The following is a 61,390-nucleotide window of genomic DNA, read 5'->3' as shown; positions in this document are numbered from 1 at the left end:
AGAAAATGACAACAATTTTTAAAGAGTTTTGTAATAGTAGTTATTTATCTTTTTATTTATAAAATATTTACAAAAGATAATATAATTTTAAATTTAATTAATATATAATAAAATTTTGCTCAATCTCATAAATATTTATATTTTTTTTCAATAATTTACTTAATTAGTTATTTGTTTATTTATTGTAAACTAATAATAATAATAATAATAATGAGAGTGGCATAATTTAGGGGAAAATCCAAAGGCGGTGAAGACAAAGCTAAGGCAGTGGGCTCAAGTGGTTGCTTGTTCGGTGAAGAACTCATCAACTTAAATATCTCTTAAATTATTGACCACTATGGTTAATTTTAACTTAACCATAGTTAACAAATTTGCATATGCCAAGAAGAAAAAGAAAAAAAAAAAAAAAAAGGAGTCATAATCAAACCACCACCTATTATCATTACTCTTTTGTATCCACCTTCCTTTAAATTCTTAGTATGATTTTGGGTTATATATATATATATATATATAGTAAAGAAAAAAAAAAAGTCAATTGTTTTGTTTGAAATAATTAGCGATTTTGAGTGTATATTTATTAATTTTGAAGTTGTGAAGTTTGGATTTGTGAGGTGTATGTATGTTTGGAATTTTGGAAATATTATGTATGAAATAGGGTTTTCTTTTAACTTTGTTATAATTATTTGATTTATAGTTTTTCTAGAGTTGGGTTTATTTGTTTTTTTTTTCTATGGTTAGTGTTTTTTTAAGTAGATATTAAAAAAAAAAAAGGAAGATTTTTTGGAAATTTGATTGACAAGTACTTTATTTTTTTCTTTTATCATCTATTTTCTATCGATTTATTAAAAATGGCTTTTGTTTATAGAATTTGATTAATAATTCAACTCATATCCTCTAGAAAAAGACACAAGGTACCGTACGAAAATGAAAGGAAATAGATAATTACAGTGTAGTTTCATTTGCAAGTTTATATTTTAGGATAATTTTTGACTACCTTAAGAAGAAACAAGTCATTTGGAAGGGATAATGAAGTATCATAATGGTAAGTTTAAAAATTCTTGATTTTTTCTCTATTATTTATAGAGGTATTTTCAAATATAATCTAATGAGCTAAAATATACATTCATATATGTAATTGGGAATATGATTAATTCCAAAATGTTGTTATCAAATCTTTTATGGGTACAGTGTTATTATAATTCTTGAATTCATCTAATGACAATACATAACCGTTGGATCACGAGAAGATATTAATGTTAGAGTATATGTAGACGTAAGATTGATGAATTGATTATTTATGCGTCATATATTATTGATCTTGTAGAGGAATATAATATAGTCGTATATTATTTATGTGCATAGAAGTAAAATACATTTCTTTCGATTTACGAGCTATATATGTACGTATATCGAAGTTGAGGGCGGATAATATATATAAAATTTCCATTCATTTTTAAAGGAGCATTGTATTATCTTCTCTCAAATGTCCAGAAAAGGCTGTAGGAAGAAATTTCTTTTCCAATCCATGTGGGTGACAAAAACATAGGTTGAGCTTGCAATCACAATCCCATGGATCAGAACAATCAATACGGCTTTTGCATGGAATGTTTACAACATTTCTAGCATCTGACACGAACAATGTTTCTGAAGCAATTAATGTAATTGTTAAATTGTCATACAATAAGATAACTGATGCAAAAAGAAAAAAACTGGCCCTATATAAGCAATTAAAATTAATTGATATACCTGAGATAACGAAGAACATTAGGAAGATGAGAACGAACTTTGTCGAGGGCTTCACCATATTCATTCTCTAGTTGGGTAAGTATTATATGATTAGGAAGATTTGTATTTGTTGTGTGTGTTTTTTGAATGAATAATATAACATAATTTATAATAAAATGTTGTAGCTTAAAATGGTAGAAATTGTATGGGAAATAGTTGCAACAATAACAAAACAAAAACTTACTAAAATTTAGTATAATTTTCTACCATTTTTAAGTTCTTGCAAACTTGGCAAAAACCAAAAGGAGTTGGCCCAAACCCAAAATTAAGAAAGTCATAACCTAATTGCAACAAAAGTTAATTATGAGCAAGTAGAATTTCCCTTTCAATACACTTTTAATTGCTATACTTTTGAAATATTAAAAAAGAACTAAAATAATCAAAGGTTCCAAACTTCTCTTATGGTTAAAATGTACGATTGTTGATTAAGCGTTGATTGGTATTAGATATGTTGTTGATACACCTAAAATGTTAGTGATATTTACTCATTGATGTTTGATACACCCATGTTTTATATCTTATATATGATTGATACACTTGAAATATTATGTTTATTAAAGGAAACATGTGTTATGCTTTATTTCAAAAGTAAGTTATTTCTGATTAAATGTTGATTGTCGTTAGATATAATGATGATACATTTGAAATGTTGAATGGTGGTAAACGTACAAAATAAATTTATAATTTACAATTTGGATAAGAGAGGACCTACAAAACAAAGGAAGATAGGTTCTGATGCTAATGTGAACTACAAAATAGAGAAGAAGTTAGAAGTTCTAAGATATATCAAATGGAGTCATAATGATGTATCTGTAGGGACTTGATATGGGGTATATCTTAGTCCTACTAGGATTAGGATATGAGTTTCACAATCCTAAATAAGCTAGGTTATCTCTAATTAAGCTAAATGGGACATGACACACATTTGGCATGCCTTGTTCATCAAATTTCGAGGCTTGACCGAGATTGAGTGTAACGACCCAACTCTTTATACTAAGCTAAGACCATTACTAAAAAGAAACAATAATAAGAGACACTTTTTTAAATTAAGATTCCAACCCAACCCATAAAATATGAGTTGTTGGGTTGTATTATTATTATTATTATTATTATTATTTTTCGTTTCTAAATTTTAATGTTTGTAAATGGAAATCATCAAGCATAAATTAAATACGTTTCACATCAAGTTAAGCCAAAAAAAAAAAAAACTCTCTCTCTCTATATATTAATTCGGGTTGGGTTGGGTTAACCCAAATTTTCAACCCTCCAACCCAAGACTCAACCCAACTCAACAAAAATCAAAATTTTCAACCCAATCCAACCCACATTTTAAACTAGCCCAACCTAACTCATACAATGTGAGTTGGTTAGTCGTCCAGGTTGTTCGGTTACTCAAACTATTCTTACATCCTTAATTAAAAGTGTATTGAAAGAGAAATTCTACTTTTATGTTTGCCCACAGGGAATTTTGTTGCATTTAGTTTTATGACTTTCTTAATTTTGGGTTTTGGGCCAACTCCCTTTAGTTTTGCTAAGTTTGCAAAACCTAAAATCTAAAAATGGTAAAACATATACTAAATTTTAATCAATTTTAGTTTGTTATTAATTGTTTGCAACTATCCCATATAATTTCTTCCACTTTAAGCTACAACATTTTACTATAAATTATGATACATTATTCATTCAAAAGCACACAAACAAATACAAATCTTCCAAATCATAATTATACTAACCCACTAGACATTTGAACATGGTGAAGTCCTCGACAAAGTTCGCTATGTTGTTCTTAATGTTCTTCATTATCTCAGGTATATATATAAATCAATTTCAATCGTTTATGAATAATATTTTTTCCTTTTCGTAATTATTGTTATCTTATCGTATGACGATTAACAATTAAAATATTTCAGAAACGTTCGTGATAGATGCCAGAAATGTCGTAAACATTCCATGCAATAGTCGTATTGATTGTTCTGATCCATGGGATTGTGACTGCAAGCTCAACCTATGTTTTTGCCACCCACATGGATTGGAAAAGAAATTTTTTCATAAAGCCTCTCCTGAATATTTGGGAGAAGAAAAGACAACACCGCTCCTTAAAAACTGAATGGAAAATATTAACATATATTCTCTACTCCCAAATTAGATCTACTTACACAACTCATAAATCGAAAGAAATGTATTTTTACTACAATACATATCAATAATATATGAGTATATTTCTCTACAAGAACAATAATAAATGACGCATAAATAATCAATTCATCAATCTTATATCTATATACTCTAACGTTAATATCTTTCTATTGATCCTAAGGTTGTGTATTGTTGTTAGATGAATTCAAGAAATATATAAAGATTGATAACAACATTTTGGAATTAATCAAAGTTTGGATCTCATATATGAATGTATATTATGGCTGATCATTATGCTATATTTGAAAATATCATATAAAAAATAGAAAAAATCAAAATTTTTTGGAACTTTCCATCATGATCCTTCGTTATCCCTCCCAAATGATTTGTTTTTAAAAAATATTCAAAATTATTCTACAATATAAACTAGCAAATGAACCGACACTGTAACTATCTATTTCCTTTCATTTTCCTACGATGACTTTTGTTTTTCCTCGAGTACAAGAATTGAATTTAAGTATGTTAAATCAATAAGAAAAAAGAAACCATATATAACCCAACACCTCAACTTAAAGCATTGTATTGGAAAAAAAATTAAAAAGGAAAGATAATGTTAGAAAAACTTCTCATTATTTATGGAGGAATATTGAGAAATTAGAAAACACAAAAATGTATGAACAATATAAATAATTTGTAAACGAAACTACACCGTAATAATCTATTTTCTTTGAGTTTTCCTACGATGACTTGTGTCTTCTTTTAAGTACAAGAGTTTGAATTTAATGTAATTTAATTAATTTCAATTCCCACGTAATCTCAAATAATTTTCATTAAATGAATTCAAAATAACGTCCAATAAATTAAGTCTAATTAAACAAAATTAAGATAATTAATTTCAAAATTATCTTAATTTTAGGAGATTGTCATTGTTTGACTTCCAATGACCATTGTCGCCAACCTCTAATTATCATTTTACAGTGACGGTCCCCGACCACCTCAAACCATCATCCTCAATGATCGTTATCGAACTTCTATCAAAATCTATACGAACAAATTATATTTACATATACACACACAATCTTTTACTCTATTACACATCAAACTAGGTGGAAAAAAATTGCTAAACACACGTGTTTTTCTTTCGAGGAGTTTTTAGAAAATGTGTTTAAATGAAAATGCATTTTTTAGAAAAAAATATGAAACTTATAAAATAAAAATCTTTATTTTATTTTATTTTAAATAATCCATTACAATGATTTTAGTTTAAAATTCAGTTTAAGTATAAAAAATAGTATAAGAAGGTGTAGTGAAGTTATTATTCAAAGTTTTCAAGAAAGAAAAAGACTTCTTCTGTACTTCCATTGTTCTTCTTTCTTCTTCTTCTTCTTCTTCTTTCTTTTCCATAGTTTTCACAGTCACATCACCATGTTGATCTTTGATATTGATTCTTTCGAACCATTCTCCGACGTTGTTTCAATAATGCATAGATTCGCTTACTATGCATATTGTCAATGTAATTCCACTGTGTTTTCAATCTTTATCCCTCTTTTTTACCCTCCTTCTATGATTACCTTGACGATGTTACCCGAATCCTTTACTCGTTATTCTTGTGACCGAAACATTTACGTTCAATTCTCCATTGGTGAATTTTATAGCAAATTCATGCTCCACAAACGACGTGGCTATGACTCCCTCACTTTAATCTGTCTAGCTGAGTTTCGTTTTCATATGGCCTTGGAATTTCATTCTTCTAGTAAGTCGTTTTTAAGTTTATTTTTTTTCTTAATCAGTTGATTCTAATGCTTTTACTTTCAAGGTCAAAGAACAGTAATGATTCTTGGTTTTTTCCATTAGGTATTCAACAATCTCCTTCTCCACAATTGTTACATACATGGCAACAACGTTGTTCTTTTCAGCTTATGGGAAAAATCAATTATAAATCATTTGTGTCTTTTAAATTATATGATTTTCGACGTCTTGTAGTAATCTTTAATGATACTAGAACCTACAGTAAGTTTTATATCTAATCTATCTCAATCTTTCTTCTTGTATTTCTTGAATTAAATATGTTTATTTAATTAATTTCTTTTTTCTATGTGATTTGTGATAGTTCCGTTTAGGGTGTCCAAGTCAGAATTCAAGTTCTTCATCGACGATAGGCAATTTGTTTTTAGTACGGAGGTATTTTATGTTTTCATATTTATCATGCAAATTAAAGAAATATTATAATTATATGTGCATTTTTTTTCTAATTTTTTTACTATTTGAATTTTTAGTCAAATGGTAAAAAGAAAATAAGTTTTTTATAACGATGGTAATTTTGTTTTTTTTTGTTTTTCTAATCAAACCTATAATTTTCTTTTGTTAATTTGAATCTTTTTCTTGAGTAAATGAATTCTTAAATAAGTAGAAAAACTAATTTTTTAAATTTATTTTCAAAACTTGACTTAGTTTTTTTTTGGTAAGATAACGGCTATTTTCTTTTCATATTTGGTATACTAATTAAGAACTAAAAACTATTTACGAACTAAAAACGGACTATGAAAAATTTATTATTTTCTAAAAATAATTTCAGTTTTCTGGAATTATTTAAAAATGCTCATTTTTTTTGTAATAATTAACCACGTTAAAATAATAATAATAAAATTAATTAATAAAATTTAAAAATACTTTTTGGTTTTCAAAATTTAGGTAAAATATTGATAGAAAATAAAAAATAAAAAATGAAAAAGAAAAATTAAGAAGTTAAAAAAGCATTTAAGGAATCAATTTATGTCTATAATTTTTTTCTTTTCAAGTTTTTTAAAAATTAGGTTAAATTTTGAAATCATGTTTTAAAAAAAATAATAAAATAAGCAATTTAGTATAAATGATTGATATAATTTTAATTGATGATGTTTTATAATATGCAGAGGAATGAATGTATAATTGGAGGTATTAGAAAAGGGAAAGAAATGAAAGGTGCAATGACTCTAAGTCCAAAGGAAGCTTACTTTAATTGCACATCAAAAAGATTATGGTTATTTGAAAGTAATGATCCAAGTGGTATCACACTCGTTGCTCCTTTTGGATTATATGCTAATATTTCTATATTTTTTCCCCACTTCTTTTATTGATTCATCTCTACCAACAATTAATATTCTCTCTACCTATTACTATTTCCTTAATAAATAAATAAATAAAAAATAATCCTCTTATAAAAGGATTATTATTTCTATGCTTTAGTATTTGTGCATATCGATTTTTCTATTTGATCTCGAAAGTTTGTTCTAAGTTTACTAATCATGATTTAGTTACCTTTAATTGTTACTCGAAAGTAGTAATGTTGTAACATTTGTAAATTTGGGTATAAGTGAATTTGTAAATTTCTTTGGAGTTATATTGTCGGTTTCTAGGTTAACATTTTTTTTTCCCATAACATTTTAGGTTAACATTTTAAACTAATAAAGTTAGTTTAGGTATTTTGAGGATGGGATATTGGAGTTTTGGTGAAAGGTTACGAATGTCTAGGAGTTTAAAAATGTTTAGGTGACGTTTTGATGATATGTTATGAAATCAACAAGTAAGGAATACAAAAAATGTAAAGAGGATTTCGACACACAAATATACGTGAGTAAAAGTTCAATTTATTAATAAATCATACTAAATATTTTGTTACTAGAAAAATAGAAAAAAAAAACAATATTTTAATTTTAAATCAAAATTATTGAATGGCTCACCCAACTTATAAATGTAGACGGTATATATTTGAAATATAATGTTTAGGCGTTTAATTTAAAAAATAAGTGATTTTGAAAATAAAAATGAGAGAAAACCACTCGAAAATTATTTTTAAAGGGAAACGACAATGTTATAGTGCTAATGGGGTCTCCAAAGAGAGAACCCCCTTAACCATCATAGACTCGGAATTTATTCATTAAAGAGTATGTTAACATGGTATAAATAACTTAAATGAGGTTAAAGTAAAGCCCTAAATACAAAACCATTATTCCAACAAAGCTCTAACAAGGACCGTACTTCTTTGTTTTTCTCTGAAGATTCGACCATTTCTTTCTTTCCAAATAGTCAATAGAAGAGCCACAATTGCGTAGAGTCTCTGATGATATTTCTTCTGCTACGTTCCAGTCGTATACCGTTATCTCAAGTCTCCTTGATGGTTGCGTTTTGGGTTTGTGGTATAGCAAAAAGAATTTTTGAAGAATTTTAAACACCTTTTATCCAAAGTCTTTACCTAAAAATGAGTTTTGTTTTGTTTTTTTTTTTTTTTTAAAGTCAATTCAAACATACTATAAACCTAAGAGAGTTATAACATTTTCTTTTCCATAACATTTTAGGTTAACATTTTAAACTAATTAAATTACATTAGGTAATTTGAAGATAGGATATTGGAGTTTCGGTGAAAGGTTACAATAACTGTCTAGTAGTTTAAAGATATATTGCAACCTTTTTTGGTGAACTTAAATATTACTTCCAAATTACTTTGGAAATTGTGATTATTGATTTTTAGTTTTCATATTTTCTCATTTATTCAAATTAAACTATGATCATTCAAATATATATATCACCCTTTACACTTATTTTTTATTAAAATGGATTTACACTTTTTTAGGTTGGATTGATAATTAAAAGCACAATTTATTAATGAACTATACTAAATATTTTGTTACGTGAAAAACTTTTAATTTTAAATATAAATTATTGCTTATATATATTTGAAATACATTTTCAACCTTTAAATTTAAGAAATAAGTGATTTTGAAAAAATTTAAAGAAAACCACTTAAAAAATAGTTTAAACACTTTTTTATCAGAAGTTTTTAAATAAAAATAAAATTTTTAAGTCAATATTTCAAACATACTCTAAACTATTCTTACTTTAGATCTTATATAGAATCTTGCACAATTTATATTTACACTTATCTAAATAATATACAAATTATCTTTTTAAATATTTTCAAATTGTGTAATATTTGGTAGTGTGATTTTTAAGTTTTGGAAAGATTACATAACATTTAGATTTTTTTTTTCATCCAAATCTTAATGGGTGTAATAATATGGCTAGATGTACCAAGAAGATCAAAATAATAAAGAAAAAAAAAAGTCTTTAACCTAAGTAACAATATTGATCTCGTCTAAAATGGGTCGAAAAAAAGTATCTGAACGACTTTTGAAAAAGGATCCTACTTTTAATTCTATAGCGAAACCTTAAGATGGGATGTTTCTAACAATTTCTCATTATTCCGTTTTAATACGGTAGTAATTGCATTGTTCTAATTTAGTGGTTACGTGATTCATATTATCTTATAACATGTTTGAAAATGAACGTCCAAGAAGATGTTCCAAAACAGCAAAACCCGTTGTCAAGGAAAGATATTAGCAATGACGCAATAAAAGGCACGAGAGTTAGTTAATGTGTTAATGAAATACGTTAACTATCTTAAAAACGCTCATGTTATAATAATAATAGATATTGATGGGACACGTTAATTTATTTTTCTCTCAATTTTCTATTTAGATAGAAGAATAATCAGAGGTAAAGATTAGTAAACTTGTTGGTAGATCATTACAATCTAATTAACTCAACCGTTGGTTTAATCTAACTAACCTCATTATAGTTATAAAAACACTTAATGTAATTCTCCTTCCCCAATTCATCATATCATCATCATCATCATCATCTTTCCCAATACACGAAAAAAGCAATGGTTTTCTTTGAAATTGACCCCATTGAACCTGTTGCAGATGCAGTCTCTATTCTTTCTAAATTTTCAGAAAAATGCCATTTCAAATGGACACCATTATCTTTCTCCGTTGTAGTCTCCCGAAATAGACCTCTTTGCATCTCAGCCATCAAAATGTTGCCTAAAATGTTCATTCGTTTTTATTGTCGCAGATGTTATGAAGTCACATTTAATATTGCTGATTTCTTTGTTATAATGAGTTATCTTCGTCGCATGGGAGTTTCTTCACTCTCTTTCTGTATGCCTACAACGCCTACAAATCAAAGTTGTATCACTCTTAAATATCGTATTCCTTGTAAGTAATTTTCATTAATTTTGGTTTGTTATTATTGTTCTTGATATATCTTTCTTCAATAACAGTATTTGATATATATATATATATATATATATATATATATATATATATATATATATATATTCATTGGGTTTTAGGTCAAGAAGATCCATTTAACAAGAAAGAGCTACCAATGTCCATAGTTGCAGAACCTGTGGATGTTGGCGATGTTGATTACGGTTCTTTCTTTGTATCAATGGCTTTAGAGGAGTTTCGATGTGTTGTCAATGACATGGAAAATGCTGCTTATGGTAAATATATTCTTTTCCTTTAATTTCTTGAAAGAAAGAAAGTCTTTTAATTTCTTCTGCAAGTTTTCTATGGATTTTTTTGTATGTTTTGTTAATTTGTGTTGCAGTTCCTGTTACCATTACGAGTTCACGAATCAAATTTGTCGCTTTAATTGATCATTGGGAAACTAGTTTTACTACAAAGGTATTTTGTTCTTTTAAGTCAAAATATAACTTTTTGATATGCGTTTAGATTGATGTTAAAAAAAATTATGGTATGAACAAATTGATTTGCATGGGCATTGTTTTTGTAGGAAGGAGAATGCATAATTGGAGGTATTGAAGAAGGACAAGAAATTAAATGTGGAATTAGTCTTTATCCAATGAAATTTTACAAAGCATTCACATCAAAAAGAGTTTGGTTTTTCAGTTCATGTGATACCAATGGTTTGCTTTTGATTGCTCCTATGGGAGTGTATACTCATATTTCTTCATTTTTTCCCCAAGAAATAATATCTTATGTAAGAAATACATTTACCTGAACAAAATTGTCAGTATATCATTCCTAAGAACAAATTACATTACATTTTTCTTTTCCATGAACTAATTTCAAAGGACCAATCTCTTGTAATATTGTGGTTTTCAATGAAATTTCTAGTCAGTGAAGATGGAAATTGTAGTTATTTTTTATAATCTTTGCATGCCTGTGTAAAAATATGGTATCATTACAAATCATCCAATCGTTCAAATTAATAAACCCTAAAAGTGGATTGAAATAATTTTTTTAACTCGTGGGGGTATTATATAATCGTATTAAGTCAAAGTAAAAGGATGTATGTTATTTTTGTGTTTTATTGACATTCTAGGTAAACCCTAATTTTAATCGAAATCAACCTTTTCAAATCCTAATTTAAAAAATGATGTATCGTTTGGTTATACGATGAGTTAATAACAAAGAGAACTACATAAACACATAAAAGCACGTTCCATTGATTTTCATTAAGATCGTACCAGCTCTTTATCATATTTACAAGAATTATTAAAAAAAGAAAAAAAAAAAGGCTTAACCTATTTGAGATATCAATAATATTAGGGTTAGATGTTGAACACTAATTATGTATTTATCTTTTATCAAAACTTTCCAATATATATAAATATTTCAAAACTGAGATATGAACTCTAAATATGAAATTTTAGATTCACAAAATCTAAAAAACCTAAAATGAATTTCAATATCAATAATATTAGAGTAAAATTGATCTAAAAGAAAGGTGCTCTTCTTGGTATCCCCTTCCTGCTTCTTTTTCTGAATGATTTGTTCTCTCCCAAAATTTCATGTCCTTCAATTTCCATTGCCTCTCTCTCATTTTTATTCTGCTCAAAAAAGTTAGTATACTAAATTTATTAATATATCAAAATTTCAAAAAAAAAAAAATTATAAAATTAATAAGAAGAAGGAAAAAAAAAAAGCTTACTTTACAATGGTGTGAACTAAGAGAGGATTCAATATCAAAAGAGCATCCACATTTATCACATCGATAATCCACAATTAAATGACTTACATATATTTCATCACTTGCCTTTTCCTAAATTTGATGATAATAATTAATAATAACTCAAACAATAATAAAGATTAAAGAAGGTAATAATAATAATTAAAACCTGAAAGTCTGTGTCTTGTTTATGAGCTTTGGAATGTTCTGTTGGAGAAGAAGACTTGTGATCTTTCCTAAGTCGAAGATTATAAGGAAGAGATTTGTCATCCATTTTTTGAAGTTTCAATTCATCTCTACAAACACAATAAATCTAAATCAAAATAAATGGATATCTTTTTCATAAATAAATAAAAACTTAATTAAGGTTAAGATTGAAAAGATCCAACAGATTACTTGAGATTAGGAAGGCCAATTCAAAATAAATGGATATCTTTTTTTTTTATTATTATTATTTTTTTTATCAAAAAGATAAATAAATAAAAAATTTAATTAAGGTTAAGATTAAAAAGATCCAACAGATTACTTGAGATTAGGAATGCCAATTCTTTTGCCTCATTAATTGGATTTTTTAATTATTTTTTTATGAATTTTTCAAATTGTTTGTTTGATAAAAAAATTTTAAAATTTGAAATTCTTTGTGTTGTTTTGAAAATTTTTAATTATTTTAAAAATTTTCAAATCTAAAATTTGCTATATATCTCTTTTTCCTTTTTCCCTTACTTATAAATTTATTTAAATGGTACTAAATTTAAAAGTATGAGAAAAATTAGGTCAAAATCTTTTTTTTTAATCTATATATATGTGTGTCAAATTAGAGACCAAATTAATTCTTAATTGAACTCATGTCCTTTTAGGTAGATATTAAAACTCTGTCTAATATATATAATATAAATATATAACCATTCATAAAGAAATTATGCTTTGTCCTCGGTCACGTGCATTCTACAAAAATTCTCGGGAGGTCACCCAACATAGAATTGCTCCAAGTTAAGTATGCTTTGGAGTTCTTATGATCGATCTATCGAAAATGAAGGTGCACCTTGTTGGTATAGACAGTAACTCCCAATTCTAACCTTACTTTCATGTCCTATGTGATATAGATTTATTCATGTTCTCCTCTTTCACTCAGGGGCGTTTACAAACAAATAGGTAATGCGCCCTCATTAGCTGCCACTCAATACAATTTTAATATAGGTTAATTATTAAACAATGATAATCAAAGTGAGTACCATACAGTCCACAAGTTTAACTTTACTTCCAATTTGGTGATTTAGGGACTTATCAATTACATATTAAGTTTAAATCTATAGGAGGCAATAATCCATGTAACTTGGACTAGTTTGATTGACAATCTCATAGAAACCCAACCATAAATATAATTTGAAGATGAAAATTCACAAACAAAATGTAGATACAATAAGATTTTATAGTTTTGCACGATTAGTCTCCCAAGAATTCTACCTCCATATTGCTTGATGCCTATAAAATATCTAATATAATTAAACACATTAATTAAGTAGCATAACAATTCCGAGTTAAGCTGCGCAAGCAAACAAAAACTCACATCTTGAAAGAAAAATACAAGTGTGTGTTTTTGAGTTTGGATTAATTAGCTGAGTTGATAAATACCCAATTAATGATTAGTAAGGGTGCACCAGAACATCTTACTAGGTGAACACCTCCGAACATAATTGAGTTTGGATTATTTGGACTAGCACCCTGTAACCTCGAACACCATGACTATAACAAATAAGCATAGATGCATCTCAAAGCAAATTATTTACAAATAATTCCATTCAAACCATCACAAAATTAAATGGAAAGTGAGTAATCTCTAGATTAAAGAACGACCTTACTTCTTTTGTTGTTCTAACTTAAGACATTGTAGCAACCTCAACACTACATTCATAGACCATATTTAATATACTTTAGAAAAGATGACCATTCAAAACAACAAAATTACATCCAAATTATCAGCAATACAAAGGTATGAAAAGGAAATTAAAAACTTGCAAATTTATTGATGCATCTTGTGGGAAATTATCGAAAAAAATTTAAATTAGAGACAATTAATGATATTTAACTTAATAAATAGATATTAAAACTATTTAGAAAATATAGAAAGTAGTTGGTTTGAAAATTTTGTAAATAGTTTCATTTGATATTTAGAACAATTTTGGGAATAAATATTCTATTTGATATATATGATTTTATTCTTTGATTTTTATTATAATCGTTTATAATTAAACATTATTATTGTTATTTATTAACATTAATTATATTAACTATTAACTATTAATTATTTCTATTATTATTATTATTATTATTATTATTATTATTAGATAATATCTCAAAATTTTAAAAATATAAATTGATTAAATATATACATTATCTTTTAGGGATTTTATTCGGAGAATTAGGAAAAGGAGAAGGAAAAGGAAACTTTTCATTTAGAAAAACGAAAAAAAGAGAAATCCATTTTGGAGTAGGAAAAAGAATTTGACATCTTTTTTTTGGTTTTAAAAAGGAGGGTTCTTAGTTTCATACACACAATTAGAAAACCAGAAGAAAAAAGAAAAACAAAGTAATTAACACGAGAATCAAAAGGCTCAAGAAAAGGTAATGTTAATTTTGTGTTAATTATCTACTTTTAGTTGTTTGCTAATGAGAATAATTTGATTGATGATATTCTCTAATTTGTCAGATATATAATGGATTATTCAAATGGTTTCAAAATTGGAAAGGTAATGTCAAAGCAACAAAAATGGGCAGAAGCAGACGCAATGTTCTTGAGAAAACTAAGCTTAAACAAGAAGGAGAAGAAGATGAAGAAAGATGAGACATTGGGTTATTCCTCTTCAATTTTTGGGTTTGAAAAATATAGAAGTAATGATATTATTAACTATTCAAGACAAAGGTATTTGAGAAGCTACAAATTTAATCATGATCATAACGATGATGATGATATTGAGGTTCAAAAAACAAGTCCTTTTGAAAAGGTGATAAATTTTTTTAAATTAAAGTCAATAGCAATGTCAATTAAGTAATAATCGGCAATAAGAGAACTGTGTAGATACCCTATTTTGGTTATTTATTTTTTATATTTATTTTACATATTTTATTACTTTATTTTATTTATTTATTTTTATTAAATTAAATTGATTTAAATTTAAATTTATTTTTTTTTAAAAAAAAAAACAATAATTAAATTTTATATCTTTCTCTCGACCACAAGTCTCACTGTTTTTCCCTTCCCTCTCCATGATTCTACCTCTTCACGATTCTTTGATTTGGTTAGGTTAGACTAATTAAATATATTCCTTTACACTAATTAAATCTATTCCTTTATTCCTTTACACTAATTAAATCTATTCCTTTACAATTCAAATTTTTCCTAGGTTATACTGTATTTAATTTTTTTTTTAATTTTTTTAGGTTTAGGGTGTTTTAATTTTGTTAACTTTAGACTAACTATTTTTCATTAAATTATGTCTGCTTTGTGTTTTAGTTTTATTAGGGTAAACCAATTGGATACCAATACAATATTGTTGCATAAAATTTACTTAATGTGTTTAATTTTGTTAGGTTTAAGGTGTTTTAATTTTATTAGGCCTATATCATCTTTTGTGTTTTACTTTTGTTAGGTTTAGGTCATTTGAAAATTGTTACATCAAATTACCACAAATTATCTAGCTTTTAAGCAATTTGATTTAAATTTGTTAAATTTAGGGTTTAATTTGGTTGTTTTTACTATTTATTAAATATGTTTGATATTGATTGATTAGATTTATTGAATGACAGAGTACTTATTTCAACACTGTATATTATTTATTTTCCAAACATTATTTTTCAAATGGTATATATTTCTAATGTAGTATATTATTTTCAATATTTTATTTTTGAATATGTAGATATTATCTCCCACTTGTATTATTTGGCAACATACATTATTGGTCGTATTATTTGTCATATTTGCCAACTGTCTTATACTGTATTATTTATGGAAAAGAGTAATGTTCATATTTTATGATTAAAATTCCATAAATACATGAAATTTCTCAATTTTTAAAAATTAATTAATAAATTCTTTTTAAACAAAGTATATATAACAATTTTATATTTTAGAATGGGACTGAGTAATGTTTTCTTTGGAATTTATTAATTTTTTAGATACATGAAAGTTTTCATTAAAAGCTTAGGATGGAGAGCAAAATATCAAAGTTTGATATTTTAATATTCTTGAGGTAAATTAAAAAAAATTAAATAAAAATTAAATTCTTTTTTTCTAATGGCTCTCACACCACTCATATAATCATCAATTTATGCTTAGTTTTTTTCTTAGATATGAATTGATAACCATGAGACATTTAAAAAATATCAAATAAAAAACTTTGTTTTGTGAACCTCTTTAATTTAGTTTAAAAGATAAATTTTGGTAATCATTTTTATGGGTGTTGTAGGTTCTAATACCTTCCCTACCCACAACTGACTTCCGAACCTTAAATCTGAATTTATGTAGACCAATTTTTTTTTGTGATCAATCACACTTTAATATGATTGGTGGCAACTTCAAACTTTTTAAATATTAAAGATTAAATAAATGGTGATATCGGTCGCTCCGCGTTGCGACAAACATAAATGTTATAATAGCATTTGGAAGTTTTTTTCTCTTTTGTTGTTGAGTTGATTGATAAAGTTTATGTTAATTAATTATGATCATAATTAACTCTATTAGCCATGGATTTTCTATATTTTGCAAATAAAAAGATCTAAATTCTACGTAGGAATGATTAGAACTATGCTGTACTTAAGTAAATGCAATATAACAATAATGCCGAATATAATTGTCATCACGTATCTAAGACGATGAGCGGCCAACGTCTTTAAAAAAGGTTTAATTTTAAAAACGAAAAAAGGAATCGCCACCAATCTTTTTGTATGGTGTGATTGGACACGGAAATAAAGTAAATAATTTTAAATAAAATAAAAATGGTATGCGAAAAAATTAAAGTTGAGTTCGGGAGTCATTTGTGTACGAGGAAGATGTTAGCACCCGTAACATCCGTTTAGAAAACGGTGACCAAATTTAATGTCTTGAATAAAATTCATTTTAAGAAAGATTTTTTAATGACTTATTTTATTGCTCACCATTCCAATATTTGAAGCAATAATTAGGATACGTTCCATTAATTAGACTATATTGAGAAAAAATTTCTCACAGAATGATAAATTATTATAATTTGTCAGATTTCATCATAGACTAGTCTTCGAATAAATATTTTTTTTAACCTTGATTAAATTCATTTTTTCTTGGGATCAAATCTCGGACTTCCAAAAATATTGATCCCTCATCTCAAGAATCTAGAAATAACGAACCCAAATTTTCAGATTCCATTGTAGGATTTTTTTAGCGCTGTACGTTATTACGAAAAAAGTTGATTAGAAATCTTATGAAATATATATTTAATTTTGAGTTTAAAAGAAATAATTTTAAAGTAAGAAAAAAAAATCTAAATGGTTTAAAAAGGAAAATTTAAGAAAGATTTCAAAACCACCTGTCATTAAGGCACCTGTCATTTAGGTAAAAAATATTTTAAAAACTCCAAACAATTTTTAATGAAGGTCAAATAGGAATAATACATTATAAACCAAATCAAATATACCATACAAGAAATTAAGCAAATAACGTAAGATATTAAGTTTAATAATAATAATAATAATAATAATAATAATAATAATAAATGAATAAATAAATGTAATAATAATACAAAAACTTTTTCAAAAGATAAAAGGTTAAAATATTTTTTTATTTATAGAATAACGATAAAAAAAAGTGGTAAAAAAAACTATATATATGTAGGAAATTTTCTTTCTTGCTACGTTTAAATAAGAGAAGAACAAAAAAAAAAAAAGATTCAATCCCAAAGAAAATTGTTGTATGAGGTGTGGATAATTGGAAGTAAATTGGTCTGATTTTCTTTTTTAATTGATAGATATTTCCATTAATGGTTTTTATTTTCCTTTTAATAAAAGATTTTTTTAAAAAATAATAATTATCATAAGATTTTATATTATTACAAAGATTTTACATTTTTTTTTTCAAAATAAATAAATAAATAAATCTTATCTATTATTAAAAATACTATATTTTAAAAAAAAAGTTATAAGATAAAATTAGATGGCTACTGTAATTAAAAAATTAAAAAATTATTTAATTTTGGTTTCTTTATAAAAAAATTAGTAAATCAAACACAAATGGATAACACAAACATGTGATTTAAATCTCAAATTTTTAACCTTTATATAATCAAATCAAACAATATTTGAAATTGGAGGAGGTGTTAGAAAAAGCTTGGGATGTGAAATTAGTTAAACTAAAGGAGCGACAAAAAGAATAGCAAAATATAAAGTTTACTTTGGATAAATAATAATTTTATTTTTAAATTATCAAAATAGCAAAATAATTAATTTTCACATAATAAATGAGACAACTATGCTTACCTAATTGACAATATAGATTCCTAAATACAATAGTAAGAAAAACCATAAATACTCTATAATCAATACATACTATGCACTCTCTTTAATCTTTTAATTTTTTCCCTAAAAAAAGAAATCATCTTCGGTAAAATATCACATCTTCTGCATACAACCGCTCCACTTCTCCAAGAGAACCCTAATTTTTCCTTCCCTTTTTCTTCTTAAAAATACAATCGCTTTTCACCATCGCTCCAAATACGCGCGACCTTCCTTTTTTGATTGGTTTGCACCACCAATTACTTTACACCGGAACTTTCAAAATCGCTCTCCACTTAATCGCTTTGCACCACCAATTGCATTTTACCAGAATTGTTTCCAGATCTCTTTCCACCGATCTTCAACCTTCTGATCGTTTGTACCATTGTGTTCGTTCTTCAACCTTCTGTTGAATTTTTGGAGTTAAAATTTCGAAAACAATATCCTTTGCTACGTTATTCGTTCAAATTTACGTTTCTGCGGCCATGAGCGTTCCGGTTGATTGCCAATATGGTCTTCCGATGAATCTTTTAATTTCGTTTCCCTTAATTTTGCATTTTTCCCCTAGATAATTAATATTTGCATTGTATTTGGCATAATTTTAGGGAGGGTTGAGATTTGAATTTAAACTTAACTATTTGCATTATATTTACCATAATTTTAGGGAATGATTGGTATTTACGTAAGCTTTGAAATTTGAATCTTTTAAATGATTTTTCGTTACTTTTTTTTAATGTTTTTGTTAATAATAAATTATTGCATTATTTTTGCCATTATTTTTGGACGTATTCACTTTCGAATGTATAATTTCAAAATTTCAAAAATGAAGATTTGAATATCTTTTTCGTTAATTTCTTATTCTTTTATGATAAGAAATAATTACTGCATTATATAGTTTGGAATCTATAATAGTTTGAATCTATAATTATTGCATTACAAAATTAAATATTTGAAGTTATTTTTCATTAATTTGAAGGTAAAAAATCAGAATAATTAGGGGATATTGAAACCAATTGAATATGTTTAGAGATCTCTGAAAGAATATAATATAATAATTTTTTGATTTAGTTAATAATTATCATAAGTGAGTGTGTTTACAAATATACTGTAATCGATATGTGATATTTTATTTGATTTTTTGATCTCATGAAATATACTGTATTTGTACCTAGACAGTTCTCATCCGTGGAGAGGTAATTTGAGCCCAAAAAAGTGGAAATATATTTAAGGCAGTTAGTTTTGCCATAAATAAAAAAAGAATAATATTTTGCTATTTTTCTATTTTCTATTCTTATATTTGCCATTTCCACGAATTCCCCTAAATTAAGGAAACAAAATACCCAAGTCCAAGCCCAAGCGCAAGCCCAAGCCCAGTTCAATCTTTCAACGTGAAGAGACCAATTTTATTTCTATATTAATTAGTCAAATAGTTAAATTTAAGAAAAGTTATTTTAAATGAAAACTTATTAAAATATTTATTACTAAACAAACTAAATCTAATAAACTTATTATATTAAAACCTCCGATAAATTTAAATTATAAACAAAGAGAAGTAAAAACAAAAAATCCTACATAAATAAATAAAATCGAAAGAATTCAAACTACTTTGTATCATAACAGATACATCTCTTTTTTCGAGATATGTTTGGCTCTCGCTTTGACAAAAATGTTATCGTAAATATTTTGGATAAATATATTGATTTAATCAATTATAAAAGATAAAATTTCAAATATAAGACAACGAAAAAAAATATTTACAAAATATAACGTACGTATAGTAGTTTTGTAAGAAGAGGGAGCCTAAAATAGAGTGCATAGAAAAGAGGTAAAAAAGGGCTTTTTGTTCTTTTAATATGGACCCACCCATCCCCCACAACACCACCACCACCACCACAACAACAAGGCTGCCAAATACTCTTCCATGTCCAAGCCCACTTCTTTTTCCCATCTCAATAAATTAGAAAAAGCTCTCTCTCTCTTTCTCTCTCTCTCATCTCTTGTGTGTTTTGCTGAACAGCCTGTCATCTCTCTCTCTCTCTCATAAAGAAATTATTATTATTATTATTATTTAGTGTAAAAAAGAAAAAAAAAAAAAAAGAAGAAAAAAAGGAAAATTTAATAAAGGGTCAAGGGAAGGACCACAATTCCCATGTGGCCTTGACCATCCCTTGCCTACTGTGCCACCTGGACCCCAATATGCCCTTTCAAAGGACCACTCCTTTCGTATATCATATCATATCATTCTTAACATTTAAGGTTTTCGGTTAATCAGTGATTTGAGTAATATAGTTTATAACGATTTATAGATTTTAAGTATTTAGTATCGTAAATACTTTTGTATTGTAGTATATATGCTAATACTTTGTGTACAATTATCTCTTTTCTTTTGCTATACATTTATCTCAATGGATCCGTTTCTATCGTCAAAGAAAAAACATATTAAGAAAAATCACCAACTTTTAAAAAAGAAAAGTTTGACACCGTTGACAATTTGTGATTGGACATTTAGATGATTGAGCAATGACGGGAAGGTTTCGAGACGAAACCTTAGGTACGTACCTAGTTTTCTTTTTTATGTGTAATATATTTGTTTAACTAATTATAATGCCCCTTTGCCTTTCAATTATTTAAAGGACCTCATTTTCATCCAAAGGGCCACACCATGCATCAAAAGCCTCCTAAAATCCTCCATTTCTCCCATGATGTTTAGTGTTTTCTTCTTTATATATATATATATATATATATATATATATATATATATACCCCAAAGGGGCATCTTCACTCTATCCTATCCACATTTTTTTCAATTCTCATAATTCAAATGCCCACAATGTCTCCAACTATATGAGTTTCAAGGGGTCCATTATTTGAAAAGCAAATGAATCTACCTATCAATGAAATTGAAATATGATTATGTTAAAGTGAAAATAATATTGTATAGTATTCCCAATAGAGAGAAGAGGGGAAATTAAGAAGAAGAAGAAGAAAAAAAAAAGTAAAATTTTGTGTGGGAAAAAGATTGGGGGAATCAGAGACCATGAGAATGTTGGTCCCTAAGTTAATATATAGAGATAGGTATCAAAAATAGAGAAGGAAAGTGACCCAATTGAGAAGGACACAGCTGTGTTTGATTCCCAAGTCCCAAGAAATTACAATATTCACTCAATCTTTCACTATCTCTCATTGGCCCTTTCAACTTTATGTGATTAAAATTTGGTACAATTATAGATTTTTCAATTAATTACCCTATAACATATATTAATTAACTAATTTCTTTTTCCTGGTATGATAAACAAAAAGTAGGGTGAGTGTCGTTCGATTTAGTAAATGTTCAAATCTCGACATCGACATGAAGAAATACAACTTAGTCATTGGTCGGTCGATCAATCGGTTTAAACTTTGAAAATTTTAGAAAACGTTAGTTTGGATTTTTCCAAACCAACACTTAAAGTTTGGTCGGATCGGTTTTTCGATTTGTAATGGCCACCCCACCGAAAAAATTAAAAGTGGTTAATTTAAATTTCATTAAATAAATTTGGGTCTCTTTAAGGTTCATATAAATAGGGTTTTGGCATGTTCTATTGAGGTTCCTAAAGGACTGTGGTCCATAAAAGACTCCCAATTTTGGACTTATTATGAATTTTCAGAGTGACCCATCTTGGTAGTTTTAGGGTTTTCAATTTCAATAAGGGGAAGAAGAGACTAAGGTTTTCATTAAACATACATCAATGGGTTTATAATTCAATGACATATATACACATAATGTCCATATTCTTTAGACATTGATAATTAAGAAATTATGTATATGTGATGAGATTAATTCACACAAAGAGAATAATCTTACCATTATTTATAAGATTACATGAAATTGACAAGGAATCAATTGGTTACGAGAATGGAACTTCGTGTTATCTAGTATCATATTTCAAAAGTTAGGCACTCATGTTGGAAAAGTCAAGGAAATTAAAATCAAAGTTGTTTCATCTCTCTTCTCTATCAATTGGTTCCTTTGTATTTTGGTCTACTTTAAAATATCTAAATCGATGGAAATAACGATGTCTTTATTTTTAGAAATATCAATAAAATGTCGATGTTGTTGGATATTAATAAAAATTTAAAATTAGTAAATATAGTCAAATTTCAAAATTTATTTCTAATAAAAAGAGTAGGGTTTTGGTAGGGAAAGAATTCAATTTTAATGATGAAAGGTTGAACAAATTTTTTCTTTTTTTTTGGTTGCTTTGAACATTATTGAAAGGAAAATGATTGGTAAAGCTTTAACATCTCATTAGGTAAAGAGAGAGAGAGAGAGTTAAATTTGACATATTATTATTTTCTAAAATAAAAATAAAAATAATATAATTGTTTTATTTTAATTTGGATGAGTAGTTCTTAAGCAATCACATTAAATTATACTATAATGTTTACTTGGCATTTAATTATCCAACTTTGCTCGTCATGTGTGTGTAAATTACCTTATCAAATTGCTCATTAATTATCATATTGAATCTAATAATAATTTGGCCTTTATTGATGTTTCTTTTCAACACACCTTCGTCTAATTAAACACAATTGCATGCAATGCCATTTTTTCAATATTGCCCCCATCAATCAAATTAGTGGGCAGTCAAATTAATTAGTTAGCTTTGAATTATATATACACATTCATTCTTGGTGGGTAATTTAAAATGTAAACAACATTGATATATCTTGTTGTGATGGTTGTTTGACTTTTGATATGTTGTTCAATGGAGCCTGATCTTACTGTATCAACGTATTTAAGGGGACCTTAAGTAACTTTTCTAGCGTGATCTTGTTGTAATTTAAGATAGAATATTGAATAGATAAGTTGTATATTTGTAATCCTTTCAAACTCTAGTGAATATTTCTTCTCATTTGAACATGCCCCTCAGACAAAGATGTTGTTGCACCGAACTGGATTAACAAGTCGTCGTTTGTATCTATTTTTCTCTACTATTTCTTACTTTGTTTGTCGTTGTGTTTTTTACGTTTGGTCTAGCTAGCATATTACTCTTTTGGAAAATACTCTTTGTTTTTCATTTCATTTTATTATATTGGAAAAGAACCCTAAATTAAAAAAAAAAATAGAGTTCCTAACATTATTGAAATTCTTTTCTATAATTTGCTCGTTCTTCTAAGAACTACCTCCAATAGATCATTTGAAATGAAGTTCGGCTATTTTGAGGGTGCAACGAAGTTGTCAACCTAAAATCCGGATTCTTTAATGCATCTACTAACCCAATTATCACATCTTTCAAGAAAGAAAAAACAAATCACATTTGAAAATTTATTTTTCTTTTCCTTTTTTCTATTGAGTACAACTTCAAAGTGAAAGATTGAACTTACGACTAACGTAAACATCACATATTTACATATTCTCTGTCTACAAGTGGCCCCTAACGTAGATGCTTAATTACAAGCAATGGACATATATAATAGACGAATTTTGATGTGTTACATCACAAAGGAAAAAGGAAGTATATTGAATATTGAAGATGGTGGAACTAAAACAAGAATAACAATAATGATTCGGTCAATAGAAGGTGTATTATTTTGTTCTCTATTTTTTTGAACAACTATGGCCCATAAAAATAGTAACAATATTAATATTGAAATGATATATATAGATAGATATATATAATGATATGAGAAGTAGAAAGAAAGAAGGTGTCAAAGCAGTTAGTAATAGTATCAGGTTTGTGTTATATGAGCCACACACATCCACATGGCTATCTTACCATTTGAAAGTGAACCTTCAACAGACACACAACTACCAACTGTATTTCTGTCTTTTAAAAAAACACACAAATTTGAAATTTTAATAACCCAAACACATTGGGACTTTTTTTTTTTTTTTTTAATTTTGAAAAAAATAATAAATTTTTTACATATATATTCATAAACTTGTAGGGTTTTATTCCAACCCTGGATGTTAAAAGTGATCTAAAATTTAAACAACGTGTAGTGTTTAGTACTCACTGTTAGAAAAGTAACGATCTAGTTGATTCTTTAAGTTTAGTACTTCGTATATGTACTTTTGAATTTGATAGCTTATTAAAGTTTAAAGACTAAATTATTACAAATTTGAATGTAGTAACGTCCCAAATTCAAGATTCAAAATTTGGAATTGGCAACAGATGACCCCGACATTCTCCTACAACGTCATCCTTGCTATTCTTGAAGGCATGCATCTAATTAAGAGTAAGAGTTGTTCCACAAAACAACAATGTAATGAGGGTGCAAAATCAATAAGTCTAGACTGTAAGTGTAACGTACACCAACACAAGTTCGTTCGGTATGTTTTGTCCTCACTCACATGTGTCATAGGAAAATTCTCAGAATTAGGTCACCCAACATAGGATTATTCCAAACTAATTAAGCACATTCAACAAGTTTTTATAATTGAGCCATAAAAAAGAAAGATACATCTTATACTGGTACATGTAGTAACTTTTAATTTTTTAAAGTATTTCTTAACCTTATTTACTTTCATGTTCTTATTAGGATTCCTCTTATTCAAATGTGATATCGCTTCATTCATGTCTCCTTCCTAAAGTCGGAGCGTTACAATAGGTCTAAATTTTTATTTCGTCAAATCTACCACAACACCGTTAAAATTGGGCATAATTTTTGAATATTTCCTAAAAGAAAGTGAAAAAAATAAAGAAAAAGGAATGTGATAGGAAAGTATAATGTTTACTGATATAAACCAAACAAAGAAATTTGTAAAGGTGTGGTTGAAAGGAGAATAGAAAAGAAAAGATGATAATTTGATTATAATATAATGTGTGTGTATATATATATATATATAAGAGAAGATGATAGAAAAGAAGAGAGGGACAAATATTAGGGATGAGGGACCATATTAAATTTGCTTTACATATGCTGCCTTATTTATCCTTGATATAAATATATATTATATATACACTTTGGAGTTTCCTTTTCAAAACACTCAATTGGGCAAAAACAAGACATAGAATTTGGGACTTGACACTTCCTCGTACATCAATCACTTAATATATATATATATATATATATATATATATATAATGATCATATACACTTTGTCTCTCCTTTTTCCTTCCCTTTTCTTTTACTGTTTTCTTTTTCATATATAGTTGTATACATTATTAAATGATAACATTTCTTCGCAAAGTCTTGATAATCACCATCCAATGTGCTTTTGGATATAATCCCTCATAATCAACCTAATCTTTATACTAACAAAATTGGTTTTGAATTATCAAGAAAACTAAGAAGAAAAACTTATCGGTAGATGCATATACAAATATATCTCAATTTAGCTTGTCGAATCCTTAGTACTCTATCAATTTCAAGACCTTGAATTTGCAAGAAGAGTGAGAGGGACAACCCAATATCCATCCAACGTTGGTAGGAAGAGGATAATCTTTTGATAAACTACATGAAGATTCTATTGTTTCTTTCCAACTACAAGCACCAAAACAACCGTTTTTGATCAAAAAATGGTTTTGTGTTGAATATAATTTGGGTAAAATATATAGATGTTGAGAGTATATCCAACAAACAACTTAACATGTGGTATGATCTTAAATATTAATTTAAATAGGCGTAATGAAAAAAAATAGATGATATGTGATTACTAGAGATCGATTTTCGAGACTAACTTTAAACTATTCTGGCACATGAATGGATATGGAAACTTCTTGTCCTTTGAAAAAATAAAAGTAAGAATACAATATATAATTAAATGTAGTAATTTAAGAAATTTGTGGAGAGGAAAGAAGAAAAAATATTGTAAAGGGTAAAATGTAAATATAATAAATACAATGTGTTAATGTGGAAATAAAGTTTGGGGTCAGGTTATTGACATTATTATTATTATATAGTGAAGGGACATATCGCTTTTATGTTTCTTTGATTGTTGTCGCAATCATGTGTACTCTTCCAACTTTATTTTATTGTCTCTATCTATATGGTTTTTGGACTAATGTGTGAGAGAACGACAACTTTTTTTTTTCCTTCTTCTTTCAATTAAACATATACAAAATTATATTCATACTTTTCAAAATATATCTAAACTAATTTACATCTCGATTTTCTTTATTGATTTTTCCAATTTAACTTTAGAGGGTCTCGTTTCTTACGAATTTATCTGCGTTGTTGGGTTTTGTTGAAGACATCGAAGCCCTTTCTCTATCAGTTTAGATGGTGTGTTTGTGCTTTACGAATAGTTTGTCCCATAGATTGGTTCAGGCCGCTTTTGTGTTTGGTAATTGTTGGTGTTTGTTTTGTCCCTCTTTCTTCTTCGATCTTCGAAGGGCGGGATGAAGTTCTTTGGTTGTTCAAGATAGACGCCATGAATATAGGTTCTATATTTTATAAATATTTTCAATGGTTTTGTCATTTGTTATGATTTTCCTTATTTTAACCGTTGCCAACCATTATTTTAACTATTATTCTAATCGACAAAAATTTTAAAATCATGAAGAGATGTTAATATAGATTATTTGTCTAAAAAAAAAAATTCAAAAGTCATATTTAAAATCGAAATTTAAACAATATCGTTTTAGTCAAAGAAATTGCAAAATTGTGTAATGAAACTTAAAAAATCATATCTTTGTTCTTGTTTTTTCTTTTATCAAAAGGTCATCTATCTAAATCTTTCATCCACATGTTAATTTAACTTGAAAAACTTTATGATGATTTATAAATATAGTTCTTTTTCTATTCGACATCGTTTTTGGAATTGCTTAGTGTTAACTTGACGAGAATAATTTTAAATGACAAAACTATTGAAAATATCTACAAAAATTCATATTCCATATATTAATGATAGACACACCGATAGATTTTTATTTTGTATACATTTTTGTTTATTTTACTATATTTGAAAATGTCGTTTCACTTAACCCTTTTTAAAGATATGATGTTATATAGTTTTATATATCTAATATCTTAAAAGAATTTAGTTTAACAAAAATAATATATGGATCAATTGCATATATGAAGATTTATCATGAATTAATCACAAATCTAGCCAAAATCTAAAATTATATGAAAATAGGACACAATTTTAACTTCTACTAATACTATCACTAGCCGAAAAGATATGTCGTTAAAGTTGTTAAATGTTGATTATCTTTAATATCAGTTTTCAACCGACGTTATACATGAAAATAGTTTTTAATGTAAGTTTTTCAATCGAGAGATTGAAAACCTTTAACAATAACTTCTTCAATTTCGATTGCCTTTTATGCCGATCCGTCTTTAAAGTCAATCAATAACCGACATTAAAAAGGTTTGTATGACATTAGAAATCTGTTAACGTTTGTTTATATATATATATATTTAATATAAACTCTATGAACATAAACCACAATCTAACCTATAAATTCATCAGGAAAAATAACGCATTAAACATAAACAAAAATGAAAAAAAAAGACCTATAAACTCAACAAGTTAATCACATGTATGGACTAAAAACAAACTATATATATTATTCGTAGTCCAAACTTTTCGAAGGTCTTGACCCTAAATAACTTAGCTTTTCGTTCCGATTTAAGTTAGTGACAACAGTAGAGTATAAGTTAAAGTTTAGAGAATCAATCTAACTTAATACTTAATGTTTCAAGTTCAATAACAAAGGAGGGGTTAATTTGTTTTATCTAAATTATATAAAAATTAAATTTAATTGAATTAAACTCGAGAGTGATGCAGTGAAGAAAGTACGTACTAATAGGTAGGGTGTTCCAATAACTCGACAATCCGAACAATCAGCACTATACACATTACCAATATGTGCTTTATTTTGCGTTGCTATTAAACTTCTTATTCTTTCTACCATTTTATCATTACATGGTACTAAATTATTAAAGGCCACGTTTGCTAACCCAAATAAAATTGATTCTATCCGAAATATGTTAAGAATTTGTTTAATTTGACCTAAAAGGATTTACAATCTAAATAAATTATTCCTTATATTGTATTGTATTGTGACTTGATTAATTTTGAGATAAAAATTTATAGTAACAATTGAGAAAAAGCATTTGGAGTAAGAAGTGATTTTAGATGTCCAATAGACAACTTGAGGACCGGTGAGTCGCTATCCAAATTTTGCAATTTGCAAATCACTATGAAAGAAAAAAAAAAACATCAATCTCTGCCACACATATATTACAATTTTAATTTCCAAACATTAATTATATATACATACATACACACACACATATATATATATATATAAAGACAAGAAAAGTGTCAGTTTTTGGCACTGAAAAGTAAAGAAATTTAAGATATTCCATTAAACTTCGATTGTTGTGCTTTCTTTGCTCATTTCATCATCTCCCTCGATTCACTTCCTCATTTATCAAGTTGTAGCAGATTAATTCAATTGGTAATTAAATTAATGGTAATTGAATTGGTTTTTTTTTTTTTATCCTTATGAATTTGATAAGTTTACTCTTATGTTTAGGCTCAAATAATGTGTTTTTTTTATTATCAATTTGGATTGAATCGTCTCGAATGTTCGTCGAATATATGGAACGTGATTAAATAATATCAACCATAATCAATGACGATTTTAATCTTGATATTTAAATAGACACCAACTTCTTTCACTGAAAATTGGTAATATAAACATTGTTGGATTGTTTTTGACATTTACTTCCCATTTTTAAGTATTTTAAAAATTGAAGTTAATATTTTGTTAAAAAAAATGGGTAAAAACTTTGTTTTTTCCTTACGTTTTCAAGGAAGAGATGAAATTTACGCGAGAGGTCAAAGGTGTATATCGGAAAAATCAAGGGATCTCATCTCATACAACGTTTATGAGATAAATTTGGCTACTTCTTTCATTAATAAATAGGAAAATTGCATCAAAGATGACAAAAAAAAAAAAAAAGAAAAAAAAGAAAAAAAAAGCATCCTATATGAAAAGTAATTAATATTATCATATGACTATTCAAAGGGTTTTCAGAGGATTATCTGCTTTTAAATTTGTTACTTTTGCAATTTAAAAAAATATAGTGACATGAGCCCTCTTATCATAATTTTTTTTGCTATATATTTTTACAAATGCCTATAATAAATATGGAAAATTTTCATAGTCCATCTATGCTAGATGATGATAGACATTGATAGACATTTATTAGTGTCTATTAGCATCTATCAGTAACAAATGATAGTAATCTTTGTTAGTGTCTATCAACATCTATCAATAGTATTTTGTTATATTTGTAAATATTTTGGTTCATCTTGCTATATTCGAAAATAACCCTTTAATATATAGAATAATATTAATCGGATGAAGAAAAGGGCTAACTAAGTTGTCGAAAAACTAAATAAAGGGAAGAAAATTAAAGAGAGGAACTTGTAACGCCATGAATATAATTTCCGACATAGAATAATACTTCACATGCATAGGGAGTGAAAAAATGGGCGACGATGGAGACAGAGAAACCTTCTCCATCTCCATCGTCGTTCCACCCCGTGAACATCTCTAAACGTAGCACTTAAGCATAAATAAAAAATTTGAACATAATACTCTCCATATTAGAAGGCATGAGTTTGGTAAAATCCATACTACTATGAAGAAGAATGGAAAAACAAAAAAAACAAAAATATAATGTGTGGTTGAGTTTTAGATTTGTTGTTTGCTTGAAAAGGTTTGAAAAGGGTGAGGAAAAGGTATACTTAAGGGGTTATTACTTGCGTTTAAATCAAAGTCCCTAAACCCTTTCTAATTTCCCCCTCTTTTCTTTCTTTTTGGTTTAGAGATTATTCATAATTATTATTGTATTAATTAGTATTCATATTCCCCAAAAAGGTAATCATATATATGAAGTAGTGTTGGTATACAAATAAAATTAAGAAAATTGACACCTAAATCTTCACTTAAAGATCATAGAAGTTGTATCATTTTCTTGAAAAAGGGCCTAAGCCATTATTTCCAATACTATACGATGTTAACAAATTATGACAATTACAATCTGATATTATTTTATCTCAACGACATGATCTTTTTCTAAGTGAGTTCGACTTAGTGATAACTAACCATGCATGCACTACTTCTCTTAAAGTTGAAGACTCGATTAACTTACCACCATCCACCAACTAACGTTATAATTAGTTGTTGAATATTCATATTTATGTTTCATTTTGTAATGTTTGTAGCGGAGAAAATCAATTTTTTCTTTGAATAGTTATGTCAATGTCTATTCTAAACTTTTAATTTCTTCACCGAATTCTATCGTAAATATTTTAAATTTAATTTTGAGTAAAAAAAAAAAGTATGGCAAATTTTACACTGAGCCTGCTAAAATATATATGCAAACTTGAATAGTATATGCAAGCTCTTGTTCAAATTACCCGAAAGATCATGAGATAGTAAAAGTGGAACATACGTAAGATATAATTGCAACGCTTATCTAAAAGGTAAGATTTAAAATTGAAAGTGAGTGTATACACCCTCACACAACTTATTATATTACACGTAAAAAAAGATTGAAATTTTCCAGTTCTTTAACGCTAACTTAGAAGGGTTTTGTTTTGTTTTGTTTTTTTTTTAGTCTCTCTCGAGTATACTGAAACTTTGAACTTTTCTTTCCCTTGATTACTTTTTCTGGATCAAAGTGTAATGAAAGTAATATGATTAGTGTATTTGAGATACGTATATACATCTCCTGGTTCATCGATAGGTTAAAATTTGAATTTGATGTTAATGAATATAAAAATAAATTGAAGAGAAAAAGTAGATGAGAAATTGATGTAGTTGAAATGTCACATATCAAACCGGTTTGCAGTTGGAAACTAAAGTAGTTTTGATCTTCTTCTTCTTCATTTGGGTTTGGTAGTACACACTTCAAATACACCTCTTAATATATATACATACATATATATATCTTTTCTTTATTTTTAAGAAACTTCATTTTTCTCTCTTTTTCTCTCTTTTTCTCTCTTTTTCTTTAATACATACATATATATATATATACAACACATTATTGTTTGTAACACACATTTGGAAAGTTTTTCTTTTCTTGCTCGATTTGATCTCTACTCTTTATGTAAACGACAAATTACCCGTTATCGTATTAATAAATTGTTTAGTAATAGTACAAAACATTTTTCATATAATTCTCTTTCTCATCATAAGATAAAATTATATTCTCTACTACGAACAAATTGAAAATGTTAATTTTACGTTTATAGACTCTAATATTGATATAATACATTAAACAACAATTGAAATAATTCTTTATTTGAAAAATTCCAACTAACTAAAGTAATAAATCAAAGAGCTAATTACGTACATATTTATTAAGGACATTTTTAAATTTAGTAAAATAAATTAAAATATTCACACCATATAACAAAATTTTAGATTTTATTGATGATAGACACTGATAGACTTTTATCGTTGTCTATTAATATTACTGATAGAAGAATATCAGTGTCTATCAATGTTTATAATGGATAGAATCTAAAATTTTGCAATAAATCGTAAATATCGTCAAATTTACTATTTTTTACAATTCCTCAATTTATTAACCATTACATACAAATATATAACTATTAACGAGAGTGAATAGTTATGACTTAAAGTCATAGACACTTCAAAAATGCCACCAAAATATATAATGTGTTTTCATACATTATTCTTTTATAAAATTTAATTTATTTCGTATTACTTTTACAACCTTAGAAGGAAATTTTGCTATATATATCATAACGCAAAACTCTAAAAATCTGAGATTTAAACCTAAAACTAAACGAGGCTAGGACATGCATTTACTATTAGCCTAACTATAATCATTTGATATTATATAAAGAGCATAAAGTTGAGAGGAGACTCGAGTCGCCTAAGGTCATGCTTAATATGGTAGTTTGAACAGAGTAGTTCCTGAACCAACTTGTTATATCATATCATCTTAAATCACCAATTGACCTAAAAATTAAGCTCAACATGAAATCATACTATCAACCTCGAGATCACTCCAATATTTTTGGGAGGTAAAAAGGGTTGGAAAACTAGGGTGCAGGGGAGAGGGGCAAATAGGTCCATATATATATATATGGTGAAATTATGAAGAGTTGCAAAGCCACAAAAGGGTTGAGGTGTGGCCTTTCACACCATACGTTACCCTAAGAAACCTAAAGTTTGTAATTTTCAGCTCAACCCCTATGGCACGTGCCACATATCTACCACACGTGCGACAAACAAAATAAAATAAAATAAAACCTTTAATTAATTTTTCATTGCTACAATCCCTTTTTGAGTTTTGTCTCTCTCCGGGACTTCCTAATTATTCCTCCCCTAATTACTCATTTACCCTCGGACTCAAACCCTGGATTTCATGACTCTTGTGGGCATTACCGACATTCCATAACTCCGATCATTGAGGTGACTTTGTGTACTATCCTTATCTCTTTATAATTTATTCGTTTCCTTGTGTTTTGTCCAAAGGACTTCCCCCCCCCCCCCCCACCAAAAAAATAAAATCAATAAAATTAAAATGATAGATCCAATTTTTTTTTGAAGTAAATAATTTTACTTTTAATAGATCATGATCGATCCAAATAGATATCTCGATGTATGCATGCTATCACATGTACAAAGAGTTAATTTTTTATTCAACCTTAGTCTCATTTGTTACATTCTAAAGAGGATGGAAAGTTATGAGGGTATTTTGGTGAAAGCATCTTACTATTCTTATTATTGTTTTTTTTTTTTTCTTTTTTTCAAGAAAAGAGAAAAGGAGTTGTCCAATGAAGATAAAATTAGAAACAATGAAGAAAGTAAGTAAGAGAGGGAATATAATAGAAAGGCATTCTCTTTCCTTATTTCTTTATGATTTGTGTCTTCAAACAGTGTTGGTTTGTTTGAGAGAGATATCACTCTTTAAAACCTGTCTCCATTTCTTTTCTTCAATTATATATATATATATATATTATATATAGATATTGAAGCTCCAGCTCTCCTTTTCCAGAAGGCGATTTGCAGCCCTAAAAAAATAGAGTGAAAAAGAAAGAAAAAGACGAGAGATAGAAGGACAACAACAACAACAAAAACAAAGTTAAAAGAAGAAAAGAAAAAAAGAAAAAAAAGAAATTGAAGAACAACCTCTTTCAATTCCACTCAAACGAAAATGATGTCCCAAATCCTTTGCCTCTAACAGGTATCTCTTTTATTTTTTTAGCGAAAAGTTTTGATTTTTTAGCTATTTTTTTCAATAATTACCTCAAATTAACTTGTGGGTGTTGATTGTTTTTTCTTGGTTGATTGAATTTGTAGTGAAATTATGAGAATTTTGATACCCAATTTTCAGTGATTAAAAACCACTATATAATTGTGATTCTATGTCACAACAAGACTACCAACAAGCGGCGGCGGCGGCGGCCGCGGCAGCAGCAGCAGCAGCGGCAGGTTTCTTCACGCCGTTTTCCAATGGCTTTGATAGATCTTCCACAACTCATCACCAAGACTCACAACAACATTACCAACACATAGCTCACCAGATCCGTAAAGAGAAGCTCCGCCTCCAAGGCGGCTACGACGCGCCGCCGCATCCACCGTCGTTAGTTGGAATCGACGATGACGACGACAACAACGACGACCAATCCGCTGTCCATCACGTTTACGACTCCACCGGAATTTTATCCGAAATGTTCAATTTTCCACCACAACCGCCACCGCCACCTCCGCAGACTGATTGGTACAGTAACAGACAAACAATCAACGCCACGGATTCGGCTGTCGCCATGCAGCTTTTTCTAATGAACCCGAATCCTCGGTCGCCATCTCCGCCACCACCGTCGTCGTCGACACTCCACATGCTTCTTCCAAACCCTTCTTCAGGAGGGTCTTATGGACAATTCACATGGGGGGTGGTGCCGGAGCAAGAAACAAATAATGACCATTCTTCATCAAACCCTAATGAAGGTCGTCTTTCATTGTCATTGTCATCTTCTTTGGAAGCTGCAAAAGCTGAGGAATTGAGAATGGGCGACAGCACCAATGGGTTGCTTTATCATCACCACCATCACCCTCATGTCGGAATTGGGTCCTCCAATCCATTGGGAGTTGTCAACTTATTGAGAAATTCAAAGTACATTAAAGCTACTCAAGAATTATTAGAGGAATTTTGTAGCGTTGGAAGAGGTCAATTTAAGAAGAACAATCATCATAATAAATCAAATTTGCCCTCCAATTCTAACTCTCATGGTGGCGGTGGAGGCGACGGTGCCGGAGTTTCTTCATCTTCAACAAAGGATCATCAACCATCTTTGTCAGCAACTGATAGGATTGAACATCAAAGGAGAAAGGTCAAATTGTTATCTATGCTTGATGAGGCAAGTAATCTCTTTTTATGTATATACTAATCTACACATTATTTTAGGAAATTGTATAATGATCCGGCCGGTTTTTTAAAATCCAAAAAAAGCCGGCTGATTTTGTTGTAAATTATTTTATAAGATGACCAACTTAATTGGTGATGCACTACCAACTTTTTCTTTCTTTTTGTATAAAATTGCTTTGCTTCAAGAAATTTCTTTTGTATATATTTTTATATTTTCTTATTCATGTTTATAAATTGACTATAGTTTGTTGGTTGTGTGTGTGTGGTGGGTGTTAAATAGTACGAGTACAAGTATTGATATTGATATGGTTATGATAAACTATTCAGGTTGATCGAAGATATAATCATTATTGTGAGCAAATGCAAATGGTGGTGAATTCATTCGACGAGGTGATGGGATTCAGGGCAGCAGTGCCATACACGGCGTTGGCGCAGAAGGCAATGTCGAGGCATTTTCGATGTTTAAAGGATGCAATATCATCACAGCTGAGGCATAGTTGCGAGATGTTGGGGGAGAAAGATGGGGGAGTAACTGGTAGAGCTTCGGGAATAACAAAGGGAGAGACTCCTAGACTTAAGCTCTTGGAGCAAAGCCTTAGGCAGCAACGAGCGTTCCATCAAATGGGTATTATGGAACAAGAAGCTTGGCGTCCTCAACGCGGCTTGCCTGAACGCTCTGTCAATATCTTACGAGCTTGGCTCTTCGAGCATTTCCTTCATCCGTACGTATCTATCTTTCTTACTTTAATCTATCAATTTTCATTATGGTTATTTTATACATTTTTCATTCTGATTATCAATTACTAGCTAGTTGACCCAAAAACTCAATGCATATTTAAAAATGATTCTGGAATCGTTAAAACCATTTCATGTACACTTCAAATCATTTTTAAACATAGAAATTAATACTCAAACTTCATCGTATATATAACTTTACACTTTTGAATGAAATTTACATTTCACATATATTTGTTTTGAAGCATTAAAAACATGTTTCATAATTGTCTTGAAAATAATAAAAGAAATATTAACAATTTCAGAATGATTCTAAAACTATGTCCTTAAGTTAATAGATGAAATCAAATTTAACATTATATCAATACTCTAATACTTTGTCACAACTATAAATTTGAAATACGTAGAAAATTGAATAAGTGAAAAGTACTAAAAACCAACGAAGAAATAAGTAACATTAACCATATAACCTCTTAAACCTCCTGTTATGAAATCACCAATAATTAACCTATCAACTTTTATCTTCAACTATCAATTTTAAAACAGTGTCAAGTGAGAATGGGATAGGGATATTTGAAGAGGATGGGTAAAGTCAATCCCTTTCTGATCATTAATAAATATATTGGACAGATTAGATTTCATGTATAAATTTGAAGTTCACAAAAACATTGAGTACTTTGAGGAGGTATATCTATAGGTGGGCAGGGGTAAACTTAGATGTAGGGTGGGGAATTATAGCAAGACCATAAGAGAGAGAGACAAAGAAAAAAAAGAAAGAATTAATTAGTCAACTTAAAGATTAATGAGTGTAAGTGATTAGCAAAAGATTAAAGCTGGAAAACAAAAAAAGAAACAGTGATACACTGTCCTAGGATGTCAAAAAATTGGTCAGCCCTAAAAGCTGTCTGAAAAGGAGGAAAAAAAAAAAAGCAAGCCTAGTAAGTGAGCTTCATTAAAAACTCTCTCAAAACCCAACAAACAAACAAACAACAACAACATGATGATGAAAATGATAGAATATCACTAAAAAAAACTCATAACTTATTCAAATCATTTGACATAATTGTCAACAAATTTAATTAACAAAATACACCAAAAATTTCAAATTCTTTCATAGATAAAGATGGATGAAATTGATAGAGTTCTAGCTCTTTCCAAGTTATTATGAACATGTCATAGATTGTTACGTCCTTAAACTAATGTCTTTATGTTTTATGTGTTTTTGTTGTTGTTCTTAGGTATCCTAGTGATGCTGATAAACATTTGTTAGCTAGACAGACTGGTTTGTCAAGAAATCAAGTAAGTATATAAATTAGATTTCTTATTTATTTATTTTATTATTAATATTGGTGTGTGTCTGGACTTTGGATTCTTTATTTCACGTACTACAAAGACAAAAATTCTGATAAAATTTTGAAAGAGAGTAATAAATGTGTAGCACTAAGTACACTACTTACAAACACATGCATATATATATTATATAGTTTTTTCTTTTAATTCTTTTTCTTTCCAGTTTCAGATAATAATATCCAACCATACACGATAAGAAAACATGATGACACTGTATAGATTCGTAGTAAGACAGAATTTTTTTTTTTTTTATAAAAAGAGAATAGTAAGAATATATATATATATATATATATATATATATATATATATATATATATATATATATATATATATATCAATAATTATTATATAGTTAGAAAAAAAACAAGAGAATATTTTGGTGTTAAAAACAAGGTTGTGTTTCACTGTTAAGGTAACCGTCTCACAACTATCAGGTTTTCCCATGCTGGGGTCCTCTTTTAAACTTTGCTTATACATCTTTTGTTTTGGATACTTTATGTTTTATTTGATAAATCTTACATTTACAAGCTGAGTTTTTTCTTGTAGTAAAATTTATGGTAGGGAGATATTTAAACCCCACACCCCACAATCACTAACTCTCTCTTAGATCAATGGAGCTATGCGATGCTTAGTTTACTGAAAAAATAAAAAAAGATTATAATTCTTTTATAAAATGGTTATATATATATGTGTGTAGTTTTAAATTGTTACATGGGAAGGAGTTGTAGCTTTCAGAAATGGAATTAGTACGAAATAGAAAAGTAAAAGCAAAAGTAGAGAGTAGAGTGTTGTTATAAGCAAACAAGACGAACTTTTAAACAATAATAATAAATAAATAAATATGTCAGTTAGCAAAGGAAAAGATCAAAATTCAAAACCCTTTTTATGATAGTATAGTATAGTACTACTACCACCTGTTGTTCTAAATATTAAACATTATGCATGAGTTAATCATTAAAAAAAGGAGTTTCTTTGCTTTCTTTGCTTTCTTTCTTTCTTTCTTTCTTATTCTTTTTTTTTTTTTTTTTTTTTTTTTGGTTTTTGTATATAGGATAATGAGTGGTTAGAGAAGTGAAGTGTGTGGGTTCATTAATGCAGTATTTAAGTATATATTTTATTTATGAAATGGTAAATATTTGTAAAGGAAAAAGAAAAGTGTTTTTAAAAAGTAATATTGTTTGTTGATATTATATTTGTCAGACTGTTGTATTTGTCATCGGCATTCAGCTGCTGCTGCTGTGTGTTCTGCCATTATTATGTTCTAAAAGGTGGCTGATTAAGACACCCATTTTCCTACTTTTTCTTTTTCTTTTTTTTTTTACCACCTCCTTCTTCCCCTTTTCACTCTTAAATTTTGTTGTATCTTGAATAATAACAAAAAAAAAAAAAAAAAAAGATTAAAATACTTTTAAAAAGAAGAAGATGAATCTGTAAGCTGATGAACTATATATATATAGTTGACAATCTCGATGCTGTTGTTTTATACATGATATGAATGGGTCATTTTAGGAGTTGGATATGATAATTAAGGATATTAATGATATATTAACCTAGCTTAGCTTAAATGTTCTAGTTTGCATCTTGATTCTATCTTTATATTTAACTAATAGTTTACTTCCGTGCTCGTTTCTTTAGAAAACCATTTCTAACTTAGAATAATTATAACAAGTAACACTTTTAGGTTTAACAATTAAATGTATACATAATGATATTTTTAATTATAAAAATATAGCAAAAACTATAATAGATAGAGTTAAGTTACAAATTTGTATTATGTGTTCTATCTACTGATTCTTTTGTCCACACCGTAACGGGGTTTTAGAGTGTGAAGGTTGTTTTTGTATGATGTGCAATTGATTACTAACCAGTGAGGGTAATTTTCTTGTAATTTGGTGTGTTGATAGTGAAATGAAATGAAAAATAAATTTGTGTTGATATATATTTATATGTATTTTTGCAGGTATCAAATTGGTTCATTAATGCCAGGGTTCGTTTGTGGAAACCCATGGTAGAAGAAATGTACCAACAAGAAGCCAAAGATGATGACGATGACGACGATCATAATAACAACAACAATAGTAGTAGTAATAATAATAATAATAATAACAACAATAATAATACCACCGATGATGAAGAAGACACACAAACCAACAACCATCAACAAATAATGAATCCCCTTTCACAAACTCCAACGCCACAGCCACAGCCACAGCCGCAGCCGCAGCCTCATCTTCCTCCTTCGTCCTCCGCCGCGGTGGGGCAGTCGTATCCGGCGAACAATTATGAGACAGAGCTGCAGGACACGTGTCGGCGTGTCAGCGTTCTGGCTGCACCTGATCTTCAATTCGGGACCACAAATGGTGCTGCCACGTCTGACATGGAAGGGCCCACCACTCTCATAAGGTTCGGGACCACCATCGCCGCCACCACCACCACCACCGGTGACGTGTCGCTCACACTAGGTTTACGCCACGCCGGAAATATCCCCGATCAATCCTCACCCTTCACCCTCAGATCCGAGTTTGGAGGCTGTTAAATATATAATAATAATATAGACATAGTTTAAAATTAAGTTTTTCTTTTTTATTTATTATTTTTTTTTCCTTTTATTTTCTCTCATATATATTTAAGGAAGAAGAAGAAAATTAAAAATTAAAAAAAAAAAAAAAAGAGAAAATAATTAATCATTTTTATTTCATGAGTTTTTTTTTTTTTTTTTTGTCTCCCAAAATTTAGTCATTTTATTAAGGGATTTTACATGGTGACCATATATTAATTAAATATATGTTCATTATATGTTATTATTAGTAGCTATATTCTATTTTCATATAGTGGTTGTTGTTGTATATATATTTTTTTCAATGGAATTCTTTTTCTTTAAATATTAGTTGAATTAATTGGAACCCATTGAAGTAGTAATTGGAATTGTTGATGATGTATCCTTGAAGTTTGATTATAGAACAAGTAATTACCTTTTTTTTTTCTTTCTTTATTGCCAATTTTATATTTACTCCAAATATTATGTTAAGCTTATAATTTGAATCGGTTAAATTAATAAAATTTTATATGTAGATCGATCATTCATGAATTTATAAATATATGTCGTTTTTTAAATTTCAATTTTATAAATAGACAATTAATTAAAGTAATTTTTCTTATAAATTGATACAATAATAAGGTTTAAGGAAGATTTTTCGATTTAAATTAATACTAACAATATAAATTAATTAGTATTTTTGTAAAAGAGTGTAACATAATTAACTATACTCTTTTACTTGTGCTTGTATTGGCTATGGATTGTTTTCTAATTAAAGAGTATAGTTTAGTACTTTATTGTATTATTTAACTAGAAAAATACAATTATTAATTTAGATATTGATTAACAACTTTGAAAACCTATATATAGTGAAAAAGAAAATTAAATGTGTTCTACCTTTGTTCTATTTTATACTTTTATTTACTACTTTTATTACAATATTTAATTTTAATTAAACACTAAATTTTAGCTACCTTTAGGTTCAATTTTATTTTGGGATATATTTTTTCTTCTTACTTCTTTCTATATATATATATATAAAGCATTTTCTTAGTGGAAATATTGTTGGAAAATAGTAGTGTGTTATATGCACACAGCACATTTGAGTTAGCTTAGAAATCAGAACAATAAAATTTCAAGCAACAAGAACTCTTCACCTATGCAGACAAAAACATTTCACTTCCTTTTTAAATTTTTAGCTTTGTGCTATATGTATCATTATCTCCTTTTGCTTCCTTTTTAGACTTAGGTTATGAATAATATAGAAAGCATGAAAACGTAAACAATACAGATCGACATAAAAAAAAAAAAAAAAAAAAAAAAAAAACAATACATAATGGAAAGGCACCAATAAGATTTGGAGGTTTACATGTGACGTCTCTCTAAACTTCTAATCTTCGACTTAGGTTTCGGAGATGTTGTCCCCAAAGCTCCCACTATGACGTACGTATTATTCCTAGACCGAAATGTGTATAAATGCTATACTCTTCGTTTTCCTTCCAACTTAGATGACGGTAATGTGAAATAGACAAATTATCGTAATTAGAGTGTGTATATTAATTGATCTGAGAAATTAGGAAAGGGTACTAAGTTTGTTTCAAACAAAATATTTCGCACTATTTTACAATGTGGACTTTTAAAGTAAACCCTAATTCAAGGTGTAGGTTGATTGATTGGTCCTTTTATATATTAAGTTTATTTAGGACTTAAGGAAACGAATGTTCATAGAATAAAAATATGTCACATTGAACATCAAAAACCTATTTAATATCTTTGGTTCTATACAAAGTATATAGATGAAATTCACTCTATATTAATTGCAACATTAATTAGAGAAAAAAGAAAGCATCTTATATTCAATTACTGTGTAGTAGAGACAAAGGTGGTCCTGTTGGCCTCTTATGTTCTTGATGCATAACGATCCATCACCCATAATTATAAAGAAAGAATAATCAATGCTCGAAAAAATTTATTCAAAGATCATTTCACTGTCAAAAAAAAAAAAAAAATACCAACCTAACAAATTAAAAGTTAAAATGGATATAACTCAATTAACGTAAAAACTATACTATTGGCCGCACATTCATACTAATTGTCGACAAAAAAAAAAAGAGCTAGAAAAGATTAAGCTATCATAACTAGAAGTATATCAAAAAATAACTATAAACTTTATCATACTTTTTTTTTTGTATTTACATAAATGTTGTTATATATGCGCTTAATTATTATCTGGAAAGGCATTCTTCAAAGTAATTGACCTAAATTTAATCGGTCAATTGTGGAGTTCTATGTATGATAATTATTAATATGGTTGGATCATACTAGATGAGGTAGGAATTCATTGACCTATGTTATAAATATATCTCTAGTTGCTTAAAGAAACCATAACTCAACATTGAATCTCTTACTTCTCACTTGTTGCACTAAAAGAAAAACCTCGTTTGTTAATTCTTCACGTAAAGTACGATTTTAATCTTTTTCTTTTCTCAATTATAGTTGTTTATGTTAATACAAGACAATATCGTATTCTATTTAATTATGTTCGATGAAACGTGAAAAATGGGCGTAAAATATGACTTTAATCCATCTCGAAATTTAGGTTTATATATGCTTGAAAGGAATGAAAATTTGAATGAGAGAAGAGAGAGTTAGGTGAATTTTAATTTTAATTTATATGGTAGGGTTTGGATAAATTTATTGAATGCCAAAGAAAGAGAAAGAGAAAAGAAAAATAGAGGGGTTGGTTGGTCTAAATTGAATATGAAGGTAATGTGAAATTAAATGTGGTTGAGGGACCCCTAGCAGTGGGCTGTCTTTGTTAAGAAGATGAAACGTGGGCCGATAATTAGGGCTCTTTAAGGCCCATTAACCAACCCAATCCTTTTCATACTATAATCATTCATTCATTTCTTCATAGTACTTCAAATACTTTTTTTGTCTTTTCTCTATATCCATTAAATACACACAACACAAGTCAAACATTTTCCATTCTATCCTTTTTTATTTTCTATGATATATATATATATATATATATATATATATATATATATATATATATATATATATATATATATATATATATATATATATTATAGATGGAGCATATAGTTCAAAATGATGTAACTTAATAGTATATTATCATTAGTTCGAATTGTAATATGAAGATTACAACATAATCAAGCCTTCAACTTAAATATCACAACTTAAATCCGAGTAGTCTTAAGTATTAAATTAATCATATCTTAAGATGTATTGAAGTGTAAAATATTCGTATCTTCTATAGATTTGTTCTTTTGGATAGAACAAATGCTTGAAATACTATATACTATTTATTTTGACAACATACACTAACACTAGACTAATAGCCTTTTCATTTAGAGGTTTATCGATTTTGGCGCAATATAGTAAATCAAAACACATCCAATATATTCTCGAGGTTTGACGGTGGTTTCTATTTCTTCAAAAGAAAGAAATGTCATGTGAAATAAAAAAACTTACGTACCAAAATAGTGATTGTCATGCAAACCGAGAGAGCGAAAAGGAAAAGGAGCACAAGTATGACTTTGAAGTTTGTTTAAGAGAATGAGATTTAGGTTTGTTGAAGTTTAAGAGAACTAACTTGGAGTCTTTGTGGACTTTCTTCATAATTATTGGGTACCTCAGTCTGGACCTTTTAATGGGCTTGAACTTCAATGCCAAGGTTGAAGTTGGGCCAAATGGCCCAATTATCTCTCTTCCTTTTGGCCCAATTGCTTTAAATCTAACTTTCAATCATTTCACCTTTGTTTTCTTTCACTATTTTCAAATCAAATCCATTCCTTTATAGTCCAAATTTACCCCTAAACACATCTTAATGTTTTATATACGTGTACGTACGTATAAAGTTGATTTAGTACACGGCTATGAAAGATCGAGTCAAGATATAAGAACGCCTATACCATATATTTGTTTGTGATATTCATTTATTTATCAAGTCTTCTCAACACTTGAATTTAATCAATTGAAATCGAACGATTAATCATACAATTGAACTAGGAAAAAGGTCACTAGTATTTAAAATAGGAAACAAAACGATCACATGTTATCACATTGCAAAGTACTATAGGATAAAGTTTCGGTTATAAATATGTTCCAACTACCCTTACTAACCACCCTAGGTTTTGTTTAATTATTTTTCTTATCTACCTAATATACCCAAACACATTTTATCAACATCAATCATACAACACCTTTTTTTCCATTTTTTTTTGTATAAATTACAAAGATTTCTAATTTGGTCATTATATACTTTCAAATTTGTTCAATTTTTAGTCATTATATAATTTCATTAGTTCAATTTTAGTTTCGATACTTTCAACAAAACCTTAAATTCAGTCCTCAATGCTAATTTGTTGGTTGACTTTTTAAAAACTTTTTGTTATTACTTATAAGCATTTGCTCAACAAATTTTGACAATATGTTATATTTGTTCTTAGGAAAATCGTTATTATCATTCAATCAATTATTTCAATAAAAAAAAAAAAAACAAACTTTGAGAAACTAAATAAATGTATGATTAATTGAAAGTAATTGGAGGACAAAAAGTAATGAACTTCAAAGTCTATGAATCAAAATGATAGATTAACCCTAGAAGAAATATGCTCAAGATTACGATGGAATGAAAGCCTTTTTTTTTTTTTTTAACTCTAATATAACTAAACCCAAGAATGTGTGAGAGGTGGTTTTGAGATTGGATTTGGGTAAATAATTTATCTATATATGGGTAGCAATAAAGCTATATTTAGATTGAAAGTTTTTTGAAAGTAGAATTGTAAAAGAGAAAAGTAAAAAAGGGAAAAGGGGAAAAGGGATGTGGGAATTGGAAAAAGAGAGAGTTTCCAAAGGGATTTGGACAAACAAGTCAATGCCAATCATATCCAAAAGGGTATCTCATCTATCTCTCTCAACTCTCTTAATTCTCTTTAAAAGGCTTTTGTGTGAGGTTGGACTTTGGCTTTCATACTTACTTACTCATGCACTCAAAAGATTCCTTATACCATTTTGGATATATTGCATTTGTTTTTCTCTCTAAGCTCTCTCAAACCCTAACCCCTCTCCTCTTAATGCTCAACTTTTTCATTTATTCCTCATTTCCAACTAAAACTCTTACCAAATCCTCTTCATCATCACACTAACACCCTTTTATTTCTCCTTTTTTGCTTTCCCTCCTTAGTAGAGGTTAAACTAAACGCATATGCACGTGTAACTTCGGCCAATCCAATACTCACCGTAAAGAAAAAGCAAAAGAGAGACAATATTTCAAAACTTTACTATTGTTTATCAAATAATTATGAAACTTTGAACTTCTATAAGTACGTATATTTTTTTACATTTTCATAAATATATCACTAACACCCTTTTATTTCACCTTTTGTTAACTTTTTATGCATTTCTTTACATTTCTCTCTCTCGTTTCGAAGGTTAAACACATGCAAAAACTTACGCCATTCGTTCGAACTAACTTGATATCACAATTTACATCTCTAAAATTTGAAGCTTTGTGTCATTTTAAATCATAAACTAATAATTGTATTGATATAACTCTTGAACTTTTATAAGTATATATGTCAATTTATACCTTTTATCGACAACACATACCCTTTACTTCACTTCTACTTTTGCTTTCACCCTTCTATTTTTATTTTCCCACTCTCCCTTTTGTGTGTTAAACACATGCATGCTTGAGCTTGGGCTAACCCATGCCTATTCCAATAAAAAAAGAAGAAAAGTTGACCTCTATTTAGGGAAAAGAAGAAGAAGAAGAACATTGTTATCAATGTTGTTTTCTTTACATTTAGAGCTACAATGTAACCCTAATATTCATCCTTTGTAAAAAAAAAAGTTGATGTCATATATATATATATATATATATATATATATATATATATATAGATATCAAATTAGGTATACATTTCTAAAAGAAAATGGTAGAACTAAATCATGACACACCAAAAGGAGATATATATATATTTTTTAATAAGATAGAAATGAGCTATAGTTAGCCCTATATTATTAATTATTACTTTTCCTTTTTAACAAGGAATCTAAGTAGTATGAAATTTTGAGTTTTGGTTTATTGTGTAAAAATAATAGTGTTTTTATATGATGGCTTATCCTAAACTTAGACACCCACTCAAAAGAAAAAGTTGTGAAACTTTTCTTAGACAAATTGAATGTGTAAAAGGAAAAATAATAGTTTCAAGTACCTTTTTACCCCTTTTTTCCTTTTTCAATACTCCCTAGTTTTTACAAACACCCTTTTCCTTTTATATTAACAATTTAATCTATGCTTTCGAAATTAATATTATAGAAAGAAAGAGAGAAAGAAAAAAAGAAAAAGCAAAACTCACATGATTAGAAATTCGTAAGATTTAAGTTGGTTACTCACTCATTATAATCGTCTCTAATTATACTACCATTAATGAAGTCGTTTTTTTAGTTTAACAAATAATTGAGTTTGTGAATTTGAAAAAGTATATAATAATTACATATTCTTATCGATTTATGTTACATTTACAACGATGATCTAGTCGAATCCTCAAATATATTTTGAATTAATCAACTAAAGATCAAGAGCAAGAATAATGGTAGAGAAATAAATATTAATGGATACTTTTCGAGAAGAATCTGAGTATTATGAAACTTTGTGTGAGTTTTGGATTATTCAAAAACAAATTTAAAACTAAAATGACAATACAAACTCGAACTACTACATGAATCCATGAAGCATGTCTGTCATCTTTGGCTTATTTTATTACAATACCAATATGGTTGTTTGGTTGTTTCACTTACCCAAAAATAGTATATATATAATATGCTTTTCTCCTTACCCATTTCATGTGGAACCAAAACATAGAGCTTTGTTTTTGCATGGAGAGGAGAGTTAGTTTTAATATAGGATAAAATAGAAGTTTCATTTTTGTGTATATATATATATATTGAATTTGATCTTTTTCTTTGTTTCATATTTAGGATGCAAATAATTCAAGTTTTTAACTGTGTGGGAAAGTCCAAAGAAAAGAAGAATCTTTTTCAAAGTCAATTATATATCATCAACATCTTTCTCCCTATGCTATTTTAAATAATAATGTATAATTTTTCCCCCACAAAAGGTATGATTGAAAGTTTAATTTGAAAGTTTTTGAATGGACTAATTAATTTCTTTCACCAACTAAAGATTTCTTAACTTCTCAAATTTGGCACAATATTACAAACTACTCTTGTTGATTGAATAATATGAATAATAACATGAAATGGGTAATGTTTAACTTGGTCATGAGTCACAATTAAAAGTATGGTGAAAGCAAACATATGTAAAAAGAAGAAAATAATTAATAAATTAAAAAGAGAGAGAGAAGAAAAAGTAATAATAGTGAAGAGTAAATTCACCAATTCCCAAAAATCCAAAAGCAAAGATTTTGGCACCATTGGGAGACACAATGTTTTTCATTAGTTGTTTTGCCTTGCTTGTGAGTTTTATGTGGAAGAGAGTGAAGCCTTTGGATTATTATTCAACCCATTCATTTTATTTTTATGTGTATATATATATATATAGAGAGAGAGGATTAATTATAGAGATCATCATGTTCCTTTTTTTTTAATTATTTTTAAATAAATTATTCATGGAAAAAAGAAAAGAAAAGAGAAGAAAAGAAAAAGAAAAGTTTTGTTAATATGTTTGTATTTTTATGTGCAAAGAACAAGGAAAAAACAAAGAGTAATTAAGTTGTTTCCCCGGGATGGAGTCTTTCCCGCTCAACATCACATCTTGAAATGAAATTAGGTTTAGAGAAACTTAGTTTAAGTTTAGTTCAACACAGTTTAAGTTTAGTTCGACAGTAATTGACATGATTGTTTGTTGTAAATGTTGAAAGTCCGATTCATCATCTCTATTATTGTTATGTATTAAAAAAAAATCAAATTTTTTTTTTTTACATTAATTATAACTTTTGTAATGGTCTAAGAAAATTGTGTTTCTTCTTTGGAATAACTTAAAAAAGTGTATTAAATAAAAAGTTTTGTCATAAATCCCTAAGACTTGCTATGGTTTCTGTGAACAAAGTGGTCCATATGATTATGAGTTTGCATATAAAGAGAAAAACCCTATATTTGCTTTCCCAATTTTCTTCATCTATTTACCCTTTTTGGCTTTTCTTCTTTTTATGTCTATCCCTATTTAAATTACTTTTCAATTATATATAAAAGAAAAATCTTTAAAACTTTCTGATGACTCAAGGTGAATCCGTGGACGGGAAAGGAGAGTGAGGGGAAGAGGGGGCTGCCCTCGGCCCGATCATCCTATTCGCTCCAACATATATACATGATTCTGTAGTCAAAGCTACTTCGTCACTTTCGTGTACCCATCGGACGACAGCCCTTTTGGGGGTTCCTTAAGGATTGATTCACTCTGCCTAGATTGACTGAACTCATAAAGCCTTCCACTAGCAGGCGATCGTGTTTTTCACAAGATTTATCGTTACTCATGTCAGCATTCTCATTTTGTAGTTTCTAACAAAAAAAAAAAAAAAAAAGAAAATATTCCTAATTTTTTAAAATTTTTTAAAAAATGTCCTTAAATTTTCAATAAGGGTTCATAAAGACACTTACTGTTAATTTTAGATGAAAATCATTATCTCAATATGAGTGTACAAGAATCTTTTCAAAACTAATACAATTCTATGAGTTATTAGGGTTTCAACTTAATCAAGGTAAATGATTAAAAAACCTTGATATAGTGAGGCACTGTGCTTCCACTAATTCATCAAAACAATCTTCATATTTCACACAATTTTTCTCAAACACAACATTTGTACAAAGCATAAATAATTTATTTGGTGATCATTGGTCAGTCGAAGTAGGATTTTTTGAAAAGCCGACCCCAAACCGACCATAGTCGGTTTAGTAAAGTGTCGAACAGATCTCGACATCGATAAGTAAGAGTCAGTCGATCATCGAGCTAGTCGGTTTAACACTCAAAAATACTTTTTTGGAAATTCTCAATTTGGAATTTTTCGAAATCGAAAAGGATTTCGACTGATCGACTTTGATTTGATCAGTAGGCTGGATTTTTTTGTCTATCATGCCCACCCCTACCAAAATAAATATAGCCAACAACTTATTTTAGAAAGAAAACAAATAAAGACTAACCTCTTTTAATTTTGAGAGATTCTTCAAAAGATAGAATGTCATGCTTGACAAAATCAAGGGAAGATAGTGAAATATAATGACCTAAGTACACATCTTGTTTGTAAGGAAAAAAAATAACAAATACAAAACCCATAATTACATCCTTAACCACAAAACACTTAATTAAAAGTGTCACTATTTAATTTATTTAAATTTCTAAATTTAATTCATGAAATTAAATTTAACTCCCCGATTAGTTATGTTTACAAAACTTAATTTTCAAAATTCGTTTCTTTTAGTGTAATCAAGACGTTAACTCTTAGTCAAAGTATATATGTTTTAATCGATTGATGATAAATATACTTTAAATTGATAGAACTCTTTTGACATATACAATAATGTAAATAAAGAAATAACACGGAAACTTTTATAGAAAAACAATAATAATAATTTTAAAAAAAAAAAGATAAAGCATTTTACAATAGAAATGTAATAAAACAAAAAAAATTAGGTCTAAATACACAACTAAAAGCTAGAAAGGATGCTTTAGAAAGAAATAAAATATTTGTCACACCAACCATTGTGCACTACTTGTGAAAGACACACACATATATTTGTTAGGAAAGAACTAAATTCTAACGGAGAGGTTTTTATCGAATAAACTATATTTTAATTATGAGATTTTTTTTTTCGAATTCTAAGGACTAAATTCTAGTCAAATTAATTAATTAAATAATTGAATATTTTATATATAAAGTATGAAATTAATGGTGTGATTAAGGATTTTGACATTATTAGTGTTTAATTTTCAAAAATTTTATTTGATTTAGATATATTAATTGCATTAACGGTGTCAATTGTTATACCAAATATAAAAAACTCATTAATATATTCTATTTTTGAGAATTTGGATATGATGTTTTTTATGAGATTATTATTACATTTAATTTGGTATATCAATTCTATAACAAATATACTTCATATTTTGCACACATTAGTTCACTAGCTAATGTATTAGATTTAGAAGAAAAAAAATAATATTATTATGCTATTATGAAGTATATATTTATCCATAATAATAATATATTTATATTTGCATTTTTATAAAAAAAATATATCATTGATAAGATAAATTTTTAAATATAGTAAAATAAAATAATATATTTATAAAATATTCAAAGTTAGTGTTTTTATTTGGTGGTTCTTTCATTTCTAAGCACCAATTATCACAGAAGTTTGTTAAATTGAATCATCTCCTTCGTTTTTCCTTAAAGAATCGACCTTTATGTAGAGAAAATGCACAACCCATTACCGGTGGCCTGAAAACCAGAGAACTTGGCCGGCGACTCTCCTTATATAATAACAACCATCGGTTTCTCAACAGATTTCTTAGTTCTTACACTAATCACCACACACTCTTTTAACCATTCTACTCTTTTTTCCCCTTTGAAATCTCTAATTTGGCCACTTTCCCACTTCTCAATCGCTTCCCCAGTTGACGATTTGGACTTTTTCTTTTTTCTTTTTCTCTTCATTCAAACCCCTTACGACCTGTCCATTTCTCACCAATTTTTTCTAAAAACACCTATTTCAGAATCTCTACCTTTTCTCTGAGCTGATGGGTCCCTTTTTCAATGGAAGCTTGTTACTAGAAAAGCTTCCTTTTCTATGACCGTTTTTTTTTTCTTTGTGGGTCTGTTGCAGCCTTTCCATAAGCTCTGTGCTGAGCCACAGATTGATTGGTTTCTTCCATTTTAGCTCCCTTCATCTTTCTCCCTGTTTCATTACTTCTATTCTCTTGTCTGGGAGTTGATTCTTTTGTTTTTTGGGTGTGTTTTGTAATTTTGAGTTGGCTTCACGGGTTTTGGATTCTGGTTGGAAGTGGAGTTTGCAAATACAAAAATGCTGGGAGTGGATGTAAAAACAGGGTACAGCCGTTCCAGAAGGTAGCTTTCAATGTGTTTTTCATTGTGTTTGTTATCAATGTACGTAATGAGTTTTGAAATTTTGGTCTGTGTTCTTGTTTGAGTTCTGAACTGGAAGTATTGTGTAGTTTGGAGTTCTGTATAAATGAGAGTTGAGGTTCAATTCAGATCTTCATGATAGAGCTTTGGAAATTAGAAGGGTAGGAAGATTTTTCCTGTTTGTCTTGTGAAATTGGCTGATTCTTGTAATAGAGTTTGTAGCTGAGACATGTTAAGAAGGGGGAAGTTGTGTATTAATCAGTTGTCTTTGTTATTTTTTATCTTCTTTTTCTTTTTGGAGGGAAGTAAGAGAGCATAGTTTTGATGGGGAAGTTTGATTTTCTGAATGATGAGGAGAAACCGTTGTCCTTGACTTCTTTCTTTTACTCATGTTGTAGAATTCTTTTGTCTTTGCTCTACGCACATGGCAGCTCGGTCGACAAGAAAGCGGTTCAAGATGATCGATTAAATAATTTGCTAGAGTCGTCCAACACTGTAAAACTGGTAAGATGTTTTCTTATTTTCTACGTCCTTATCAACTGTAGATTACAAAAATGACACGACCACAAGTTCAAATTCTTAGAGGTGCACTATGAGGAAATTTAAGATAGAAGTACCTATTGAACAACACTCCCTTTCTAAAGATAACTCATGAGTGCAACTGTTGAGTGATTTTTTCTACAAAATGGAAACTTACTTGTATTCTCCCATTCATTCCAGGATATGGATCGGGTGAAAGAAGTTGAGAATAAGAAAAACTCATCACAAAAGATTGGCGTGCATGATTCTTTGAAGCAGGAGGTATGGAACTAAATTCTGAAGTCCTTGTACTTGTAAATGTAAAAATTACAACCACGACCCAACACGAGTTATACCAGCAACTTTTTATTGATTACTTTATCACACTCTTTCTTCTTTCTTTTTTCTTTTTCCCTTACTAAATCATTTGAGTGCTTCAATTTAGATTATTCAACTTGAGAAGCGATTGCAAGACCAGTTCAAGCTCCGCTCTGCATTAGAAAAAACGTTGGGTCATGGGGTCTTTCCATGTAATGAATCAGACAAAATCTCAATGCCAAAGGTAAAACAACCTCTTCAATTGTTTTCAGATGTTCTATGCCTTGTAATATAGGAAAAGGAAATTCATTTTTTCGGGAAGAAATATGTAATAAGTTCTTGTAACCTCTGAACTTGCATCATTTTAATCATTTTGTATATTTAATTGACTTTTGTACTGCAGTCAGCCGTGGAGTTAATCAAGGAGATTGCAATTTTAGAAGTAGAAGTTGTGCATTTAGAACAATATCTTCTTTCTTTGTACCGAAAAGCATTCGATGGACAATCATCTTCTGTATCCCCTTCTGCTAAAGACGAGAAGACGAAATTGCCTTCAACCCCTGAAGGCAGGAGAATGGAAGCTCCCCTACCTGATATTGCCCCAAAATATGTAAACTCAGCATTCCCGTCTGCTTGTCCGTCACTTCAAAACCCAAGGGAGGATTATAGTGATATTGGAAGAGATGAAAAACTATTGGTAGTCGATTATCCTCGTTCTCAATCATCTTTGACAACGGTAAATGCAACTTCCTTGGGTAAAGTGTCTACTTCAGTAGAATCATTGGATAGAACTCTGCGTGCATGTCACTCCCAACCAGTGTCCATGATGGAGGTAAGTTTTATCACTTGAAGCATTGCAAGTGTTTTTGAAGTATTATTGAAGTTTTTTTCGTGATGAATTGTTTGCTGTTTCTTCACAGTATGCACAAAATGTTTCATCCAATATCATCAGTCTCGCAGAGCATCTTGGAACTCGCATTTCTGACCATATACCCGAGACTCCTAACCGGCTTTCAGAAGACATGATCAAGTGCATATCAACTATATATAGCAAACTTGCGGAACCATCTTCGTTGAATCTTGGACTTTCATCTCCAGTGTCTTCTTTGTCATCAGTTAGTGCATTTTCTCCAGGAGAACAGTCTGCTATGTGCAGTCCAGGGTTCAGAAACAACTCATCCTTTGACGTCCATTTGGACAATCCTTTTCTCGTAGAAGGTCTTAAAGAATTTAGTGGGCCATACAGTACAATGATTGAGATTTCATGGATTTCTGGAGACCCTCAGAAACTAGGTCATGTCAAGAGTTTGCTCGAAAACTTCAGGTCACCCTATGCAATATTTAGGAATTAGCATCACAATTCTTTTCCAGGGCTTTTTTCTGTTATCGTACAGCGATTTATGTTGTCAGCTTGGGTTATGTTTTGACAGGTTGCTTATCTCTCGTTTAGAGGAAGTCGATTTGAGGAACCTTAATTACGAGGAAAAGTTGGCTTTCTGGATAAATATACACAATTCATTGGTGATGCATGTAAACATGTCAACCTTTTGCATATATTATTTCATCCTTACTCTACTTTCCCCACAGAACCGGATTATAATCATTTCCTTGTTTTTGAACAGACGTATTTGGCTTATGGAGTACCTCAAAACAATGTCAAGAGAGCCTTTCTACTCTTGAAGGTAACTTCTCTTGTTTCTATTAGGAACCTTAGCTCACTTTGGTCTTCATCACTATTTCTCACTTTGTTTATTGTTTTCAGTCTGCATATAACATAGGAGGCCATACAATTAGTGTAGACACAATTCAGAGTTGTATTCTTGGCTGTCGGATGCCTCGTCCTCGGCAGGTAACAAATGTTCTATTTTCTACTTTCTTTGCAAAGTTTTATTCACATCATGATGTGATATTGTCTCTCTTGTTTCTTCACTAACCAAGAGAGATTACATTTCTCTATAGGCCTGATATAATGAGTTTCATATGCAGTGGCTTCGGCTCTTGCTTCCTTCAAGGACAAAATTCAAGATCGGAGATGAACGACAAACATATATAGTTGACCGTCCAGAACCCCTTTTACATTTCGCCCTTTGTTCAGGGAGCCACTCTGACCCTGCGGTAACTTTTGAACTCACTGCTCTAGTGCTCCACTTTTCCTGTTTCTCTGTTGTACTATTTCACACATATTTAAATATTGTTTTAGGTTCGTGTTTATACACCTAAAAGAGTGTTTCAAGAATTGGAAACTTCAAAAGACGAGTACATTCGAGCCACGTTCGGTGTAAGAAAGGACCAAAAGATTCTTCTTCCAAAGATCATCGAGTCATTCGTAAAGGACTCTGGTCTATGTTCATTTGGGCTGATGGAGATGATTCTCAAGAGCTTGCCCGAATCTCTGAGAAAGAGTGTCAAACGATCGCTGCTCGGGAATCCTCGGAAGATTGTCGAATGGATTCCTCCAAACTACACTTTCAGGTACCTGATTTCTAAGGAGCTGATCATCTAATTTGCTTGCTTGCATTTTCTTCTTTTTTGGGATCAACTCAAATGCTGAAATTTTTGTGCATTGAATTTGATTTCTCATTTGTACATAGAAGAACTGTAAGCAAAGACATCTGATGAGAATACAAAAGTGGACCTATCTTATTTTGTACTTGAAATGTTTATATTATCCTGATCCCTTCAATTTGTTGAGCTTGAGATTATTTTATCAAACTGTCATCAATGTGGAAAAACTTTTGAAATGTATAATTTAATAATTTGATTAGCAAATAATTTTGTATCATCTTACTACTAATTCTGAATTCGACAAATAATATCGTAGTATTCTAAATTTCCGATATGATGTATATGTTTTCTACTTTGAAGTAAGAAGTTTGAATCTTGTTCCTTCTATGTTAGAACCAATGAGATTTTTAATTATAGCTAAATTAAACGCCATTCATTGAGATATTATTAAATTGGTAAGATGTGAAAATTAATTAGGGAACAGTCAGTACTGAGTTTGGCAGTAGAAGAGCACTCATGTGATAGAATTATTTTATTAGAAACGACAAAAGTTGAAGATCCTATGTAAAGGATATGAAATAGAAAGTAAACAAATATCTTATAGAAATCTTCATTTGGTGGAACAAGTGGGCTTCTAATATGTTTGTCTTCTTTCCCCCATTATTTACTTTAAAACAATACAACTTTTTTATGCCCACAACACTCACTACGATATGCACAATGACTCACTCAGATCTACCCTTCTTTCTGCTCCCTCATTTCGTTATAATATAAGCTTTCGCTGATCGCACCCATTTGAATACATAATGTATAGTTGATAAGAAATTAAAGTTCTTAGATATATCAAATGAAGCGATAAGAACGTTGAAAGTGTACTGTAACACACAAACAAAGGCATTTATTAAAACAACGTCACATTACATTATCTTACCTTTGACATTTTTTTTTCTTAGAAAAAGAAAAGGAAGAAACCTCTTTATCTAAAAAGGACTTTCACCGATGACATTGCCGGGTGGGTTATAGAAACAAATGGTCAAACTAATCCCTTCTTTCCGGCAAGTAGCCTGACCACAACCCACCTCCTTCGACTTCCGCCACACCACCTGAGTATAAACTCCACAATGGTGATCCCCAACACACGTATTACTCGTATGATTGTAAAACGCCTTCTCTTTAACCCACTCCTCCACCGCCTCCCGCGGCGTCAGTACACGTCCACTCACCCACATCTGATTTCCTCCGTACCGACTGCCGCTCAGCTCCGCGAACCCACACCCCTTTTGGTTGCGTTGGAATCGAGCCAGTCGATCTGTAAGATTCGCCAGATTTTGACTCCATTGCAGAGGCTCCACACCCACCTCTGCTCTTGCTCTGTTGTGGGCTTCTAAGTACTCACTTGCTGCTGGCGATAGAGCTGCCGTTGGTGGTGGCGTCGCCGCAGAACTCTGGACTATGAGTATTAGGACTAGAAGTGATAAGGCTAGAAGTTGTAGGACAACTTGATTAATGGCCATTTCCGATGGGGTTTGAGTTTTTCTTGAGGATTTTTGCAAAGGTTTGAACTTTGAGTCTCGTGAGGAGAGTGAAAATGGTTGTGTTGTTGAGTTAAATTAATATTGGCATTTTATAGGAAAATTGGAATTTGGGAAAACTTCTCTTTCTCTTTCTCTTTCTCTTTCTTTTTTGTTGTTTTCATGAGATTGGTGAAAGTGGAGAATGGGATTGATCAGTTTCCCTCAATTGGGTAAAGATATGTGTACATATCAAATGGGAATTTGGTACCAATGTCCCTCATATGTTTACTTAATCATATACTTAAATTACTTTTAACAGCCTTTTGAAGTACGGTTAGTTTAGGCTTTGATGCTCGCTTTTCGCCTTCGTTCATTTCAATACTCATTTTCTATGATTCGATACTTTCTTTCACTCTTGCTCTTGTCACTCGTCATTAATTTTCGTTTTGTTTTAAAATGAGTATATATAAGAAAGAAAAAAAAAACGACACCCTATAAATGTTTGTTTTAATTTAAAATATACCTAAACAAAAATTGAGAATGAGTAAAAATATGAGACTGAGAGCAAGTTCAAATCAACAAGAGAGGAAGTTCACTATATTTAGAAACTATATCGTAAGTGTCGCATCAAATAAAGTAAATTTATGAATAAATAAAGTATGTTAGTTGTAACTAAGATTTAATTATTTGAGTGTGATAAGGTGGGAGAAGAGTTCTTATTATAGTTTTATGCAATAATTTTACATTATTATATGATAGGTTTCTCCTATCAATATAATAATGTACATTTTAATTTCCAAATGAGAACCTAGCTTATTATTAAAGAAAACAAAAACGATGCAGTACATAGAATCGTCAAATAGAACAAATAGTTATCCACCATCGTAGAAAAAACATATTTGACCATTTTTGAAAAGAGATTCAACATGGAAGATCATTTACGGACCAAATAAGATTTAGCTAAGAGCTTAGAGAGCAACTTCCCATTCCCCTTGAAATTTAGGGTTCTTTTGTCAACCTTTTTATCGGTCCAATTTGTACTTCCATAATATGCTATATTTATCTCTTCACTAGTTTGTTTAATTTGTTAACTAATCTATTGGTTGACGAGAGTGAAGTTAAAAGACACACACTTTACACACACCCGACATTTACTCAACTACTTAACATATAAGACTTAGACAATTTAAAAGAAAAAGATGCTCGAAAGTGTTGATTTTATTTGAATATTTAACATTTTCAACATTAACTCATTGAACTGTATTACTATTTCCCATAATTTTATACCTACAAAGTTCATGTATTTATTTCATCTATAAGTATGTGTCCAATTGTTAAATTATTTTATATATTGAAAGTCTATATAACCAATCTTAACTTCCTTATCCTTTTGTCAAAGAGCAAGAAATTAATCTTCTTGCATTTGTCTACTATTTATTGACTCTTAGTTACCTTTCAATATCATTATACAAAAGACATTTATCTAAAATATCACCAGAAAATTCTAAAATTCTAAAAGATACATGACAGGATAGAACCCTTAATAGACACCTTACCTTTAGGAATCTTTCTCTTGAAAAAGTAAAAATTTCAATAAGATTTTGTTGGTAGGACAAGACTCCTATTTGACATTACCAAAATAAACACAAAGCAAATAAATAAAGCAATAACGAGAAAGCAATAAAGATAGATGGACCATGTTTGCACTAATCACTATATATCTTCGACCTTCACAATCTTGTCTCTTCAAGATGAGGGATGACATCACCCCAACTTTTTTCGAATGACTAGGGTTGGGATGGTCGAATATATCATCGTACCCATTTTACTTTTCTTCGATAGGAAATTCAATCTAGGATCTTACAACATGGTTTAATTTCCCACCTTTCAATTGCACAAAGTATTGCCTATAGAAAAATTGTTAAATTGGTGAGATATTGTAGTCTCGATCGATTTCCGTTTCAAGCTTCAATCCTTTCACCGATTATGTTGCTTATGAATATTTGATTTCGAAAAACATGGGATGGAAAAATTTGAATCAAAGACAAAAATAATATTAAATATAAAGTTTAGATCGATGAGTGTGTAGTTAAAAGTTAAAATAATAGAATCATAAAGTGAGAGTGAGTAGAGTGTATAGTTGGAATTATTAAAAGAAGCCATTAATGGGGGAAGTTGAAGTTGAATTTGTTGAGGAATGTAGCATGTGACATACATTTATAAGGGCACCTTTGTGTCACCACATATGCTATTGCTTCCTATAATTATGGTTTCAAGCCTTAGAAAGGTTAGAAAAACTATTGGGTTGAAAGCCCCAATTGCTACCCTCATACCTTTGGTTTGGGCCTTGGCCTCGGCCTTGGGGATTTTTCACTCAAAAGGACACATGTCTTCGACCGAAAAGTCTCTTGGTTAGCTTGATTTAACTTCTTCAAACCTAATCCATCTAATATACATAACAACCAAAGTCACACGACAAATTGTAACAATATGAATAACAAGAGTGAACATTAAGAGAGCGACAAAGAAATTGGTAACCTTGTTCAGTGATACATCACCTACTACGTAGAGCTATGTTTTAGTGAAAAGAAACTTCACTAACAAATAGTTAATTATTTATCAAACACATGACTTTCTACAATGACTCTCATACGACCTATTCTTTAGTGTTTAATTAGCATAAGTGCTCTCCTAAGCTTGAGATTCTCTCTACTACTATAACGTTTTTTCAAAAACGCACATCAAACAACCTTACTTAGACTTTCTCTAAAGGTGAGGCCCCTCAACCCAAACAAACTTAGAATCCTCTAGGTACAAAGCCAATTTAATGAAACCTACTTATTAGGAAGCAATTTATTTAACTTGGCTCTCCCAATATTATTAGTTATCTTAGGCCTCAATATCAGTTGTCTTAGGATGGTTAACAATTCAATCTAATGGATGCTACTTAGTAAGCATGCAGTTATTTTGAAATAGTTAGAAGAGTCTTCTGTTTTGAGTTGTAAAGTCTTTCTGTTTTCAAGTATTTTTCATGGGGTTTGGTGGATTAGAAAATGAGTGGACTTTTAGGAGCCATACACTGTCCAACCATGAGAGGCCCAGTTTCTAAGTTACAAACAATGGGCTTCTATAAACAATAAATATTTCAAAAGTTTTTAATTTCATTTCTTTTTTTAAAAAAAGATTAGTTAATTATATTTCATTTTAAGAGATTACAACTTTGTATTTAGAAAAATAATTATAATAAAGTGTAAATTAGAGAATTATTTAATGATAAATTTCAAATGAGGTTCCATTTCACATTGGTGTTATAATTGAAAAATGAAAACTTGAAACTTTGACTCCCATAGGCCCCTCCCATACTCAATAAAGTCAACAACCATACAATTTGTCAAAGTTCAATCCCCTACTTTCTATATCTAATAAAATAAAACCGACCTTCAACATCTCTTTCTCTATGTATATATGAAAGTGCCTAACTTTTAACCATCGATCCAAATTTAGGTGAAAAGTCTTGTCAAGCCATAAATCAACCGTCAACATGTCATGATTCTTTCGCTGTCCAAAAAACTAAATGGTTCACTTTCTTTAACAAAAAAGAGTTTAAGATTTCTTCTTTGAAAGTCAACTGATTAGTAAGTGACCCCAACAAGACCTGATACATGAATATGTTGCATGATCAAACAAATGTGTGTATAGCCCACCACATACAAGCATGTCACACAGTCAACACATATACGCATTGTGTTCACATAAGAGGTAAATTAAAGCGTAGGTGTCACATTCCACAAACTGTCAACACTTTAGCAATGAACGACCCATGAGTTAGCACAATATGGTATGTACATAACTCATTGCAATTTGTGAGATATGTCACAAGTCACATAGTACATAATCTCACAACTCAGGGCTTGTGTCGTGTCTATATGACCATTACAAACACATAAACCTCCAACGTGGAATTAAGAGTTAATTACCAAAATTATGTTGTACACACATTTGGATGGTTTATGTGATGGGAATGTGAGATATGAGATATGTCCACTCTATTTGTTTAACAGCGTCTATATGACCATGTGCCATATCTCACAAGGTATAACAAGTCACGTACATTGCACACTTCTCTGTCTCATGTGTTGAATTTGTTGCGAAATTGTCGAGTATATCAATGGTACGTAAGGCGATTGTCTCAGTTCCTAAGCGTATGTCTTTCCTCTTGTGTGAGCGTCATATACATTAGTTCCACTCTCTACCATCTTTATACATAGTGGGCCAGACACATTTGTTCGATTGTGTAATATGACACGTTTACGTATAGTCAATCATATGAGTCAAGAACCATTTGTGTCGAACATTCACAATGTCGCCAGATATTTAGTTTAAAGATTTCTATATTATTTTAAAATTTTCATTTAAGGAATCCCGAATGAACAAAAATATTATTTCTTTTATTAAAAAGTTCGTCAATAGTCGAATTATATATTTTTTTGAAACATGCATAGTAATATTCAAGATTCGTTTTTTCAAATATAAATTTTCCATAAAGTTTTGAAGAAATCAAAGTACGAAGACTAAAATTAAACGAAGTTGAAAAATATAAATATTAAAATGATATGTTATGTATAAAAAGTGGAATACTTTTAGAAAAGAAAGAAAAAGAGAGATTTGAATTATTAACGGTGTCGTTTAGTATATGAGAATCCCAAAGGAGGTTTTTCTTTTATCAAATTTCCTTTTCACACACACACACTAACAAATCAAATGAACACAGCTATTACAACAATTCTTCAATCAAATCTAATTCCGCCAAAAAAAAAATTAAACGGAACAATCAGATTCATAATAACAAAAATGGAAAAGAAAAAACGAATCCATCGATCCATTTCATCACCACTTGACTTTTGTAATAATCCGATCAACAATAACAATTATCAAAACATGCATCATCAATAAAAAATTACTCCGATCGAAACCCATCACATTGTCAAGCTAGCAAATCCAACGAATTACAGGATTACCTGAAGAACGGAGATGGAATGTTTCGAAGAGCAGAGGAAGCTTTAATGGCGAAATTGCAGAGATCGGGGAGAGAAAGAGGGGAATGAGCGAGAGAGAGAGGGAGGAGGAAGTAGATTTGACCGATTTGAAGATTTTCATCGCTGGAAAGAGAAGGAACACAGCTACCGATTAACATTTGCTCTGAGTTACAGAGGAAGAAATTAGGGTTACGAGATGTGATTTTGGAGGCTTTGATTGGATCGGAAAATTCCTCGATGAAGCCGTCCATGTGAATGACCTTGATTGAATCTAGATTCAACAATTGGTGTTGTTGTTGTTGTTGTTGTTGTTGTTTGGAGAATTTGATTCCGCATTTGGGATTCCTTGTTATTGGTGTTTGAGTGGAAGCACAAACCCCCATTTTGGCTTTGGATTTGTAGAACAACCAAATGGGAAAGAGGGGAAGAAGAAGGTGAAGAAAGGGATTTTAATTTTACACAATCCTTTTCTTTTTTTTTTTTTTTTCTTTGATGAAATTTTCTTATGGTCTTTCTTTTGTTGTTGTTCTTCTTCATTCATTTTGAGAAGAAGAGATTCCCTTTTTATACATTTTATTGTCTTTGCCTTTTCCAAATCATATCCATTTTATCCCTATATTTTAATTTTTTTTTTATTAAATAGCATCTTGGTCTCCACTTCTTTAGTTCTTCTTCTTTTTTTTTTTAATATATTATTTTGGTGGTCATTTGTTGTTTTTAGTTGAAAACGGATAGCGATTTGATTGTTTGTGTTGTTGTTGTTTATCTACATTTCATAATAATAGGCTCGAAATCTGTAATTTATTCATGTAATCTAATTGAGGAATGGAGGATGCTCAGTTTTGTTGTAATTGAAAATTAGGTAGGATCCATTGTCTTTACCCTTATCGTTATCGTCAGGGTTAGGCATCATAACAATAACGGTAAAATGTGACAGATTCATAATTCTAGGCAATGTTTGTGGTTCTATTACAATTCATTCATTACGATTTGGTAAATTTAACCTTAGATTTTATCCATATATAAGAACCGTACGAGTGAGATCAAACGTTCGGCATCTAAGAAAGAATTTCATATCAATTATTATCGAGTTAAACTTTTTTACTGTATTTAATTTTAATTTTATATACTTTAAATGAATATTAAACTCGA

The 61,390-nt window shown here is 29.2% G+C and overlaps 6 protein-coding genes across 8 annotated transcripts in view; 4 read left to right on the top strand and 2 right to left on the bottom strand.

The window, feature by feature from the left end:
- The window catches only part of LOC103497396 (uncharacterized), a 1,834-nt gene extending 1,166 nt beyond the window's left edge, over positions 1–668 (top strand). The window contains exon 2 of the mRNA XM_008459570.3: positions 231–668. Coding sequence (XP_008457792.1) covers positions 231–313 — 83 coding nt within the window. The 3' untranslated portion in view covers positions 314–668. The remainder of the gene's footprint in view (positions 1–230) is intronic.
- An 8,954-nt stretch (positions 669–9,622) lies between these two features.
- LOC103497397 (uncharacterized) lies at positions 9,623–10,913 on the top strand. The gene is made up of 4 exons (XM_051079041.1): positions 9,623–9,956; positions 10,094–10,246; positions 10,354–10,430; positions 10,540–10,913. The coding sequence occupies exons 1-4, from the start codon at positions 9,623–9,625 to the stop codon at positions 10,765–10,767; spliced, it is 792 nt and encodes a 263-aa protein (XP_050934998.1). The 3' UTR covers positions 10,768–10,913.
- Positions 10,914–33,059: 22,146 nt separating this feature from the next.
- On the top strand, positions 33,060–39,382 carry LOC103497399 (BEL1-like homeodomain protein 4). Of its 2 annotated transcripts, none has more exons than XM_008459573.3 (5): positions 33,060–33,414; positions 33,531–34,588; positions 34,924–35,318; positions 36,570–36,630; positions 38,642–39,382. In XM_008459573.3, exons 2-5 carry the CDS (start codon positions 33,596–33,598, stop codon positions 39,215–39,217), a joined length of 2,025 nt encoding a protein of 674 aa, XP_008457795.1. In that variant the 5' UTR covers positions 33,060–33,414; positions 33,531–33,595; the 3' UTR covers positions 39,218–39,382. The 2 variants fall into 2 exon arrangements, with proteins under 2 accessions (XP_008457795.1, XP_008457796.1); XM_008459574.3 differs by having other exon boundaries at positions 33,119–33,414; positions 33,565–34,588.
- Positions 39,383–49,584: 10,202 nt separating this feature from the next.
- On the top strand, positions 49,585–53,874 carry LOC103497400 (uncharacterized). 2 transcript variants are annotated; one of them, XM_008459575.3, is made up of 11 exons: positions 49,585–50,328; positions 50,745–50,850; positions 51,067–51,147; positions 51,311–51,427; positions 51,587–52,015; positions 52,104–52,507; positions 52,614–52,713; positions 52,806–52,865; positions 52,946–53,032; positions 53,170–53,298; positions 53,384–53,874. In XM_008459575.3, exons 1-11 carry the CDS (start codon positions 50,285–50,287, stop codon positions 53,684–53,686), a joined length of 1,860 nt encoding a protein of 619 aa, XP_008457797.1. In that variant the 5' UTR covers positions 49,585–50,284; the 3' UTR covers positions 53,687–53,874. The 2 variants fall into 2 exon arrangements, with proteins under 2 accessions (XP_008457797.1, XP_008457798.1); XM_008459576.3 differs by having other exon boundaries at positions 49,620–50,328; positions 50,778–50,850.
- Positions 53,875–54,566: 692 nt separating this feature from the next.
- Positions 54,567–55,448, bottom strand: LOC103497402 (STS14 protein). The gene has a single exon (XM_008459578.3). The coding sequence runs from the start codon at positions 55,200–55,202 to the stop codon at positions 54,669–54,671; it is 534 nt and encodes a 177-aa protein (XP_008457800.2). The 5' UTR covers positions 55,203–55,448; the 3' UTR covers positions 54,567–54,668.
- A 4,768-nt stretch (positions 55,449–60,216) lies between these two features.
- LOC103497401 (uncharacterized) lies at positions 60,217–60,621 on the bottom strand. Its single transcript, XM_008459577.2, has one exon. It carries the CDS (start codon positions 60,619–60,621, stop codon positions 60,217–60,219), a length of 405 nt encoding a protein of 134 aa, XP_008457799.2.
- Between the last annotated feature and the right edge of the window lie 769 nt (positions 60,622–61,390).

Source organism: Cucumis melo, chromosome 11, assembly GCF_025177605.1.
Source record: "Cucumis melo cultivar AY chromosome 11, USDA_Cmelo_AY_1.0, whole genome shotgun sequence".
NCBI lineage: Eukaryota > Viridiplantae > Streptophyta > Magnoliopsida > Cucurbitales > Cucurbitaceae > Cucumis > Cucumis melo.
This window is presented reverse-complemented; position numbering and strand designations above follow the sequence as displayed.

Bases quoted from the DNA above. Each gene is read 5' to 3' on its own strand.
- LOC103497397 (XM_051079041.1), top strand. From the start codon at position 9,623: ATGGTTTTCTTTGAAATTGACCCCATTGAACCTGTTGCAGATGCAGTC. The intron at 10,247-10,353 runs GTAAATATATTC...TTTGTGTTGCAG, and splicing joins CATGGAAAATGCTGCTTATG to TTCCTGTTACCATTACGAGT. The intron at 10,431-10,539 runs GTATTTTGTTCT...TTGTTTTTGTAG, and splicing joins AAACTAGTTTTACTACAAAG to GAAGGAGAATGCATAATTGG.
- LOC103497399 (XM_008459573.3), top strand. From the start codon at position 33,596: ATGTCACAACAAGACTACCAACAAGCGGCGGCGGCGGCGGCCGCGGCA. The intron at 34,589-34,923 runs GCAAGTAATCTC...TAAACTATTCAG, and splicing joins TGTTATCTATGCTTGATGAG to GTTGATCGAAGATATAATCA. The intron at 36,631-38,641 runs GTAAGTATATAA...GTATTTTTGCAG, and splicing joins CTGGTTTGTCAAGAAATCAA to GTATCAAATTGGTTCATTAA.
- LOC103497400 (XM_008459575.3), top strand. From the start codon at position 50,285: ATGCTGGGAGTGGATGTAAAAACAGGGTACAGCCGTTCCAGAAG. The intron at 50,329-50,744 runs GTAGCTTTCAAT...CTCATGTTGTAG, and splicing joins GGGTACAGCCGTTCCAGAAG to AATTCTTTTGTCTTTGCTCT. The intron at 51,148-51,310 runs GTATGGAACTAA...GCTTCAATTTAG, and splicing joins ATGATTCTTTGAAGCAGGAG to ATTATTCAACTTGAGAAGCG.
- LOC103497402 (XM_008459578.3), bottom strand. From the start codon at position 55,202: ATGGCCATTAATCAAGTTGTCCTACAACTTCTAGCCTTATCACTTCTA.
- LOC103497401 (XM_008459577.2), bottom strand. From the start codon at position 60,621: ATGGGGGTTTGTGCTTCCACTCAAACACCAATAACAAGGAATCCCAAA.